The sequence below is a fragment of a genome, unplaced genomic scaffold, assembly GCF_019419815.1.
Source record: "Pyrus x bretschneideri cultivar Hongxiangsu unplaced genomic scaffold, Pyrus_bretschneideri_v1 Contig25, whole genome shotgun sequence".
NCBI lineage: Eukaryota > Viridiplantae > Streptophyta > Magnoliopsida > Rosales > Rosaceae > Pyrus > Pyrus x bretschneideri.
This window is the reverse complement of record NW_025999557.1, coordinates 4,269,698-4,335,996: the sequence shown is the minus strand read 5'-3', so window position 1 is coordinate 4,335,996 and position 66,299 is coordinate 4,269,698. Positions and strand designations below refer to the sequence as shown.

At 37.1% G+C, this 66,299-nt stretch overlaps 6 protein-coding genes across 8 annotated transcripts; 2 read left to right on the top strand and 4 right to left on the bottom strand.

The window, feature by feature from the left end:
* Positions 1 to 7,345: 7,345 nt before the first annotated feature.
* LOC103947578 (transcription factor BHLH42) lies at positions 7,346 to 14,779 on the top strand. 2 transcript variants are annotated; one of them, XM_048586747.1, is made up of 7 exons: positions 7,346 to 7,825; positions 7,935 to 8,192; positions 10,901 to 10,997; positions 11,237 to 11,308; positions 11,671 to 12,205; positions 13,350 to 14,296; positions 14,399 to 14,779. In XM_048586747.1, the coding sequence occupies exons 1-7, from the start codon at positions 7,716 to 7,718 to the stop codon at positions 14,483 to 14,485; spliced, it is 2,106 nt and encodes a 701-aa protein (XP_048442704.1). In that variant the 5' UTR covers positions 7,346 to 7,715; the 3' UTR covers positions 14,486 to 14,779. The 2 variants fall into 2 exon arrangements, with proteins under 2 accessions (XP_048442704.1, XP_048442703.1); XM_048586746.1 differs by having other exon boundaries at positions 11,671 to 12,232; positions 13,353 to 14,296.
* Positions 14,780 to 15,178: 399 nt separating this feature from the next.
* On the bottom strand, positions 15,179 to 19,927 carry LOC125478524 (general transcription and DNA repair factor IIH helicase subunit XPD). Its single transcript, XM_048586748.1, is given in 14 exon segments — positions 15,179 to 15,555; positions 15,558 to 15,579; positions 16,055 to 16,163; positions 16,283 to 16,359; positions 16,452 to 16,530; positions 16,687 to 16,773; positions 17,021 to 17,145; positions 17,273 to 17,453; positions 17,640 to 17,853; positions 18,150 to 18,557; positions 18,664 to 18,746; positions 18,906 to 19,186; positions 19,319 to 19,679; positions 19,681 to 19,927. Coding segments are annotated over 14 exon segments (2,295 nt in total). The 5' UTR covers positions 19,842 to 19,927; the 3' UTR covers positions 15,179 to 15,448.
* A 723-nt stretch (positions 19,928 to 20,650) lies between these two features.
* LOC103947579 lies at positions 20,651 to 22,809 on the bottom strand. Its single transcript, XM_048586943.1, has 5 exons — positions 22,077 to 22,809; positions 21,934 to 21,991; positions 21,402 to 21,845; positions 21,208 to 21,323; positions 20,651 to 20,947 (listed from the first exon to the last, which is right to left on the bottom strand). The coding sequence occupies exons 1-5, from the start codon at positions 22,172 to 22,174 to the stop codon at positions 20,887 to 20,889; spliced, it is 777 nt and encodes a 258-aa protein (XP_048442900.1). The 5' UTR covers positions 22,175 to 22,809; the 3' UTR covers positions 20,651 to 20,886.
* Positions 22,810 to 22,959: 150 nt separating this feature from the next.
* On the bottom strand, positions 22,960 to 28,055 carry LOC103947580 (preprotein translocase subunit SCY2, chloroplastic). Its single transcript, XM_009358497.3, has 14 exons — positions 27,889 to 28,055; positions 27,186 to 27,698; positions 27,016 to 27,104; positions 26,772 to 26,851; positions 26,556 to 26,645; positions 26,145 to 26,236; positions 25,456 to 25,539; positions 25,144 to 25,285; positions 24,808 to 24,924; positions 24,556 to 24,685; positions 24,021 to 24,144; positions 23,796 to 23,902; positions 23,333 to 23,454; positions 22,960 to 23,240 (listed from the first exon to the last, which is right to left on the bottom strand). The coding sequence occupies exons 1-13, from the start codon at positions 27,950 to 27,952 to the stop codon at positions 23,365 to 23,367; spliced, it is 1,722 nt and encodes a 573-aa protein (XP_009356772.2). The 5' UTR covers positions 27,953 to 28,055; the 3' UTR covers positions 22,960 to 23,240; positions 23,333 to 23,364.
* A 746-nt stretch (positions 28,056 to 28,801) lies between these two features.
* Positions 28,802 to 31,773, bottom strand: LOC103947659. Its single transcript, XM_009358588.3, has 5 exons — positions 31,490 to 31,773; positions 31,255 to 31,305; positions 29,951 to 30,125; positions 29,697 to 29,786; positions 28,802 to 29,237 (listed from the first exon to the last, which is right to left on the bottom strand). The coding sequence occupies exons 1-5, from the start codon at positions 31,580 to 31,582 to the stop codon at positions 29,086 to 29,088; spliced, it is 561 nt and encodes a 186-aa protein (XP_009356863.2). The 5' UTR covers positions 31,583 to 31,773; the 3' UTR covers positions 28,802 to 29,085.
* Positions 31,774 to 48,914: 17,141 nt separating this feature from the next.
* Positions 48,915 to 54,239, top strand: LOC103947581 (mitochondrial Rho GTPase 2-like). Of its 2 annotated transcripts, none has more exons than XM_048587057.1 (14): positions 48,915 to 49,156; positions 49,313 to 49,445; positions 49,552 to 49,701; positions 49,797 to 49,973; positions 50,062 to 50,313; positions 50,505 to 50,573; positions 50,700 to 50,755; positions 51,418 to 51,499; positions 51,662 to 51,873; positions 52,276 to 52,345; positions 52,539 to 52,648; positions 53,293 to 53,443; positions 53,598 to 53,784; positions 53,878 to 54,239. In XM_048587057.1, the coding sequence occupies exons 1-14, from the start codon at positions 48,951 to 48,953 to the stop codon at positions 53,949 to 53,951; spliced, it is 1,929 nt and encodes a 642-aa protein (XP_048443014.1). In that variant the 5' UTR covers positions 48,915 to 48,950; the 3' UTR covers positions 53,952 to 54,239. The 2 variants fall into 2 exon arrangements, with proteins under 2 accessions (XP_048443014.1, XP_018503057.2); XM_018647541.2 differs by having other exon boundaries at positions 53,857 to 54,239.
* Positions 54,240 to 66,299: the final 12,060 nt, after the last annotated feature.

Here is a 66,299-nt window from a genome sequence, read left to right as displayed (position 1 = left end):
CAAACTTCAAACTTCGTAACTAGTTTAATTTAAAACTAAATTCAAATAAATTAATATAAATTCTCGATTCTTTCCACATATTCATAATTATGAATATCCAATTCATATATTTAAATTTTTTCCCAGGTTATTACATGTCTGTGGATGCAAATGGGTCTTCTCCCCCACTGTTTTGACTCTTAGCTTCACGCCTCCCCAGATCTGGGTTATGCCTTGCTCAAGGCCATTTCCCTGCCTCAGGATATGGCGCGTGATCTGTGCTTAGAATTGCAGTTGTTGGTGGGTTGGAGCCACGTTTTGTCACCCTGTTTTGGTGTTATGGACTTGTCGAAATCTACGCTTGAATGAGAGCGCAGCACCTCCATGGTGGTGCTGCTTTGGTTTGGGCATGCAAATATTGCGGTGGCTCTGTTTGGGCTTCTTGTCGGTGGTCACATTTGGAACCTTTGTCGCATGCGGTTCATTGTTTCTGCTCTGTTGGATTTGTGGATATGGCAACCAGACCTGTCTTGTGTTGTGGCACCGCTATGGTCCTTGCCTGAGGGTCCTATCTTTCCATCGTATGGTGTCCATTTTGTGGTTCCATTAGTTTATTTTAGCCTAGTTTAGTTTAATTTTAGTTAGTTTAGTTTTGAGCTAGTTTAGTCTAGCTTAATTGTCTCACCTAGTGAGTGTTGTGGCCGCGCCACAACGATAGCTATATTTGGTTTTTGCTTTAAGCGTTGTATTATGTGGTCTCGTCTACTAACGATGACTTTATGTGGTCTCACTCACAAGATGACTTTATGTGACCGCACTATTTGGCAGCAACTGTTTGCAATCACCTATACAAATCTGTTATATGTTGTTTCTGTGACAAGTTTGTATGGGTGTTGTAGGAAGTTCGCATGCATGTGGTAGCTGCTTAGGGGTTTACCATTATTGTCTCATTTGCGCAAATTAATCTCCAAATTTTTTTTTTTTTTGGGTCACTAGAGGATTACCCAATTGGTGCCCATGTATTGCTGGTTGAGTAATGAAATACCAAATATTGTTGCTTGTCAAAAAAACTATCTAGCGCGTTGAACTTATAAATAAAGGTTGATAATGTTGATTACGTACCAGATTAAAACTCCATTCACTATAAATTTTGAGTATGTTTATGCCTTTAATTTCTTTCGCCGTTGAAGTTGTTTTTACGCCTTCTAAAAGATCATGAAGGCTTGAATAATGGACACAATGCTTTGTCTAACACCAAATCAGAAGCTTCAATCTAGTGCTTAAGAATCACACACGATGATGGTTAGGGAGATACTGAAATGCTTATGTGGGTTTTCCCTATCTTCAAAAGAGTGACTAGTAGCCGCCAGCTGATCTTTAAAAAAAAAAAAAACTACTTAATTTGATATGACAAAGTTACTTGTCAAAACATTTTTCAGAATCATGCCCTAAAAGTGGAAGGTAAATAATTTTTCACGGTCCATTTATTTTTTAAAAGGTTTAACTGAGATAATGGGTTGGTACCAAATTCGTACCGAAAGATGAGCTCCTTATATACTTTTGGCTAAGGCAATATAAATTTCTAAATCATAATGATTGATGGTAGGAAAAATTAATCACTCGGTGATGAACATTATGAAAATGCAATAGTGGTCAAAATATATTATCATTATATAGCAAGTGGTCATTTTTCACAGTCATAGAAATATGTTGAGCTTTTGCATGACGGTGTAGATTTAAACCTCGTTGTTAGCTAATCTAACAAAATCTATTAGTTGACAAAAAAAAAAAATTATCATTACATAGATCATTCACACATCATATTCCAAACATAACGTTCCCCTCAACTTTATAGTTTAATTATTTTTTAGTTTATTTAATTAAAAAATTATTTGAATTAAAAGAAATTAAATCGTGATCGTATTCACTTACAAAAGTATGCATGAAAAAAAAAATCACTTTGTATTAGAAAGAAAATAATGTTGTGAAACTAATTGTAAAAGTGGGTGCAGAGAGGGGACGACAAAGAGAGAGAGAATGACTCATGTGTATGAGAATTGTGTCCTCATCCATTGACCTTGTACCTTTATTTATACTAATCATGATAAGCTCTTTTTCTTGCATTGCAAGTAATACAAACCTATGAAGATTTGATCTTCAAATGACATTCTTAATTAATAATACACAATCACATTCTTAATAAAAATTCTATTCACAATAAATAACATTTCTTAAATTATAACTAAATAATTTTCATAAACAACATTTAAAAAAAAAAAAAAATTATAACTACTTATTGACATGATGATATGATGTTAGGTAGAGAAAGTGTGCATATCAGGAGTTTGCCAAATCACAAATAGTGATATAAGCAGTAACAGATATATTCATATCATATATTCCACCACAATTTTCAAGTGCATGTCACACATTTATGATAAATAGTGATATAAGCAGTAACAGATATATTCATATCATATATTCCACCACAACTTTCAAGTTCCACCACAACTTTCAAGTGCATGTCACACACTTATGATAAATAGTGATATAAGCAGTAACAGATATATTCATATCATATATTCCAAAACAACTTTCAAGTGCATGTCACACACTTATGATTAATCATTGATCCTACATTAATTATTTAAGAAAGCCATATTTTCTAGTCCCAAAAGCATCACTAGTCTAGAAGCAACGTGACTCTTCCTAACTAAATACTATATGCAGCCTTAATTAACCCATTAACCATATCAGCCGTTTTTAATGTGCCAGGAACACGACCCAATATAGCAATTGTCATAATACAATTGATTGGAAGTTAAAAAATAAAAAATAAAAAATAAAAAATCTAATCAACTATATTATTACACTTGTGTACTAAACCATGTTCTCAGCAGACTAAAAAAAATCTTCCCAAAATTTGTGCGGGCCACAAAAGTTTGGTCGCGGTCTCCTTAAATTTATATATCAATATATGTAGGATAGGACATCAGATAGGAACAAGGTCGAAAAATTGTAATTAGAGGACATATTATAAGTGGAGAGTCCACTAATACCCCTCCTCCATTTCGGTGGAGTACTCGATCCTTTGCCTCCCCTCCACACAATGATATTATTTAAAATTATCTATATTTTTTTGTTTCTTGGAATGTTCTCTTCTTTGTTTTTCTTTGAGACTTCTCGATGTTGAATTAATTGAATTATGTTACAGTCAATTGGCTACGTATAGAGATATGATTTAAGATCGTTGATTCTTGGAGAATTCATGTTTAATCTATAGTAACATCTTCATAGGTGGAGTTAGAATTTCACCCCGAAGAGAAGAGGCGGAGGAGGGTGGAGGGCGGAGGAGGAAGAGAGGAGGAGGGGGTGTGGTAAACGAGAAATCATCCTTAAAACATAAACCGAGAAAAGAACTATATGATTTCCTTAAAACATAAAACGAGAAAATAACTATATTTAATCATGTATGAAAATTAGAGTTCCATCTCAAACCCTACTAATATTTTATTGAAAAATTCATATTTTTGTTCCTAATTTCATACAAGCAAAGATATTTCGTAACAAAGTAAACACACTCTTTACTTTCTATGTTTTTAGGGATGGGCCACCTCCGGTTTGGCTTTGCCTCCGCTATCGAACATCGTCACATAAACAACACATAGAAAGAATGAAAGAAATATCTCATCGAGGTAATCGTATTTGCTTTGATAGGTATGCTTTTCAAGAATGGCGGCAAACAAAGACAAGAATTGCATGCCGTAATGGAAAAATATGGGTGCACATATTTTTAGACAAATTTGTTATAGTATGACCTACAGAAACATGTATGAGTTCAAAAAAGGATCTCCTGAATATTGGATAGCATGAACAATGTACCTTAACAAAGCTTAAAGTACTTAGTACAACGAGCATTTATGTAAAAGACCAAACAAAATAACATTGTATCACGTACTCGAACAAAGTTCTACGTCTCTCGAGCCCAGGTTTGACATGATTAAATAGTTTTTCGGGCCCGGACCAACAATAGTAAAGTTGGGCTTAGGACCGGCCATTAGTTCGGAGTCTTCAGAACTATATGCCTTGCTTGGCAATTGGGCAAATGTTAATTTGGCCCAGTTACATATAACCATTTCAATCTTCTCACTAAAAAGTTAGACCTCCTTTAAGGCTTTTTAGCCAAAATGGTTCATAAGATTTTCATAACACATAACTTTGATTATTAAGATTTAAAATTAATAGAAATAGTCCCTGTGATTGTCCACCATCCATTATTTTAGTCATTCCATTAAAAAACTCCTTTAAGTGGTCCCTAAGCTTTTTAACGAAATGATCAAAATTATGAATGGTGGACAATATCAGGGACCAAAGTTATGTGTTATGCAAATCTCAAGAACCTAAATTATGTGTTTTGCAAATCTCAGGGACCAAAGTTATGTGTTATACCCTAACAGAGCTTTTTAACGGAATGACCAAAATAATAGATGATAGACAATCTCAGAGACCACTTCTATTAATTTTAAATCTCAGGAACCAAAATGATGTGTTATGCAAATCTCAAAGACCATTTGACTAAAAAACCCCTCCATTAATTTATAGTACAAAACTAATATAGAATACTATATGGTGTGAATTAAGACATATGGTGGTGGAGGAGTGGAAGTACAAGACAATACTAACTACCCGTTTTGGAGGGAGATTCTAGCGACCTCACGTGGATCATCTCAGTTCTCTTTCTTATCATGTAATGATGTTTGATGAGCAAACTTGTCTACTTTCTAAATTACCATTTAAAAACAAATCATAAACAGTTTAGTGAAAAACATGGTAAATTTGTCGATTTATTGGATAACCATTAGATGAATAAACGATTTTAGATTCAGTTAATGTTTGCTTGGATGATATTAAATGGTGAATTGGAAAATAGACAACACTTGATTTAATATGACCCTTCATGGACCACGCCTATTATAAAATGAAAACTAATGAAAAAAACTTGAAAAGTTCCCTATTATAAATCTTGCCCAACCCAACTGCTACAGAAATGCATTGATTAGTACTCCTAGTTCAAGGAGAATGTTTCAGTATGTCCAGAACACGAAGCGGAAGTCATTATACAATTAGAAGAATAATTTTTTCAAGTGTCCCTCAATTTATATAATGATATGTGATGTTCTGCCTTGTATTTCCAGCACACTAAAAAATCTCTCTGATTCAAGTACATGTCATAGAGACATGATATTTGAACGGCTACCAATCTGCGAGAAATTGAGACTTGCAATAAAGACGCATGCACTTGTGGTTCTTAATTAACCATGCATGCCCTTGAAAATAACATATACCAAATTTTGAGAGATTCATGTCTCAAGAACAACCACAGAGAGTGTATTGTTAGAAAGGTAATACACATACTCTTAGCCTCTGTTTAACTCACTGTTGCAAGTGCTCTCACTCGCCACTTTCCAACATGGAGGGCTTAGTCGTTCCTCCGGAGAACCAAAACAAGCCCGAAGGGCCGGTAGGTAGACCATATCATAAAAATGGAACGAGATTTGCATTAGCTGCTGCTTGTTGATGAAGTTAATTCCCAGGCCTATGATCACAGAGTGACACAGAACCTGGAAAATTGTTTAAGCTAATACCCTGAATACTAGCAAATGCAATATGACATAGGCAGGTTGGAGCTCTTTCTCCAAGTAATGTCCGTGGTGTTTTGGATAAAGAAATATTAGTTTCTCTTGGGATCTTGCAAAGCTTCTATAATTCTGGTTCTTTGGCATCCTCCTCGGTGTCCTAGGATCAAAGTAAATACAAAAGTGCTTGCTAAGGGTATCTCATCAGGTTATGCAGCTTAAAGTGTTTTCCGTGACTAATGCGGATTGTGGGGTGATTTATTGGTGATTTCTTCCAGAGCATGGTTAATCATGTTGTCATCCTTGTTTTTAAGTTGGCTCAACCGCATGCTTAGCCAAATATTTGTCTTGAAAGTGGACTCTTCCGGTGTGATTCTTTGTTTTGTTTATGGCTCTTTTTCTCCTCCTTGGTCGCTTCAGCCTCATTGCAAAACTTGTCTTTCCCTATTGTAACACATGGTCTTTTGTTGTTCACATATACTTCGAGAAAGCAATATATGCTTGCTGACAAAAAAAGGAAAACAAAAAAAGAGACAACTTAATAATGTTTAAATAAAAACAAAGTACAAATATAACATAAATAAAATCTCAATCAAATTGAAAAAAAATATAGAAGTACTAGACACACTGATTATGTTAACTAGCTAGGATTTCCTTTTTTATAAAATTAAATTAAAGACAACGACCTGGGAAAGAAAAAACAAAACCCTAGTGACTAATGTCTTGAATTTGACTAATGTGTTGAATTTCACCGGATTAATTAGTTGGAGTTTATATATATAGATAGGAAGGAAAGAGAAAACTAAAATAGGAAAATAGCAATTTCTCTCTTGTATCTTTATGTGGTGACATTTCTAATTCTAAAAAAGTCTTACTTCAGGATCAATTTTGCTTTTAGAATTTTAGTGTATTTAAAATATAGTCACATAATCTCCTTATATAATGACACGATTTATTTTTTATGAATATATATACTTCATAAACAAGATATGTTAATTATATCATTCATTTTTATTATAACACGTGAAATGATATATTACGTAACGTTCGAAGCTTATAAAATTTTTTTGCGACTTTGGAATGAAACTTTAGTATGCCATGTACGTAACACATTTTGACAAGTGGATGTGGAAATATTGGTAGCTTCAACTTTCACATGCATATTCTAAACTGAAATAACTCCAACGCCCGGTCTTTGGCCACCTACTCCCTTCTCTCTCCTCTGATCACATTAAAAAAGGTCCACTCAATTTTGCAATCATATGAAGTCACGCGCGCAGGCTCAGCACAACTAACAAATTCAGGAGAAGCAGGCACAGCATGACTCAGTACTGTCTGGTAGACCGACCAGTCAAAACCCCCCACAACATCGCCAAACCCTTTTTCACTCATGCTCTAACACTTCCCATCAACCATATCCAACGACCCTTCGTATTTCCACTGAATTTTTAACATCATCGCCTTGTTTACAAAAGAAAACAACTTATATAACACAGTTATATTTTTTTACTGATAACAAACGTTAAGTAGAGAAAAATTTACATAAATCCTTGTATGGTCTTAGCTAATAATATGCTTGTGCGATATAACTCCTTAAAAAAGATAAGGGCCGATGCCATTTCTTGGGATGCAACTAACGTATCTTCCTCAAAGTCATCATCTACCGCTTTTCACTCTTCTTCTTAACTCCTCTCTCTCTCTCTCTCTCTCTCTCTCTCTCTCTCTCTCACCTGCAGGTCTGCTTTAATATTCTCCTCACCGTCTCTTCTCTCCTTTAAGTCCTCCAACTTTCTCTTTCCCCTTTCTGTATGTGCTCATCATATGTTAGTTTCAAACATCAAAGCTGTTTGATCATTAGCTAGCTCTGCAAATCCACCTCCTCCTTTCTGCTGCCTTCTCACTTACCAATCAAACCCAAATCCCCAAAAGTACAACTCCTTTATTCTTCTTCTCTCTTAATCCTTAATTTTTGCTTAATCTAGATGTTATTTCAGAGGGAGAGTTAGGGAAAAAAAGGTAGCTAACTTAAGCTCAACTCTCTCTCTCTCTCTCTCTCTAATTAAGATTAGTAGAGGTCGAGAGAAGGTCAGGTGGCCAAAAATGGCTGCACCGCCGCCAAGCAGCAGCCGCCTCCGTGGTATGTTGCAGGCCTCAGTCCAATATGTCCAATGGACTTACAGTCTCTTCTGGCAAATCTGTCCCCAACAAGGGTACGTCTACCTAACCCAGATGCCCTACCATACCTTCAATTTCGTTTCATTTCATTTCAAGTCACTAATTCTTCAAGAAGATTCATTAATAAATTGTAATATACATCAGGATCTTAGTATGGTCAGATGGGTACTATAATGGAGCCATCAAGACGAGGAAGACGGTGCAACCAATGGAAGTGAGTGCCGAGGAGGCATCTCTCCAGAGGAGCCAGCAACTCAGAGAACTCTACGACTCTTTGTCCGCTGGAGAGACAAACCAGCCCCCAGCACGCCGCCCTTGCGCTTCCTTGTCCCCGGAGGACTTAACCGAATCCGAATGGTTCTACTTGATGTGTGTCTCATTCTCCTTTCCCCCCGGCGTCGGGTAAGCAAATAATAGCACTTCATCAATTATGCTTCTGTTTAATTACTTGGCTTGCATTGATTTCCATGCTCTCCTCCTTCCCTGCAAGCTTCTTTAATTTTCAATAATCCCATGGCAAATATTATTGCCTTTGTGGTGTAAGTTTAATGCAGACTCTGCAACTATTACTAGGAAAAAAAAAAACTATGGTACTGTGAATATTCAACGCTTTTATTAATTGTTTCACACTGCTGTTATGTCGCATACATAAAAAGTAAAATTTAGTTAAAATATTTCCTTGATTTACACGATATAATGAAAAACCCTACCAATGTTGCTATTATTAACTCACATTGGTTTTATCCTCATCTTCTTTCATTCCCAAAAGCTTAAGATATAACTCGAGTATTGTGATTAGGGATGAAAGTAAATTTACTATTTTGATGTACGGATAACAACTCTGTATACACTTTCCTCTAACACATACATAATACATATTTAGAGGTATTGTCGATCAGTACTAACAACTACCGCAAATAAAATCTTCGATTATCTAAAAAGGGCTCACTTTCCGGTATCATACGTATTGTGGTTGATGGATTTAATAATTGGTATAGTTGCATGAGTACAAACACTGGCCTACGTATTGAGCCTCCCATCTAACATTTCAATATTTTTGGTTGATACTTGCCGATGACATTTATGATATATGACAAATACTCTTAAATTTGCTTTCTATATATAGACTATAGGGCACTATGTAAGTGTGTAATCAGGCAATAAGACAAGTGTGGTAAATGTGGGTGAGCCAAAATGTCCGGAACTGTATTTCTTCAAAAGATGAAAAATTATTTAGCTACACGAGTAAGGCTGTGGGTAGGTGCGAAAGAGTGCATCTTGGCACATGGGGTTCTCCGGAGAGAAAGTATCATCACTTCCAATACATTGAGTCACTGACAACAACACCACCATCCTCCAATGTCTGTCAGTCTACAACTTTGCAAACCCAAACAAGTTCTTTATAACAGAAGTACCCTGTTGTTAGTTTGGTGATATATTGTTTGTTTGTTCTTGCTTTGTCTCTTTGTGTACATGTGTCATACGTATAAACTGTATACATACAGATATAAATGATATGTCTGTATGTCAATTTTTGATAATACGTGATACGTAGACGAGTCCCTCCCTGTCAAAACCGCTAAATGTACCTTAAAGTAAAACGAAATTCTTGTTAAAGAAGTTGCTTCTATATATACAAGTGGTGCTTTCCACACACATCATTTTACCTTTCGTACATCCTTGTTATTTTTTATCTTTTGATCTTCTTCAATTCGTTCGATCCACAGCCGAAATTTAAGAGTGTGTAGAAAGTAAAAAAATGTGTGAATATCACCATCCTATATATAGTTTGTGCTAATTAACCAAACTTTAATTTTATTGATGTTGTTTTGTGTTTGTTATGTGAATAAAGCATTTGATCATTGTGATATTCTTCTTGCTTTTTTATATAACTACACTACTTATGGAATTCTAGTCTGTTGAGAAGTTAATGAAGGGCAGTTTGCATAGGTACATTTGTTAAATTTTTTACAATTTGAGATCGGAAACTACTTAATTTAGAAACTGATGGGGGAATATATTCTGGGACTCTGCAAAGAGATTTGGCAATTTATTGATGGAGTGAAAGTAATTATATATAAATTAATTTTTTTTACCATTGAGCTAATTAGCTGGAGAGAGATTTTTCAATTTGTCGGACACACAGCTCGATAAACCAAGTACAATAACATAATTGGTGGAAAACTAGAAAAAAAAATTTCAACCAATTGTATTATGGCACTTGGTATATAAAATTGTGTTCCAGCACATTTGAAAACTTTCTCCATACTCTCATCTATATTATTCACCTGCTTCCATGGAATGGAAGCTACTAGTTTGGGATAACATACAACCAAATGTGTTCACCAATGCCAGCACACAGCTAAAAGTCTCTCTCTGTGTGGAGTAGGTCAAATAATGTATCGGCCGGGCCCGTACTGTTATGCCCCTTCTTAAACTCCACTGGATGTAAAACAACATGCTTTTTCAAAAAATGAGTTAAATTATATATAGATATAATGTAATTACTGCAGCTCTCTAATTCTAGGTCATGAGCTTTAGAGATGCCTTTCGGCACCCACCACATGCAGTAGTACTCGACTTAGTTTGCTTGTACATGTCGGTATTTCTATCATTTAAATGGTCAAGATCCATAAAATAGCTAAAACCCCTATTAAATAATTAAAAGTGTTTATTATAATGTTCGACGGAAAAGGTTAGAAACACTTATGAGTTAGAAAAGCAATCGATAGTGCTTTTTATGAGCAGATGCTTCATTGAAAATAGCACTTCAAATACTTTTAAAAAAGTACCTAGGATTTTATTGAAACATTCAATGTGTTTGTAATAGAAGTTCTTCCAATCGAGTCCCAATCAGAAGTGGCTATGAGCATAAGTGATGTTCAGGAAAAACATTTCCAAACAAGACCTAAACCTAGCAGCAACATGCATCCCACGTCCTATATATATATATAGTCTGTCCATTTATTTGCACAATAATATGTGTAACTTCCTTTTCATCTCTCAAAGCTTTGTGTGAGCATATATAGCTAGCTTTAAACTACATGATCATGATAGGATAATAATTAAAAGAATGATTAAGAAAGATTTTGATATGTGTGCGAACGTAGGTTGCCAGGGAAAGCATACGCAAGGAGGCAGCATGTATGGCTCACCGGTGCAAACGAGGTCGATAGCAAAACCTTTTCCAGAGCTATTTTGGCAAAGGTACCATCTATACACTAAACAAAGCCAACCTCTATCTTCCTTTGTGCAGCTTTATAAATACAACAATGCTCTGTAAAAAAATATCAAATTCGATTATTGTAAATTAAAGTAGTTTAGGATGCCGTGCTTGAAAATGAAAACTAAGTACCATAATGCTGCCTTTCCATATAGGTTTTATTGAGATTATGTTTTCACGTATTATGCATTACTAAATTGTATTTCTTTGCATGGTTCTACAGAGTGCTCGTATACAGACCGTGGTGTGCATTCCTCTTCTAGATGGCGTCGTAGAATTTGGCACCACAGAGAGGGTACGTAACACTTTTCGTTTTGGTCATAATAAAAGGTGGGGTAATGACAAAGAAACTAAATTGTAGACAAAAAATTTATAAACTAAATTACTTGAAAATTAATAATTATTACTATATTTAGGGAAAATTTGAAATAGGTCCAATTTTATAGACTACCTTTTGAAATAGGTCCAATTTTTAGTGACTTTTGAACTTATATAAAAAAACCCTTATTTAACTGCTTATTTTTTTATTAGTAACATCATTTAGATTACAAATTTTATCTTCCTGCCATTTGCCCTACCATTAGTCTAAGGTCAAATATTTATGCATGTTTAATTTGTATTAATTATTGTATTATTGTACGTATTAATTTAATGTAGGTTCCAGAAGACCACGCCTTAGTCGAACACGTCAAAACCTTCTTCGTTGACCACCACCACCCTCCGCCACCAAAACCTGCCCTCTCCGAGCACTCCACATCCAACCCCGCCACCTCATCCGATCACCCACATTTCCACTCTCCGCACCTTCTCCAGACCATGTGCACCAACCCTCCTCTCAACGCCGCCCAAGAAGACGAAGAGGACGAAGAAGAAGATGATAATCAGGAGGAGGACGACGGAGGAGACGAGTCCGACTCCGAAGCCGAAACGGGTCGCAATGGTGGAGCCGTTGTTCCCGCCGCAAACCCTCCTCAGGTTTTGGCCGCGGTAGCCGAGCCAAGCGAGCTCATGCAACTCGAGATGTCCGAAGACATCCGGCTGGGCTCCCCGGACGATGCCTCAAATAACTTGGACTCTGATTTCCACTTGTTAGCTGTGAGTCAGTCTAGGAACCCAGCGGATCAGCAGAGAAAAGCTGACTCGTATCGAGCCGAGTCGACCAGGCGGTGTCCGTCAGTACAAGAGCCGCTGAGCAGTGGCCTTCAACCGCCGCACACAGGTACTACAAAACTTGGTTATTAATTGGTATACTCTTCCTTTGTTTTGATTTTTTTTTTCAATTCTTAACCTTATAAATTAAAAATTAAAATCAATAATATTATCTGATATTGGTTTCCTTAAAAATGCGAGTTAGATTTGTGATTATACAATATGGTTTCATAACTTCAAGGTTTCTATGCACATGGCCATGCCCCTTTTATTTATACACCGTCAAATTTACATACATTTACAGTGTTCATTCTAAATACATATTTATTTTAAAATATATAAATACCTAAACGAAACACCATTAAATTATGTTATTTCGTTTTTTTTTTTTTTTTGTTAATATAGTAAATTAAACATATCAATCTCATGATACATATCCTATTGTATACAGTAAATAAACAATAACATTATGTAGCCGTATTGAGAGGAGAAATTTTAAGTAGACTCACTTAAGATGAGATTCTCTATCATTTTATAATTTAACATTAATTCTCGTATCAATATTATAAAATATTATATTAAAAATATAAATTAACAAAGAATTTACAAAAAATTCTAACTCTTCTTGGCATATGTCTTCAGAGAAATTAATGTCTCCTAACTTGTAGTCTCGCAGTTGTCATATCAACATGTACATTTTTTCCTTCTTGAAATTAGCAAGGCAGACTATTATTTGCTTATTTTTGCTTTGGTGTAAACTACAACGTAGGGTTTCTTTTCTTATTACTTGGAGTTGGAGATAGGTCAACTTCTCAAAGTGTAGGTCCTGCTTTTCCCGTCCAAAACTGAGCTTTCCACTTGCTGCAGCGATCCCTGAAAACATCTTCGCTTCTCGGGATTCTACTAGATGGTTTGAAAAAGATAAAACCCTAATTCAAAAGTAGAACCTGCATGCGTGATTTTTCTAGCCACGTGAAAAACCTGGCCAATTTGTTCGTTAGATTTCATATTATATTTTGATGATTAGCTAATTTTCCACCAACCAACGTAAAGTTCAATGCTAATTGTTGAATTAAGTACTTCTTGATTAAGCTTTTAACCTAATCATTATTATAATTCGTAACTAATTGTTAGTTAGTATTTTCTTGACAAAATTATTGCAACCTAATTTGTTTGGTGTGTTTATGCAGGACCCCTAGCTTTAGAGGAGTTGACACATGATGACGACACACATTACTCGGAGACGGTCTCCACCATACTGCAGGGACAAGCGACTCGGTGGACGGATTCATCGTCCACCAACTACACAGCTTGCTTGACTCAGTCGGCTTTCGCCAAGTGGTCGAGCCGGATTGATCACCACTTCCTCATGCCGGTTGAGGGCACGTCCCAATGGCTTTTGAAATATATTTTATTTAGTGTACCATTCCTCCACTCAAAATATCGCGACGAAAACTCGCCAAAATCTCAAGAGGGCGAAGGCTCGACGCGTTTGAGGAAAGGGACCCCACAAGACGAGCTCAGTGCCAATCATGTGTTAGCGGAACGACGTCGTAGAGAGAAGCTTAATGAGAGGTTTATAATACTAAGGTCCCTAGTGCCTTTTGTGACAAAAATGGACAAGGCTTCGATATTAGGGGACACAATCGAGTATGTGAAGCAACTACGTAACAAAATTCAGGATCTCGAGGCACGTAACATGCTGATGGAGGAAGATCAACGATCGAGATCATCCGGGGAAATGCAAAGGTCCAGTAGTTGTAAAGAGTTGCGAAGTGGGCTCACGGTAGTGGAGCGGACCCAAGGAGGTCCACCGGGGTCCGATAAAAGGAAGTTGAGGATTGTGGAGGGAAGTGGCGGTGTTGCCATTGGTAAGGCTAAAGTAATGGAGGACTCACCGCCTCCACCGCCCCCACCACCACCTCAGCCAGAACCTTCACCAACACCTATGGTGACGGGGACTTCTCTAGAGGTGTCGATAATCGAGAGTGATGGGCTGTTGGAGCTCCAATGCCCGTATAGAGAAGGGTTATTGCTTGATGTGATGCAAACACTTAGGGAGCTAAGAATTGAGACCACGGTGGTCCAGTCCTCATTGAATAACGGATTCTTCGTAGCTGAACTAAGAGCCAAGGTACGTAATTTAGATAGTTTATCACCATGCATATTAGTTAATTTGTATTAGTTAATGAGATTTTTTTTCTGATTTTTTTTACATTTTGAATTATTTTTTCAGGTGAAGGATAACGTGAGTGGCAAGAAAGTAAGTATTACGGAAGTGAAGAGGGTGATAAATCAAATTATACCCCAATCTGACTCTTAATATGTTATTAGTTGTGGCGAAATCTGCAAGACCATTTAGGGTTTGTGTACGTAAATATAGAATTTCGAAGGGGGAGAATGTGGAAAACAAAATAATTCTGATTCCATATTTCCAAGTAACTCTAGGTAGCAAGCATCATCAGTACTACTTGCTGTACATTGTACTGTATTAAGTAGAACATTTTTTTTTTCTTTTTTCTAATTTGTGTTTATTGTTTATTCCCTTGTATTGTAATCTAACAGTGTATTGTTTCCGAGACATTCAGCATAATCTAAAACAAGAGCTCCAAAATCATTCTATCTTTCATGTTTTGTTGTCGTTGCGAAGTCCTTTGAATTACATTCGTTGTCAAATTATAGTCATCTTATGCATTAAATGTGTATAATTCGTTGCCAAAGCTGGTTAAGAACACTTTCCCTTGCATTCAAGGTCCCAATTTGAATTCCCCTTCTAATCAAATGATCTAAAACCGAAGCTATTACTAGCACTCAAAAAACATCATTCTACATCTTTCCAAGAACATCATTACACGATGAGTGAAAGATTGTCTTGGAGTGCCGATGATAGCATCCTACAAATATCCGAAAGTCATGCAAAAAGGAAATTCATTAGGAAACCAATCAGCGGAGAAATGACGATAATTAGAACACTTAAACTCATGGCCATGGTAAACATCTAATAACTAGTCAAAACTGAGGTCCAAAAATGCAGCTCTAGCTATATAATTGAGGTTCAAAGACAAACTACAAGCGAAAAATCTACAAGACTGAATTCGTACAACTTATTTCAATCCTGAACCCCGGAAAATTGAATTTGAGTGAAATTTTTATCGTAAGGCTGTGCCATGCTCCGGTAAGTAACTGCTCAGATGACCGATAACAAAATCTCCTAAGTTGGCCAAACTCCTCCTTGTAGGACTGATAATTAGCTAATGAAGAACCAATAGCCCACAAACCGCGACACTCACTTTGCTTTCAGGCAGAGTCCTAAACTCAGCAAATCATTAGCAATGCTTTCGCCCATCTTCTCTATGTCTTGTTGGGATAAAAGGGTTTTCTTACCGCTGCCTATGATTGAGCCATCTTCCTAAGGAACTGTTTTCAAGATAAGAGAAGATTAACATGCTAGAATACCAAAAGGTAAATCGCAAGCGAGCCAAGAGCTTTAACAAGATGAAAGTTCGATTTTATCATCATGACACAGCTGGGTGATTCTGGCAAAAAAAAAAAGAAGTAAAAACGCTAAGGTATTTTCAGATGTTTTTCTGACTCAGTTTAAAAAGTAGCGATCAGACTTCATCAGACCAAAAAAATTGTGTTTCAATGCTTCGGTTTCGATCCTTCTAGTTTATTCTCTTTGGATCCCAAAATCATCTAGCACAGTTGTAAAGGGATGGGGATAGAAGTATGGAACCTAATTATTTACTAGGTCACAACAGACTGGTAAAACAGTTGATGAATGACTCGAAAGGAAAACCACAAATACAAAGTATGATAGATATGCTTATTTCAGGCAAATCAATGACCATACTAAGATAGTGGAAATATGTGATAACAAATAAGGACAAACCTCTCGTGCTATATGCATAGCCATGTCCGTGCTCAAGTTCAGATGTGCATCACGTAAATGCGACAGTATCCATCCAGGCAATTTGGATCGCTTGTCATGACGGCTATATCTGAAGTTGAAGTCAAGCACCCAAAAATCAGTGCCTAAATTTTAACTAGACCTTCAAGTTGTGAATTCACGATATTGTAATTCAATTGATAAAATAAAAAAATAAAAACAAACACAAACCTTTTGTCAGCAAAAATCATCATGCCATAGTCCGCTTTTGACCGGATGACTCGGCCTACACATTGAGCTGCTTGTCTCTGCACCATACAGAACCCAAAAAGTTCAGAAAACATGTCTTAAAAAACAAACAAATATTTCTTAGATGATACGAAAGGCACTGCAGTGATACCAAGGCATCACATGTCAAAAAGTCTCCCTCCTTTATTTGAAAGGTATCCCGCAAATATTCCAGCCGTGCAAGCAAAATCCTGTGAGAAAAAATACGTCAAGCCCCCAGACGTAGCATTTGTTTCAGTCCAACAAAACCCCCAAACACAAAAATTTAAAACATGCAGAAAATTTGATTCGAAATTCCCTTCTTCACTTAATAAAACAAAAGAGATTTAACAAAAAAATGAACTCACTTGCTTAATGTGTACTGGAAAGGAATGCCAAACATGATCACCAATCGTCCATAATGTCGATCAAAGTCTATTCCTTCAGCTACTTTCCTCTGAGAAAGTACAGACATAATTTTACTCATTACAGAGAACTGTGTCACCCATCAATTGTAATATTGAAAGTTCTGAATTGCGTGTGGCAAGAAACAATGGATAGCTTTCTAAATATTACAGCGTACACGAACAGCAAAAGGGTACTCCATCTTTTATTTTTTTCTTTTTGAGTGAAGAAATGCACTCCCACATTTTTGTTTTAATTGCATATTAATAATAAGAAATTCTGAATGTTTTATAATACCTGGCAACAGACAAGAAGACAGCACCCCTCCCACAGTCACAAGCCTTACGATAATTGTCGAGAGCCAAAGTAGTCTCTACCACATCTTGGGTCTCGATGGTAACAAGCTTATGCTGCATTATTTCCTGTGGCAATAATGGGAGCAGTAAGCATCTTTCTGAAAAACTAACTTCATTGAAAACTTGGAGAAGAGGACAAAGGAAAAGTTCATAGATACCCAGGAAAAGCAAGAGACATAGATAGTGGAGTTACCTTCAAAATTCCATTTTCATTCCAGCTATTGACTATCATATCCATATAAGAGTAACAGACGAAAAAACATACAACCTCATCTGGAACAGCAGAAACCATCTCCAGCAGCAACCTCCCATAGTTCCTTACCACGCCAAGATCACTTCTCATATCATATTTGGTACTTACCGGAAGCTGATCACTGAAATAATATACGTAAGCAACCTTTAGATACAACCTAATATGAGTAAGTGCTAAATATAATAGGCAATTTATGATCTGATAAGAACAATATGGTTAGTAAAGTACTCAAGTTTACAACTCCCCTACTAGAATGAATCAAAAGAAATGAAATGTAAGCACAAAAAACACTTTTCTGATTTTATACCATCCACGGGTGAGAACCATTGGGCATATGTAATCTCTTGTTAATGACATAGTAAAACTTCGACTGATGACAGGATGGAAATTAAGATGGGGGTAGAGATCAATTGGGCTCAAGGTTCCAGATGTAATCACAACTGCTTGAAATCGATCAAATACAGGCTTTATGGCAAGTGAAGCATCATGACAACAAAGATGGAATACCAAATATGAAAAGACTAGTTTATAACTGAATAAGTCTTCAGTCCACCCATTACCGAAGCAATATAAGTAGATCAAGTAAAGGCAGACAGACTCACAAGAGTAAATATGCAAGGAAACATATTGCAGGAAGATTTTATAAAACCATCGCATCATTAGTTTCATTAGAGTGGACATAAAATTTTATAAATTGTTGAAAGTGGTAATATATTTTTAGTTTTTAACCAATTTTTCAATTTTCAGAAATCATTCAATGTTCATTTTATTAAAAAAAAAAAAAAAAGTAAATTGAAAAGAATGAATAACACAAAACTAACCTGTAAAACAGGATCAGGAATGTGTGGCATTCTCTCATCAAATGGTTCAATTATAATAGAGAATCCACAAGTGTATGTCCCCACAAGTGTCGCAAAGTTGCAAATCGTTTGAATGTGTAAGAATTCATCTGTGTCAGTAATTTCTAACGTCATCATTAGTGAGTGTAGGCGATCATAACAAAACTTCAGAGTTTTCTGGTCAATTCCAGCTTGTGAACTGATAGTGGCAACAAAACTAACTGGGCCTTCCTTCTCAACATTCTCGGTTTCAAGACGGACTTCCAGATGATTGACCCATCTTCGTAACACATGCACAAAATGGTCCACTTTACGAATATTTCCAGGCACAGCCTCCTTCAAAATATCATCAGGTAGAGCAGGATTTTGAAGCCAAGTATCTGTGACTGCATACACAGAAGAAATAATAAGTTATGAGAACTTTGGAAATCATCAAACAAAAATATTTAAGTTTCAATGGAAGAAAATCAAGGGAATGAGCAATCAACATACTAGGTAGGTTTCCTCCTTGTGCCAAACCCTCAACTAGCCGGTTGTATTCTTTACGCAATCTATCTGCATCAGTGGCCTTGAACCTACCTACCATGTCAAGCAAATGAATGAAAATCTGTATTAAATGTAAGGGCACTAACTAAGAAAGCTCGAAATAAGCCTATCTCGAAATAATCTTAGCCAGTTTTTTTTGAAAAAAAACCATGATTGAATATAAAGAGACGCATAAAAGAAGCACCTACCTTTCAATTTCATGCTGCATCTTACTAAGATTCCTCGTGGCACCCTCAATTGTCTGCCTCCTCACACTAACACTAAGCGCTTCAATACACACATTATCGACATTATGAGCCTCATCAAACACCACAACAGACTCCTTTTGCATTTCCTTGGAAATAATCCCAGCCACTTTAAGATCAAGCATGTACTGATAACTATAAACCACCACATTCGAAAACTGCACCATATGCCTCGCCAAGAAGTAGAGGCACCACCCTCTCTACTTCCCATACGCCCTCAAATCCTAATATTTCACACAAAACAAACCAACCCGATTGCAGTCACTCCAATCCGGATCGAAAACATAAACAAAGAAACAAAATTTTCAAAACCCAATTCAAAGAAACAAAATTTATCAAAAACCCAATTGAGCAACACTTGCAATATAAACCCCAGGAGGCAAAACAGCTCCAGACCCAGCTTTCTCGTACTCCTCATAAAACTCACAAGTTGGCACATTTGGGTTTTCCGCCGCCAAGTTCCTGACCCAGCTGGCAGTCAATTTCCGGCAAGCCGCATCCACAGAATCCCGATTCTTCGCCGCCAACACGGTCGAATTAACACACAGATTCTTCCTCGACGAGTGCCCGACCGCCAAGATCTGGGCCTGCGGACCCAGATGCTTGACCTGGTAATTGTGGAGGAGCTTGAGCTCGGCGAGCGTCTTCTCCATTTCGTGAACCGTGCGGGTGCAGTAGATTAGCTTGACGGGGTTTTGGGGTTTGGAGAGAGTGTAGAGAGAGGAGGGCGATAGTTTTGCCGGTGCCGGTGGGCATCTCGAGGAGGCAATGGCCCTTGGCGTCGAGGGCGCGCTTGAGCTCGAGCATGTAGGTGTATTGCTCCGGGTATAAGTGGTCGTACGGGAAGTAGACCGTCACGTCTTCGACCTGGAACTTCATGGTGTTAGTGAGGTTTTGGGTTTTGGCACTGACTGAGACCGAGAGGGACGGTGGCTATGGTTTTTACGTAGACGTTGGGTTAGAAGTCGGGTTGTAGCCAACTGTTTACCGTGTGGGATATTAAGTTCGATTTTCGATAAAGATGAATTTAAGCAAAGGTTAAGTCTAAGCTCACTTTAACCTGTTAGTGTAGACAATATCATCTGTTCATAAAAAATAAAACAAGTCGAGTTGTAAGATGGGCTTCAATCTATATTTTTTATGAACTCTTTTAATAGTGAATGTCGGTCCAATCAAGAGGAACGATATATATGGAATGAATATATTATCACCGTGGTCTTAATCTTGTGTAACACATACCCTTGTTTATTAACTCGAGATGTAACAATCAATGTGTATCTATTTCATGTCAGGCGCTCTCTAGAGTTGGGCATTTTCATGGCAGAGTGAGTGGACGAGATTACAATTCGGCAAAGTTTCTAGAGAATGACTAACAACAAACGAGATTGCCAAGGTGACGGAATCGTGAATCAATTGTACAATGCAATACGAAAATTCTAAAACATTTGCAACGTGTTCGTCGGCCGGGATGTCACGGTGGTGTCTCGGGAGGTAGACAAGTCCTCTAAGTTTTTGGTTCAGACCCTGACTTAGAGTGTCAACCAAAACTACACGGAAAGAGAAAAAAACTTGAGGGTTTTCTTTTATAGAAGGGTCCCCCTTTGTATTTCTTCGAATGCAATCCCAAGAACTTGAACGCGACACTAAACGCTCTTAACCAACTTGAGTCACAAGCTACTCACTACTTGTACGATAAAAAACCAAGAGTTACCATTACCATAAGTTTCGTTAACTGCACGTTAGAAACAAGGTTGGTAATCAAGTTACATTATACAGTCAAGGTTTGAGAGAATCTAAAACACAATGTTTCGAACCGCATAGTATGCACAATCCAGTCTACCATGGATTCGAGGCCTGAATGGCTAAACTTGACCGGTTTGGAACCGGCGAACACCACTGGTTTGCACAACGACCACGTCGGGGGCTATTCTCCGTCAGTTGGTGTGTTACATTCCAGACCCTTTATTACATGCCGGCATTGAAACCTGTAACATCAAACAAGAAACAGCACAAAACTCAAACACATTCAAATATATGAACTGCAAAAAGTACAAGGAAAAAAAAAACGAAGATTATAGCACCGAAACTTGCCTATCCCGGGGTGTGTACCCCTTGTTCAGTTGTTCCTATAGCACACATAACGTTATGTGTGTTATGGGAACAAAAGGGGATATGGCCCTCAGGGATTGGCAAATATTTTACATTTGAGGGTGTTCAAAGCCTATTTTTTCGCAGACCGGCGTACCATATAAAATCATTTGGAGTAGACTCAACCACACCATCAGAGCTGCCACTTTGAGAAGAAGCATCCGTTTTCGGATCTTGGGTTTTGCTCTTGATCTTTAGTTTCAGAGGCACAATCTGCAATTAAGAAAATGCACAAGTGAGTTGTAAGCTAATTGGTAGATAATGGAAGTTGAATTGTTAATAGCAAACGACCTTGTTGCTATATCGGAAATCACGCTTTGGAAGAAAATGGAGAGGCAGATTGAAAGAAGCCGGAGCCTTCACCAGCAGAAACAGCTTGGAAGGCCCTGAATAAGCAGCACACCCAGCACCCTTTGCAATCAGCCCCCGAATCGCTTTTCTACAAAGCACTTCCGACGCCCTGCTTTTCGCAAAGTCAAGTTCGGAAACAGCAGTTCCGCTCGAAAAACTCAGCTCATAGACGTGCTGAGGTCGGAGCGGACTCCCTCCGACTATCAGAATCGCGTCTCGGAACTCATGAACCTCGCTGATCATCTGCTTCAGAGCAGTTTGGAGGTCGGAAACCTGACGCATCAGCTTTTCGAATCTCCGAATCCCGCGCTTCGCCTCCCGCATTTCGCCGGCGTGCTTCCTCCGGAGCGACGGCTTCACCTCGTTTTGCTGAACCGCCATTTCCTGAAAATTCACAGATTCTCATTCAGGGCAAAGCATTCGAATTCGGATCCGAAAAAACGCAAAATTCAAGAGATTTAAAGTCTCGTACCAAATCCTTGTACTCAGAACAGAGCGAATCGAATTCCAGAGTGATATCCTGCAACATTCTGTGCAGGAAATTGGGGATTTTCAGAAGAAAAAAAAAAGGATCGAAATGATTAGGGATTTGGGAAAATGGGGGCAAGTACTTACGCAGGGATTTGCTGGTGCATGTAAAGCACGAAACCGGAGATTTCGTTAATGGCGTGGAAGATCACAGAGCCGTCCAGAGAGTCGGCGGCGATCTCCATCTCTCCGATCCCCGAGAGAGCCAAGACGAACTACCTGAAATTTCAAATGGAATCGGGTACCATACGGCCCAGAAGAAGATGATACGGGTCGAATCACATAAACCCGTATCCAGTTGCTACGTTGGCGGCAAATTTTTTAAAAAGTTATGTGGTCAAATATTTGTGTGGACCAATGTGAAAATATTTTTGGGGTAAAACTAATATTATCTACACACATCTTTTTACTTTTCATAAATCTCGCTTAATTTCCAGCCGTTGAATCGAATGAACTGAAAAATATTAAAGAACAGAAATTAGCAAATAGTGTATAAGAAGTTAAAATAAATACTTATACGTATCAATTTACAAAAAATTCAATGTCAAATTGTTGACCTCTGAACTTAAATTTACAATCTCATAACTTCAAAATACTTAATTTCATAACTCAATTCTTCGAACTTCTAATCTCATAACTCCGAGACATATAGTAAAATATTAAAACATAAAATTATATATTTTGCTTTTGTATATAATACTATACATATTACGTGTTATTTTTTATGTTTTATCACAAGTAATTTGGTTCGGTTAACTTACAATTTGTGAAAATCAAAAGCCCATACTAAACCGGGTATTTCAATTTGGTTCAGTTTTATAGACCAAATAAAAAGATAATCAAACTAATTCACCCCCTACTTTTGATCTACCAATCAAATAAATCAAACGAAAAAAAACGACTAAATTAAACGGGTGTGATGGGAGAAAAAGAACCTAGTTACCATTCGACACAGAAGAACATCACAAGATAAAAACCTGTGTCTATATATATATACACAAAAGATGGGGTAACTTATATCGGCGATACAAACCAGTATTGGTCTACAGTGCACTCAACTAAACCCTGCCATCGACGCGTTACCATTTGATGCAGAAACCATGCCGGCTATAAGTCTTCGCTTTGTGGCCAATGAATGAAGCATTAGATGCTACTCAAAGTCAGGACTACATACCACTTGCACCATATTGCGATGCCATAACCGTTTCTGGTTTCTGCTGGAGGTGTTTCATCAGTCTAAGCATTCCAACGCTGCCAAATTGAAGGGAGAGAAAAAGTTGTCGTTAGTGTCACCTTCTACGCAGAAATTCTTTATCGGTTTTTGGGTTATAGGAGACCATCACCTGAAGACGAGAAGGCACAGCCTATTTGGGAGTTATACACCATACCGGCTTAAGGCTTTGCTTAAACTCGGCATTACATTATATGCCTGATATGATCTTCTAAGTTCAATAATAGAACCCACCTGCACAATCAATAGTCAGAACTACTTGCAAGAGTTGCGTACAATATAACGCGGTAGTGCAAACCCTTATGCAAGAAAAACTTATTAATCAAATAAACACAGTCGGTTTATGGTGTATTTGGGTAAACCAAAGCTGAGGAAAGTAAAGCCGGGTTAGAATCTGTACATGTATAGTAAACAAATAAAGACCCTAAAGATATTTAACGTCCTCCAACTATTCATTCAAACGCCAGAACTTTTTTACAGTTACACTGCAACACAAAGGTACACAAACAAACACAAACAAAAGCATGCTATAGCAGTGGATAAAGTGGCATACTCAGAATTGGTATTGTACTTACTATTATGAGGACTGATGTCAACCCGATTGCAAACCCCGCATTGATATTGCGTAAATAATGGTCGATTATGCTTGATGTTGTTGCCAAGATACTTAACAATAGCCCCCCTGCAGAATTTCCACCATAGGAAAGAAAAAAGCAAGCAAAAATAAATTCAATGGGGGCCAATAACAAAGGAACTAAGTTCATAAATAACAGGAAGACACAATGAAAGGAGAATTATACCCCAGAAACGTGTCGATGCCTGAATCTTTGAGAGGTACTCAATTGTAGCCTTCCCAGGTTTTATGTTTGGTATCCTGGCACCCATCTTATTTAAGTAATCAGCAATTTCCTTGGGCAAGTTGGCCTGGACAAGCATTATTGATTAAAAACACTAGCAAACTTTTTAACAGACGAGATTAACATAATTTCTATTCACATCTAAATGTACAAATATCATTGTTACTATGGATTTTTGAACCAAGAATGCTAAACTCCTAAGCCATAATAGACTCTGCTAGCGTTGAAACTACTGACAACCACATACCATATTTTTCAAATTCAGACATCTAAGCACAATAATGCACAAGTATAGAAACATAAAGACGAGAAATTTAATGCATGCAAAGAGAAATATAAAAAAAATGCTTTACAACTATATCCTTATTAGTTGGGTTTTAAATTACTCTTTCGCTGTATTGTAGCCTGCAGATTGAAGAACGAACAGAAAGCACGGTGATTCTAGAATGATTATATATAATGTTAAGAGAAAACTTACAATGTCAAATATATTGAATAAGAACACAAAAAATGCATATATTGAGTAGTACACCCAGGGCCCTGCCCCAATGGTATTTTCGGGGTTCAATATCTCCTTAACATGCTCCCAGAAAGATGAACCAAGAATACTGCCAACAAACCACATTATCAGAAAGTTGTAAGTTCAACTTCAAAATGGGAAAGCCAAAGTGTAATTAAGGAAGCTTTCGGGGTCGGCCAGGAAATGATGCCACCAAATAAAAAACTTTACCTTGCAAGAATGCTGGGAAATGCCAAGAGATAAGTAGTGGTGAGAACAGGCTGCATTCCTGATGGGTTAATGGTAAAAGGGATATAGGGCTCCACTTCGGTAATAGGTGAGTCATCTCTGCCCAAAACACAAAAGCCCAGAAAATAGTGTCAGCCAACAGAAATAAAAATAAAGGCTTCTACTCAGCTTTTAATCGACAATGAGATCAGTCTACAAGCAATAACGGCTAAGAACAGCCATCTTTATAATCAACCACACCATGTATAGAGAGAAGTACGCACTACACAGTCACTTTCTTTAAGAATGATCACAGCCCATCCAAATGGGTTGTATTACCTTGCAGCAGAAGCAAGCTTAAAACCATAGTACTGCAGCTTTATCTTCCTACACCCTTCAGTCACCACAACTGCCCACATAGTGACTATGGTGAAAACGCCCAATACTGCAAATAAGTAAGGCCCCCAACTAACAGAACTTCCTGAAATACATAAAAAAACATGAATCACTAAACTTTAAATCTTCAAGTTAAATGACATCTGACAGAATACTATTGGTAGGATGAGCAAAGTTACAGAATTAAATGCATCTGATCGGATATTAATTGGGCCCAACAAAGAGCAAACTAATGGAATTCATTAAATCACATACCTGAGAGCTGAGACAGCATTTTGTATAACGTCTCTGTATAGCCAGTCAATATTTGTACACAAATAATTAGAGATGAACCTTGACCTGAAATATAAACTACCAGTCAGAGAAGATAGAGAGTATAATCCCATACACAATAAGACAAAAAAATGAACAAACAATTTTTAACGTTGTTTGAAACTTGAAAGTACTTCGGGCATTTACAGAAATAAAAAGTGACCATTGGAATGATACTATGATCTTAAGGCCTCACATATGTAATAACAGTCACCATCAGTGAAAAATCAAGTATTCCACAAGGACTCGTGAATGCTTACTATGAGAGAAGATGCACAAGGTAGTCAAAACCTCATCAAAGAGGACGAACAGAATTATGTATTATTAATTCACAGGAAAAACCTCATGAGGTATGGAAACTTTTGAAGCCAAATCTCCTAATTGTGGACATATCTTCTACTACAAGGCATGAGATTTGTGTGGAACAATTGTGTATATATAAAATTAAACTATGTAAAAACTTTTCCTAAATCCAGTATCCAAAAATGATAACCATAGTGACTGGAGAAAATGAAAGTATAATCCTTCTTTGAAAAAAAGGGGCTCGGAAAAAGACAACAGGACAGAATTATGGGGAATATTAGCACAATGTTACAATACCAACCAAGTAACCAACAAATCAAGTATAGTACCAAATCCAGATTCTGAGATGGTATCACAAATCCACGTCATTGTCATCGCTCCACAGACCAATAACATACTTGTCACCATCACATGCTTGACCCTGCAAAATTCCATGCCATAATCATACTCCCCCAATAGATAAATATCATCTTGAAAAGTTCCACCTCATAAATACAGCTTACCAACTAAAACAACAACGGATCTACAAGTTAAGAGTATCATATATGGTGAAAAATGTAAATGATAACGAGAACACCAGATTATTATTGAATAGAATAGAAAAAGAACCATGCTAACTGCTAAGGGCATGGTGGAAGAGAGAACCTAGGCAGCTACATCTATAAGAACTTGTGAGTAGACCTAAGATATATTCAAAATCACAATCATTGTTGAAAATAACAATAGATATGCTGCATTACCTGTAGCTAGCCGCATAGATTGAATATGGAAGCGAATAACAAGCAAGTATGATAGCTTCCACTATTGCAAAGCCGAAGGATAGCCACCATCTTGAATAGACGGAAACATGAAACATGTTCAAAATCTTGAGAGACAAATCTGGTCTAAAAGTAAGTCACAAACAAATTATGCAACAAGAACTTGGCTCACTACTTGAGATGAATAACTAGACACACATATAACTCTTAATCTTCTCATGACCATCTAAGCCTTCCTTCCGCAGCTTTACCAGGGAGGGAACAACATGACATAGTACCTGTACATCGATTTTGAGATTTTCAATATATAACTATATTCTATTACATGCCAACTTTCCTCACAAGATTAAGCACATTAAACATATATCCGTTTACTTTTATTGGTTTCAAATTTGTCTGTTAGGTTAAGATAAACTAAACTAGCGGACGAAAAGAAATAAACCTGCATTATGATCGATGCTATGATTTGAGGACTGATTCCAAGCTGAAAGAAAGACATTTTAAGCTCCGCTGCAAAATTGCCAAGTTCATCTGGCAGAAAACAACATGAACAATCATCAGATAATTACAAAAATGACCATACACATGGAGGAAGAACGGTCAATTACTCACCAACAGATCCCGACACAAAGCTTAGGTAATCTTGAGGGATCAACCTTCTATCAAATCCAGGCAGAGGGATAAAATAACCGACACGACTAATCACAATTAGCACAGCTGTTACAAAGAGCCTCCTCCTAATCTCGCTCTTGAAGAACGACTCAGCAGCATTATTAACCACTGAACTCAGGCGCACGAAATTCAGAAACCGGTTTCTAAACGTCATAGGCCTGGCCTTCTCATCCTTTAAGCTCTCAACCTCGTTCTGTTTCGAAATTTCCGTCCCGTCACTCCCACTCAACGGATTAACTTCAACCTTTAGAGACTCTGGAGGCGTAGCCTCAACATTTGCATAACTATTTAGGAACCGCTTCGAAAACTTAGTGGAGACTCTTCTGTTCACTCTGGACAATAAGGGCCTGTTTGGCAACATGAAATTTCTAGGGTTTGTCCTAAGGGAAACATAGCTACTATTCCTAACAATTGGCAAACAACAAATTTGAATTTCACAACCCGAAACTGCACCTGCAAGTAAATGACCAGAAAATCTCCATCAGAAACTTCATCCGAAGCTACAAAATTCAACACGGAAACATTTTCGATACACAGCTACGCATTACCGGATTAAATTGACCAAGAGACTACTAAACCTAACAATACTCCGAATTTTCCATGATTTTCCAGAGTTTTCTCGGGAAATAAACAGGAAACCGACCTCGAGATTTTGCGGGCGAGAGTTTGGGATGGAAGCGTTGCGAGCTGAGAAGAGTGGCTTCCATGGCGGGACTGATAGAGCAAACGGAGCAGCGGGCTGTTCAGTTCGGTTGAGCTGGGAAACGGCTCATCTTTAAGGTGGGGGGAATAATCCTCTGCTTTACTCGCTCGTTTTACACTATTGACATGATATTCTTATTGGCCCATTGTTAGGTCGGCGAAGGTCCATCCGTCGTGGCAAGGCATGATTGGGATTAGTGTTTCAAAGGGATTTTGGATCCCATTCGGATCCAAATTGTAGGGATTCTACGAATCCTCACATCTTAATCATTTATCGTGCATCGTAAATAATATCTGACGAAAAATGATCGTATGATGTACGATAAACAGTTAAGATATAAAGATTCCTAGGTTTCTCACGATCGCAAGAGGATCATCTTCAAATTTTACTACAATAATGTTTTTTTTTTATGGACGCAAAACGGCCCGTTTTGCCATTCTTTACTCTAGTATTCTACAATGTGTATTCAAACCATAGAAGAGATTCGAATTTGAACGGAGGGAATAAGCAGACTTCAAGCATAAGCCTTTCCCATATATTAATTTATATTGCTACTCGCGATTGAATTATGAATGCAATTTTCGCTTGATCAAAAGGACATACATGACTCAACATTCAGGGTGACCTAATGGTTAGAGACAAAGTTTATGCCCGTATTCCATACAACACATCTTCATTTCGATTCATGGTGCAATGGGCTAGAAGAAGGCTGAAATGCTTTTGTGAATCTTTCCAACCCCCAAAAGAGTGGATTGTCGTAACGAAACCATTAACTGGTCCATACAAGACTAACGGGCCACTAGCTGTAAATTTTATTTTCTAATTTTGATTATTGAAAGATTTGGAAGATCAGTTTAAATTCAAAAGAATTACATATAATTAGGCTAGTTCGGGACCGGCTTCTTTTAAAATAATTTCGGTAATGTCAAACTAGCCCATAAGCAATTACAATTTATCAAAGCACTTGTCTAAAAATGGAAGCATTTAGCTGTTTATTTAAGCTTACATTACATGATCAAAGATCGATCATTCAACAGAGCTAGCCGTACACATCAATCGTAGAGCTACGAGACCCTTATCCTTATACGATGATATAGTTTCTTGTATATGTGTAATAATCGTTGTTCGTATTCGCCATTAGTAAGTCCATTCCTTTGGAAGAAACAACTCAGGTGAAGAATTCGGATTTTGGGAAATAATGTAGCATTGAGTAGACGAACCATCCTTATTTCCATTCCTGTTTTGAGCTACCAAGTAGTCTTCACTTTTCCACTTATGTTCTTTAGAATCTGAAGTTAGAATCCCGAATTTCTTAGCAGCATAAAATAAAACAACAAAAGATACTTCAATCAAATTAAGTAAAATATGATATATCAACTATGCGGGCGGATCCCTGACAACATTTTTTTACACACATTTTTTTGTGGCCGGTCCACTCCGTAATATATTTTAACGATCCAAAATCACCCGAATATGAAACTATATGACAGTTGGATTTTGAGTTTAGGATTTCTTTATAGAATCGTATTCTTTCATTTTTTTCACTACAAATGAATGCCTTAATGGTTTTGGATTTGTCTAATATTTTGTAAGAATGATCTATGAATGATGTTTTAAAAGATAGACGGTTTAGATCGTTAAAATACATTACAGAGTGGGCCAAAACGTGTCAAAAGTTATTAAAAAATTGGTGACACGGATCAGCTGCCATCAACTGCATATATGTTTGTATGGATCGTATAACTAACCTTGTCGAGGTGAAATTTGCAGGCCTAGTGCATGCACGTTGAGGTTCAGAGCTTGAACCACACGAGAGGGCAGCAGAACGGGAGCACAAGCTGCATGCAAAGCAAGCATTAACAAGGGTATTTCGATTTTCGTCGTTTGATTTTGGTCATTTGAAGACGCTCATTATTCACGTATATACCTTAATCAAAATTAAGAATAATATACCCAAAAAAATGACCAAATTAAAATCGAATCCGAAATTAGGGTTACCTACCTGGTTTTTTACTTCTGATGAAGTGGGTGCCTGCTCGTTGTGGAAGAAAAACGCCAGTGCCACATGCCTTTTGACTAGAATCCAGGAAGATGGCTTGCATTCCAGGTCCTCCGGATGACCAATTCACATTGACTTTTGGCCTATGATATGGTCTCATCGAGCTAGATTTCGAATCCTGCAATTCGCACATTATCTTTTAGTCAAACGAATTATATATGTATATACGAGTATACAATAGTACTACTGCATTCAAGCTCGAGATAGATATTTCGAGTAAAAAACAACACCAAAAGACTTAATTTGTTTAATTAATGGCTTGTTTAGAAATGTTTTTAAAATGGCCGAAAGCTCTTTTAGAACCAATGTCAAGTGAATCCTTGAAAAATACTGTATTGCGTCATGCAACAAGCATATAAATGGTATTTTTTTGTAGGAAACACTTTAAACGCTTTTGGAACCAAAAAATATTTTCTTTAAAAACGCTTTTAATCATTTTAAATAGTCCCAAACAAACCCTTATTAATTTCGATATACTAATTTTGAAATATTTTACTTAATGCCTAAGCCATGTATCGACAATTTTTCGAAGAAACCTTCATAGATTCCTTGATCACAACTCTAAATTAATGACTCCCCCAAAACACTACTTCAACAAAAAATTTCCAAATAACTTTCTCTTTCTAAGATCAAACTATACCTTAAAGTTAATTAGTTGCATTGTTAGGGAAAAAAAGAGAGTTAATTAGTTGCAAAAATAAGAGGGAGTAAACTAACAATAAAAATGATTAGGTAGACCAGTTTCATAAGACCTAAACGTGACAGTTGAGTAATATATTATGTAGCCTCATGAGTAGGTAATCGTTAATTGTCAAAAATTTAAAAAAAATTAATTAATTTTTTTTAAAAGGTTTGTCCCACTAATATTTTCGTATGGGAAATGTTTTAATTATTTTTATTTATGGAAAACGACCGACTCAAGATTAAATTTCGTCGGAAAATGGTGTTTTTTTTTTTTTTTTTTTTTTTTTTTGTAGTGCTAGGAACCAAAATCTTCAAAATCAATCTTCGAAAGTAATCATTTTCAATTCTCTATCAATGGTACCGTTTGACATTTGTGCAAAAACTTTTATTTTGTCGGTTATTAAACTATTTAAGCCGATAAGTAAAACCCGTGAATTGCAGGAATGAAAAAATGACTAGAGCGAATGAAAGAAACTAATAACCAATTCCGCACACGTCAAAACCTACCCGATCACCATTGATGGAGAGAAAAGAAAACGAAAGTGATGGCAGAGAGTACGTACCAATTGATCACTGTGGTAGTGGTGGTGTTTTACATGGAGCCTCGAATACGCCTGCAAATTATAAGATAAATCAAATTTCAATAAATTCGGAAGAGTGATGGAAACAAAACTAGAAAATATTAAATTCTGTATTTGGAGCAAGAAGAGATATCGCTCAATAAAACCATTATCGTTTTGCCGATCAAAAAGAGAGTGAAAAAATATGACACAGAGAGAGAGAGAGAGAGAGAGAAACCTTTGTGTCACATATTGCTTCATCCAAAACTTGTGACGGCAGCCACAACATTCCTTCTTCGAAACCAACCTCTCCTTCCTCATGAGCAGCCATGGAAATATACAGACAGAAAAACAAGAGAGAGAAAGAGAGAGAGATAGGTTTTTATTTCACTTTAGAGAGGGAGAGAGAAAGGGTTGAGAGTTGTGATTTGAGTTCCAACTTCTAACCTGTAACGCAACTAAATACTCTCCCTCCCACTCCCTCTCTCTCCTCGCAGGAAACAGAACCAAATTTTAGAGAGAGAAAATCATCATATTTCATAGCCAAATAGGAGTCTTTCACGTGGAGAAAATTAAAAATTAAAATTTATTTATTTATTTTCTCTGTCCTCATCTACAATAATAAAGCGCGTATAAATTTGTTTCCTTATCGGATATTAAAAACACACGTCGTTATTTGACCCTTTGTTTACAACTAGAATTACGGTGGAAACCAGGTTACGTTTTTCCAATTATGTGTGATGTGAAAAATGCTGGATGTTTGGCTTATTTAGAAGTGCTTTTAAAATAATTAAAAGTGTTTCTAGTAAAATTATTTTTAGAACCAAATATTTAGTAAAAATACTAGTAAATTTTGAAAAAGAACACTTAAATTGCTTCCTGCAAGAAGTACATAAGCGGTGCTTTTAAAATTCAAAAATATTTTTTTAAAAGCGCTTTTAATCATTTCAAAAGCACTTGCAAACGAGCCTTGAATTTTTCTTAATTGCTACTTTTGACATTGCAATCTTTAAAGTGATCGATAATACGTGATATAATGACTGAATTAGTAATTTGATAATAACTAGGAACTTTCATACCGAGAGATTACACTTGATTAAAAAGAGCCTTAACTCATGATTGAAAATTTGAAAAGTTACCAGTTTAATTATCTTTATGTAACTGAAGCTTATTAATAGGAATTTACTTTCGTATTAAACTCATGTTGTATTGTTGTTGATTGATTTCTTCTTCTAGATTCAAATCCGAAATGATTTTTCTTAGCCTACCACTTTACCAGATGGATAATATAAGTCAAAGTCCATATGGTTACCATCCCTTGTTTTATTTTTTCAATCAAGGTCAACCATATATCAATTAATCATGGAGTTTGTGAACAAAAATTTTCTAAAATCAACCATCTAAAATTAGAAATGCAAGGGCCTAAAGGTAATTTTGTACTAGGAAAAAGGGCTGGCCAGTCGCCAAATATATTAATAATTATTTTTTTTTTTCAAAATAAATGTCAAACTTTTGTTCTAGTGGTTTTATCATAATAAAGGGGTATTTCGGTAAATTGAGTGTGCACAATGGACGTGGACGTGGAAGTGGGTTGGGTTGGGTTGGGTAGACCCCTCTTCCTATTTAGTCTTTGCAGTTATTCTTCAGGTAACGCTCTGATGTTGGCTGGCTGGGGCTGGCTGGGGCTGGCTGACTTTACAGACTTGTTTTAGTACAGTTAGTTAGAATAATGTTCCCGTCTCATTGCAGTCTGATTAAAATCTAATTCTCCCTAGATGACTTAAGATTACATTGCAAAAATTGTGGGAATTTAAAATGAAACTTTAGGGGCAGGTGACCCTCTACCACAATGGTGGAGAAGAATGTTGTCATTGCACCACGGCGTGGATTCGAACTTTGTTGGCTCTCTAATCTAACATCTAACCTAACAAATATATAGTTTGATCCAAAAAAAAAAATGAACTTTAAAGAATGTCAAACAATCATTTAGACGAATGAATATAAAAGTTTCTCTGATATTTAACTTATATGTCAAAAATATCGATAAAACCTATCAATTTTATCCACCAAGAGAAAGTATTCCATTTTTTAAAAAACCATATGTATGAAGATGTAGTGGGGAGGGAGGTGCAAGTGCCTATTTTTCTTAACCACCTTACCAACGCTACCAAATCAAGTATGGTTTAGGAAAGGAGGGTCCCACATTTTGATACATAAGCAAGATGTTAAAAGTTAACTTATAAGTGAGAGGTTTTAGGTTCAATTCTCGCCAAATGCGAATTTGAACCATATTATTGCTAGCCCATCCCCTCCCCTTAACGTAAATAATATCGTATGTTCAAAAAAAAATGCTAGGTTTTGTAGATATCATCATAATCGTTCTATGGTAATTACTTGGAACCAAGCTTTGGTATACGTCACTTTTAAAACGCATCAAGGTAGAATTAAACATATATATGTAATGTAAAAATGGACCAGCTGACTCACAGAAACATTTAGGAAGGCAAAAGTGGGGACTTATATATTTAATTTTAGATTAGTTGGTCTTGTATCCGCCTCTTATACCTAAGTTTGCATCAACCCTTATTGAAATAGTTTGAAATATCGTATTTAAATTAAAAAGGTAAATTTTTGAGTCAGTTTCTTGAAATGAAAACTTTCTATTTTATACAAGGAGCAATAAGCTCAAATGATTCATTGCACATGTTCATCTTATATTAACATTTAATGTAGCCATTTTTTCGGCTTTGAGAAAAACGAAATCTGGACATATATATATATATATATATCTATATATATATATATATTGTACGAAATCAAACTCTTAGCCTAATCATCTCGGGGTTAGGTAGTTATTTTGATATCGTGCATCTTCATACACATATTATTGCTCATCGCCCTTAAGCGGTGGTAATCATCATGGTTACATTAATTGCAATTAGACGAGTTCAACTTTCAAAATTTATGTAATAGATATAATTAGATCATAATCATCTGACAACAATCAATATAGTAGTGATGCCCGCCACTACTTTGGGGTGACAATCAAAAATGCACCTTTGTTTTCAATAATTTAGGGGAGGGGGTTTCAAATCTGATATACATGAATAGAAACTCAATAACCTATCCACTAAAATATTGAATGAAAGGACTGTTGATATATTTTTCGTTCAAATAAGAATCCAACCAAATAAAAATGTAGGTCTACTCCAAACCCACAAGTAATGAAAAAGATTGGGATAATCTGGAATTGTAAAGTGCTTGTGAGTCAGAACCAGTTCAGGTCAACACAACTGGCAATTCAGTTGGGTTTGGCAAGTCAAGGCAGACTTATAAGAGCCTCTACTAATAAAAGCTTCTAATAATTACATATTCTTTAGTTCTAAAAAAAAATTAAAATTAATAAAAATAATCTCTCCTATTTCTCCTCTGCCATGGAAAGGGTTGTGATATTGACACATCATTAACTACTTTTCCACAATTTTTTTTTAATTTTTTAATACTTAATTGGTATCTTACTATTTAATCTTGGGGTATGATATTCACACACCCTATTTTACATCTCACACACCCTTCTAATTTTCGACCGTCGGATCGGATGAATTAAAAAGATCAACAAACAGAAATTAACAAGAGGTATGTGAGAAGTAATTTGGGGTGTGTGGATAGCACACCCCTTAATCTTTCATATATATCCTTATTTTTTAACTTTTGAAAGTTATTTTTTAGTTTTGATTTTTACACTTAGAAAGAATCAACACTCAAGATAAACTCCCAAACTGCTCCCCTTCCTATGTGCCTCCGTTTCCCTGTCCTCTATGCGTCCATTCATACCTTCCATGAAAAGCCAATATGTGACAGCCCGTCCCGGATTTTTCGTACCATAGGGGTAAAATGACGATTTTGCCCCTAGTATGTTTGTTTCGTTGTGTGGTCGTTTTTTGAATTTGGCTGGCTGTTTTTGGGACCACACACGCACCCACACATTTTCATCCCCATCTTCTTCCTGTCCCGAGTCCCTTTCTCTCTCCCTTTCCCATCTTCTTCGTACAGACAACACCAAAACCATTGGAAACGTGGTAGATCGAGGAAACAAACTACATATTTATACTCGTGAGGTTCTTAGGAGTCCAACCATACCCATTTCAGGTAAGGGAACCCTCGTTTTCACGTCGAACTCGTGATCCCCAATTTGGTCATTGTTCATGCACACGTAAATTCTTGTGTTTTTGGGATTTTCAGGCTTGTAGGAAGCTTGGTGAGGTCCTTAGGAGGCTCGGGATGGTTCGTTTGAAGGTTTTGGACGTCGGGTTTGTGAGTTGCAGGTTTGGCCGGAGTTGGTGGATTTTTTCCGGCGAGATCCCGTTGGTTTTAGTGCTTGAAAGTGGTAAGGATTTGTTCCTCTAGTTGTAAGCTTCATTTTGGTACCAATTTCGTGAAATTTGGGTGAAAAATGAGGGAGATATTAAGTTTAGAATTTTTCCCAGTTTTCCGGCGACGGCGACGGCGTCAGAGTTTGACCGGAGAAGACGACGGAATATTCCTAACGGCGTTAACGGAATCTGTCAGACTTAACAGAATATTCCTGACGACGTCAGTGTGCCAGGCACGTGCCTGCGCGTAGGCGGCGCGTGTAGCCGTGCCTTGGCCAGCGCGTGGGGGCGCGTGCGGTGTCAGAAAATTATTTTAAAAATATGGGGATATTCGTGAGGTTGAGTAAATCACGTTGGTGTATTCATACACCCCATTTGAGCATTGTATGAGAAGTTTTTACCTAGTTAGGATTATGTGCTTTAAAATTAACGTTTTTATAGTTGTTTCGCATATAGGTGAGACCTATCCCGAGGATGAGCACAGTCACTCGAGGCAAGGGGGTTATGACCCTTCTACATACCAGTGAGTGGGCTTTTGGTTTTCCGTATATTCCTATATACTTGTGATTTTCCCAGAAAATGAAATTAAACGTTTATATGTTTTATATGCCATGCATTACGTTTACCCGTTAATTATGCATTATTAGTGGTATATATAAATATGTATGGTGATGCGGACACACAGGTAAGTGCCAGGTAGGTTATGGTTTATGTTTATGTTTAGTAGTGATTTGAGATGCATAGAGAGCTCATAACTTGCACCTCCGTCCCGCCCAGAGTAGGGCACAGTCCTTCATGTGATGTTCACCTCCCGCACCACACGCTCATCTTGGATCCAAGTTAGGTGCACAGTCCTGTCGTACAGACCACTGTAGTGTTGGAAATGTGCCCTAAAACCAATCATATGATGATACTTTATGGACATTTCACATGTTAAACTAATCTAGTTTAATATTAAGGGCAAACATTATTGTTTGAGCCGTCTCATATAAATGTTATATGCTTAAACGATAAGTCCAAGGAATATGTGATTGGGAGAATGCGATCTAAAGAAGTTAGATTCATGAGACCATTCTTTCGTAGACACATCCTAAACGTTCCTGATCATAGGATTGCCAATTGGGCATTGACAGTCCGTTAAGATCAGTACGTGCTGTGTCTTCTCTCAGGGAGAGTGACTAGTCTCGAGTCATTGGTGTGAGTGACACCAAGACAAGCATGTAGGTGCTCAATAGAGAATGAGTTCACTGAACACGATCAACGAGGAGTTCTCATATTCATGTCACATGAGAACTCATGATTGGGATAATGCAAAGTAGTCCTTTGACCTGAGGCATCACAGCTGTCTTGTGGTTAGGTACTTGATCTTTGATTATGTCAAAAGTCACTCTATCAGGGTGTCCACGGCATCGTCGGGGTTAAGCCACTTAGCCATTGAGGCAAGTGAATGCGCAACAAGGGATCTCTAACCTTCAAACTGTTTGAGGGAGAATACTCTATGATATGATTTAGAATCTCTGGCCAGAGTATGAATGAGATGTTGGAATGCGTTCCAGATCACATTCAAGGTAATCATATAAGTACAAGATTCACATTGGATAGTAGACATGAATAAACTATCAAACCAAACAATGTGGTCAAGACTATTGTATTAGAGAAAGACCGTATTGCATTTGTAATCCTAAACTGAATAGGTTCTCCACCTCTTCTGATTAGCTTGGGTAACCATGATATGCTGCTAGGTGTCACTCATGGTTTGTGGAAGCCCTAAACGTGTATAAACACTAAAGGGAGAATTGAAAGTAAGTTTCAATTCACAATCGATTTGAAAGAGTTTGAATCGCCCACTGCCTCGCTAAAAGGAACCTAATGGATCGTACACCGTGTAAGGTAGAGATTGAAGATTCAACGGAGATGAGTAAGAATAATTAAATGGTTTAATTATTTATGGCAAGGATTAATTAATATGATTATTAATCAAACGAATAAGTTCGTTAAAAGACCTCGGGATAGTTTTGGACCTTAAGGCCCAATGGGCTTCGAACGTCAAGTCCATTGACTTAAGTTGTGTGACAACTTAATGAATAATGATTCACAAAGGCCCAAATAGCCCAATAAATCCCATATGGCCGGCCATGTTAGAGAAAGAGTGGTTTTGGACTTATTTACAAGTTTGCCACTCAAATGAATTAAGGAATAAGTATGACTTTATAGCCAAAATTCATAAAGGGTTTCTTTTTGGAGAAAAGAGGTGAACACAAACCTCTCTTTGCTCTCAAAGAGGCCGGCCACCCTAGAGGAAAATAGCTAGCAATCTTACTTCATCTAGGTCACTCATTTCTTCTACAATATGCCTTGGTGTGGAGACTTAGAGGTTCTCAATTTTAAGAACTTGGAGAAACCTTTTCATCCATCCAAATCCATGGATCTAAGATGCAAGGAATGAAGGCCCTCTCTTTGGGCGATTAGCCTTTGCTTATGCAAAGAGGAATCTACAAAGGTATTGATTTCTCAACTCACTTTGTTTTGAGTTGAGTCTTGGTTCACCTATCTACTAGGCTTTGAAGTTCATGGGTTAAGTTTTGTTTTTGAGTGCATATAAACATGATTCCGCCTTTTAATTGTTAATTGCATGTTGTTGATGTTGCTCAAATGAACTTGTTTTTCACAAATCTTCCTTCATGTAGGTGGTTCCGACTCGTAGGTGACCCGCGATTATTCGCCCAGTCTTCACGTGATCGTAGCACTTGAGCGTACTTATTTTACACCCAGTCCTGTCGTATAGACTACTTTAGGTGGTTCCGACTCGTGTGCAGGTATAGTTAGTGAGTTGTGGACTTGAGCTCTAGATTCAGCCGTATAGGTCACGTTAGGTGACTTCGACTGACAGATTTCATGGCGTTGATTTGACATTACATGAGTACTTGCATTTCTATGTTGAGGCATTCGACATGGCATATTTCCGAGCATGAGTTATATATATGTGCATATTCTATTTTCTGGGAAACTATACAGGTTTTACGGCGAGGGGTTAGAACTTTTGTTATTGAAATGATTTTGAAAAGCTTTGTTTTTACCCACTCACGTTTTCTATTTTGCGCCCCTCTAGGTTCTAGTTTGGATAGCTCTGTTGGTGGCTCTCGAGGGATTCACGGTATATCTGATAGATTATCACCAGTGTATGACCACCTTTGGGTGTGTTTATTTAGTGTTTGTTTCTCCAGACTGCACTAGGACTTCCGTGCTCTGAATGATTGTATTCACACTTGCGTTTGCATATGTATGTTTATTTACGCAGCGTTTAGCTTGGTTTTTATTTATTCGTACTTTTATTATTCTTAGCTTCCTCACTGTACACATGGTTACGTCATTCTCATGTGACGGCCAGCATGCCCTGACTTCGATCGGGGCGTGTCACAATCTATTACCCTTCTTTATTACTTCTTGTGAAAAACCACAACGGATGACTTGATAATAACAGATGAAGAGCTCCAGATGGACATTAAGTTGCATAACATATTGGATATGGCATGCAAGGAGGATAACATGGATGAAATTTCAGAATGCATTCCTCCTCTTAACACTTTTGATGGTAAGTTTCTAAAGTATTTTCTCAAATTATTAAGATTGATTTTGAAATTTAAGGTTTTTGTTCTCTTATTGTGTTAGGTTTTATCTCAATTTGTTTTTTAGGTTTATTTTTTTCTTTCCCTACTTTGTGGTTCAAATGTCAATCGAATGAATGAATACTGGTGTAGTTTTAATTTTTACAGAAGATTTTCAAATTATGGATCAGAAAATTAAAAATTGATTTATGTTGGTTTTGGGGAAATTAATTTTCTATTGGAATGTTGTTTCTATTGGTCCCCAATACACTTTACTTGGAATTAGGTTTAATGATGTGGTTTTACCTAGGCTCCATGACCATATGGAATTATTGGGTGCCTAATCTCAATGTGCAAAAATCAATGTAAAGATTCGTTTTGCAGCGAGTCTGCTGCCAGTAAATACCTACACATTGTTCAATAATTCTTGTCTATGAATGCATATTGAATCCATTTACTGCACTAGTTTGTCAATCAATACAATTCCATAGGTTAGGATGATAAGGATTCCTAACGCCACCCATATAAAAATTAAGAAAGGAAATTTTAGGAGTTTCAATTTTCAACACATCCTTTTATTCTTGTTTTGTTTTCATGCAAAATGAGAAAGAAGAGGATTATGTGTGGGCTCTAAAAATGTTTAGTAAGATTTTGGGAGTTAATAATCATCCTATGGTGATTATAACGGATAGGGAGTTGGCATTGATGAATGCTATATGCATTGTCTTTCTAAGTACTTCCAATCTTTTTTGCGTGTGGCATATTGAGAAAAATATACTTGCAAATTGTAAGGCTCATTTTGAGGAAGAAGTTGATTGGATTGATTTCATTTCCTCTTGGACAATTTTAATCCAATCTCCTAATGAAACATCATTCAATGAAGCTTGGAGTCGTTTTGAAGTTAAGTACGAGGAGAAGAAATTTGTTTTGAAATATATTCTTAGTACTTGGCTTCCATATAAAGAAAACTTTGTAAGTGCATGGTCTGAGAAAGTTACCCACTTTGGTAATCGTTTACTTTAAGCGCCGAAGGTGCACATGCAACGCTAAAAAAATATCTTCAAGTTTCAACTGGAAGTCTTCGCGAGGTAAAAGAAAAAATATGTCTTGCTATTGAAAATCAATTTCAAGAAATCAAAACTCAACTTTCAAGTGAAAAAGTTAGAGTTTCACACAAGTTTCGGCTTCCCTTCTTCAAAGACGTTGTTACTCATGTATCTAGATTTGCATTGAATGAGTTATATAATTAATTTGAAGCATCAAGTTCTTGTGATCTTCCATCTTAATGTAAGGGTCATTTTCTCAAGAAAATGGGTCTTCTTTGTGCTCACATTGTGACATCCCACATCGCCCAGGGGAGTGATCCTTATATGTATATTATCATCCCTACCTAGCACGAGGCCTTTTGGGAGCTCACTGGCTTCGGGTTCCATGGGAACTCTGAAGTTAAGCGAGTAGCGCGCGATAGCATTCCCATGATGGGTGACCCATCGTGAAGTTCTCGTGTGAGTTCCCAAAAAAAAAACCGTGAGGGCGTGGTCGGGGCCCAAAGCGGACAATATCGTGCTACGGTGGTGGAGCAGGCCCGGGAAGTGGTCCGCCCCGGGCGGGGATGTGACAATTTGGTATCAGAGCCTAACCCTGGCCGCAAGTGTGCCGACGAGGATGTCGGGCCCCTAAGGGGGGTAGATTGTGACATCTCACATCGCCCAGGGGAGTGATCCTTATATGTATATTCTCATCCCTACCTAGCACGAGGCCTTTTGGGAGCTCATTGGCTTCGAGTTCCATGGGAACTCCGAAGTTAAGCGAGTAGCGCGCGAGAGCATTCCCTGGATGGGTGACCCATCAGGAAGTTCTCGTGTGAGTTCCCAAAAACAAAGCCGTGAGGGCGTGGTCGGGGCCCAAAGCGGACAATATCGTGCTACGGTGGTGGAGTGGGCCCGGGAAGTGGTCCCCCCCGGGACGGGATGTGACACACATGATTAGAGAGATGAATATTGAAGTCTTGCAACTAAATGACATACATCCACAATGGAGGATTGATAGAAAATTGTTTGTCAATGATGGTCATGTAAGCTTGGACAATGAACAAGATCAAATAAGCGGCCTTCTAGTGGAGTTTAAAGATAAGTATGAAAAGTTACCTCTTGCTCAAAAAAAGGATACCAAAAGGCAACTTTGTGAATTTCTTGATACTTCTCTTCCATTAACTCTTAAGCCTAATGTTAAACCTCACAAAGGTCGTCCAATGGGGTCTAAAAATAGAAAAGAATCAAGCTCTACAAAGTGTGGTCTTTCAAAGTTTAAAATAGTGGAGAAGGCTCAGAAACATGCTCGACATGTATGTCATTTTTTTTATTTATCTTTTAATATTGTCTACTATAGTCATGATTATTTATATATACGTATAACTGAATGTTCATTGTTTATAGGTGTGAGCAGCATAATGATTTTCCAAAGAAACTTTTTTGTTAACTTCGTCCCAAATGGCATGTTTCTCTGCCAGAACAAAAGAGTCTGTCAAAGTTTGATCTTCTTTCATGATCAATTCTTTGAACAGCGGGTGGTCGGTTGGGAGTCATTTTTGGAAGGCTGCTCTAGCTATCGAGTTGTTGCATCCAACTATCTTTGCCTTCCCTGCTTTGAACCTCTTCACATAGTCGTGAAACGACTCCTTTGGGTTCTTCTTGACGTTGAACAAGTGGTAGGACTTTTTCTTGATCGAGCAATATGGTGCATATTCTTTGGTGAAAACCAAAGAAAATTCGTCGAAACTCTGGATGGATTGTGGTGGCAGGGTGCAGAACTAATTTTGCGCCTCACCTTGTAGAGTGGTGGCGAATATCTTGCACATGAGATTGTCATTGTTTTGATAAAGTATCATTGTGCTTCGATAATGTTTCAAATGTCTCTCCGGGTCTCCATCTCATTTGAAGGATGTGAAATATGGCATGCTAAAATTGCGTAAAGGATCTGCCTGCTCGATCCGGTCTATGAAGGGTTACCTGCTTATGTTGGTTATGTCTCTTAGTAATGCCTCGTTGGTGATCTTGTTGTGTTGGAAATCGCGCAATCGCTCGGTCAAGAGTCTCTATACTTCTTCCTGAATTTGCCACTTCGCCTAGAAGGTTACTCATGTTGACTATCAGAGTGTGACCCCAACCCTGAATGTATGTTCGTCCGTTGGCCTAGTCGAGAGTGCACACTCATTCACGCTCTAAGACGGGAGTATACACTATCTCGAGGGCCTAGTAGAGAGTTACACTGCCCGAACGCTAGGTTCATGGTTGGTCGAGTGGCTGCCTGCCGGGACGCTGCTGTAGAGGTTCTTCGTTTACCCTTATCCTACTTCGGGACACCTCGTCTAGGCCACGTTGCATCTCGGTGCGTTGCAAGAGCTGATTCACCAAGGTTATCTGCTGCACGAGGGCGCTCGTCAACTCTATGACTTGTCGAGACAAGTGTTGTTTTCCATTTAGGTTGAAAGAGCTTGGAAGGAATGTATTTCCTTGAGTAGTGGAAGTGTGGTAGACTCCGAGCGCGAGATTTGAGTTGGGAAATGTCAAATCTGCAGAAAAATATGGTGAAAATGTTCTCGGTTCAATCGTCGGTCTGGAAATTTGGAGTCGAGACGGTTGAACTAATCTTGGACCGATTTGGGTTGCTTGGAAAGCCACGGGAGTAGGTTGGGCCACGGGAGCAGGCTGGGCCGCGATAATAGGCTGCTTGGCGGGAGCAGGTTGGGTCACGGGAGTGGGCTGCTTGGCAGGAGTAACCTGGGCCATGGGAGTGGGCTGTTCGGCGTGTGGCACACTTGGGTGTGAGGTTAGGGCTCAACTTGGCAACGCGTTGGGTTCTTGTCGGGTTTGGACGACACATGCCAGTTTGCCTTAGGCTTGGAATAACACTGCTTGGGCCGTGGCCTTGGTGCCGTGGGCTTTGGATGACACGTCAAGCTTGGATGACATGGCTTGGGCCATGGTGGTGGCTTCATGGACCTCATCGTGGGTGGCTACTATGGTGACCATCGCGGTGGTTGCCTTGGTGGTGGTGTCACTCCACTTATTGTCACCTTTAGCTTTGTGGATCGCCGTGGTCCCATCTCTTGAACATTGGAATTTTCGTTCGTTGAAGTTTCCAAATTTCTTGCCATTGTACTTTTATTTTATGTTTTACCACATAATTTTTGCAAATAAAAAGATTCTAAAAATAAAAACGTATGAAAAAACTACAAATGGACAAGAAAATAGAAAACCTTTGATGCAAAAGTTTTTTACGAGTGTGGGACTCAACTCTCAATGAAAGCACCAATTTGTGGATGCAAATTTCTTCCTTCTTGTTTCTTGGACTAAATTGCACCTACAAAACAAATAACACCTCTGGTCAAGGCCAAGAGTCTCACGCGCCCATGATGAATGAGGGAACTTTGGCTGAAGAACCTCCGATGTCGAAGTTAGAATTTTGAGGAAAAAAACGTTTGGAGAATTTAGAGAATTTAGCAAGAGAATTGGAATTGAGTTTTGAAGAGAATGAGGTAGTATTTATAGGGGTGTGGCCGACCCCTTTAAGAAGAGGAGGACCGGCCACTTGGTCGGTATTTTGGGTGAGGTTCATGATTTGTAGCTAATTAGGAATAATTGAATAATAAATCAATTAATTAGCTAATTAATAGAATAATTTCCTAATTGATTAGCTAATTAATATAATAAAAGAGGAATGATTTGGGAGTTACCTTGTGAAGAGGAATTGATGAGGATGAATGAAATAGGTTTTGAATTGTTACCTCTTTTAGGCACTTTTGACTTGGTTGAGAGATGATTGCCCACTGCTCGTGCGTAGGAATCCTAGTGTGCCTCGAGGGAAATTTTGTCATTTTTACCCAAAAATCCACGTGTTGCCTTGTGATTAATTTTGGCTCCACACCATTCAATCTATTTATTTTCACATTCGCCTCATTGTGCAGTTTTGAAAATTAAGGTGAGACTTCCCATTGAGATTCTTGAGTGTCGAACCCTATTTCTGGGTCTCACTCCTCCACACGGAAAATGAGTATGGCTCCGTGCACGCCAAAATAACACCGGCTTAGTGAACGTAAAAAAGGGCGACCTTCTTGCATGCAAAACAATACAGACACCTCACATGCAGAATGAGGCAAACCCAAACACACAAACTATTTATTTTCGCCTTTGCCTTCGTTTTCGCCTCATCGGGAAGTTTTAAAAATTAAAGTAAGACTTTCTGTTGTGCCCGATAGATATAGCTAGCCATACAGATTCGACTAGAGCCATCGAAACTTCACCCTTCCTAATCCCAAACTAAAGCAGCTTTTGCAGTTGCCGCCCGGTTTCAAAGTCAATATTCTTGAGGGTGGAACCCCATTTAACAATGTTTTGGGCCTCAATACATCTTCACTTATTTCCTTGTTTTCAACCTAGTATTATACTAAATATGCATATATTGTTCAATAAATTGTAAAACCGCTTCGAAATGTTTTATAAAATTTTCCTTAATGCTCACATATAATATTTCGCGAAAATAAAAAAATTGAATTTTTGACAAAAAAAACGTGGGTGTTAGACGGCCTTGATGCACGCAAAATGAAGCAGACTCCACGCAAGTAGAATGAGGCAAACTTAGGCACAAAAACAATAAGGCAAGGTCAGTTCACCGAAAAACTGGAGGCTTCTATTATGTAAAACGAGGATGGACCCACGCATGAAAACGAGGTAGAATTCATTGCGCAAATTGAAGCTGGCTTGGAGCACGGAAAATGAGGATATCAATTTAAATCTAATGATATTTGAATCTAAATAAAGTAACTTAGGAAGAAAATAAAATTCAATAAAAAAAACATAAACTAAATAAATAAAATAGAAAATGATATTATCGGTATTTTGCTAATGATTGTCCGAATTATTGTCGCTACCTAGCTAGTGATTATGCTACATCATAATCGCTAGCGTCATACCGGACCCCCCTTTCTAAATTTTTTTTTTTTTAATTTATTTTTTGCATATGTTTCTTTATTCTCTTACCAATAGTTCCTCACGCCCCTTGAATATGGTCTTTCTCCTTGAGCCCGTCAAATACTTCGCCAATTAACCGTTTGTCAGGATCCCATCTCTTCACACTACCAACAGCTTTCTTGAAATACTCTAGCGCTTTTTCCTTATGTTCTTGTTTCAAATAACCCCAAGTAAGAAGCTTCCAAGTACTGTAACACGACTTTATTTTTTGCATATGTTTCTTTATTCCCAGCTTCTTCAAACTGCTCGAGTTTCACAAGTGAAGACAACATGCATGTGTACTCAGCATCATTCATTTTGGGGAACAATGGTTTTACTTTTTTCCAGATTCGCCGAACACCTTCCTTATCGCCAATGATTGTATGCAGGTTGAGTAGGGAGGAATATGCGACTCAAATTTTCGGAGTTGCCAATGCCTCCATCTCCTTCAAGGTTACTGCTCTTTAGCTAATTAATAAAATAATTTCCTAATTGATGAGTTAATTAATATAATAAAAGATGAATGATTTGGGAGTTACCTTGTGGAGAGGATTTGATGAGGATGGATGAAATAGGTTTTGAATTGTTACCTATTTTGGGCACTTTTGATTTGGTTGAGATATGATTGCCCACTACTAGCGCGTAGGAATTTCGGTGCGTCTTGAGGGTGATTTTGTCCTTTTAACCCAAAAATCCACATGTCGCATTGTGATTATTTTTGGCTCCACACCATTCAATCTATTTATTTTCATCTTCACCTCACTGTGAAGTTTTGAAAGTTAAGGTGAGACTTTCCATTGAGATTCTTGAGTGTCGAACCCCATTTCTAGGTTTTACTCCTGCACACAGAAAAAGAGTTTGGCTCTGTGTATGCCAAAACAACATGGCTCGATGAACGTAAAAAAGGGCGACCTTCTTGCATGCAAAACAATACGGACACCTCACATGCAAAATGAGACGAACCTAAACACACAAACTATTTATTTTTGCTTCGCCTCAGCGGGAAGTTTTAAAAATTAAAGTAAGACTTTCTGTTATGTTTCTTTATTCTCTTACCAATAGTTCCTCACCCCCTTGAATATGGTCTTTCTCCTTGAGCCTCATTTAACAATGTTTTGGGCCTCAATACATCTTCACTTATTTTCTTTGTTTTCAACCTAGGTATTATACTAAATATACATATATTGTTCAATAAATTGTAAACCGATTCGAAATGTTTTATAAAATTTTCGTTAATGCTCACATACAATATTACACGAAAAAAAAAATTGAATTTTTGACAAAAAAACGTGGGTGTTAGGCGGCCTTGATGCACGCAAAATGAAGCAGACTCCGCGCGTGCAGAATGAGGTGAACTTAGGCGCAAGAACAATGAGGCAAGGTCAGTTCACTGAAAAACTGGAAGGCTTCTGTTATGTAAAACGAGGCTGGACCCACGCATGAAACGAGGTAGAATTCGTCGCGCAAACTGAAGTTGGCTTGGAGCACGAAAAATGAGGATATCAATTTAAATCTAATGGTATTTGAATCTAAATAAGGTAACGTAGGAAGAAAAGAAAATTCAATAAAAAAACATAAACTAAATAAATAAAATAGAAAATGATACGATCGGTACTTTTCTAACGATTGTACATAATAATTGTCGCTACATTTGTAGTGATTGATTATTTTAATAATCGCTAGCATCATACCGATCCCCCATTTCTAAATATATTTTATTTATTTATTTATTTTTTGCTTATGTTTCTTTATACTCTTACCAATAGTTCCTCACCCCCTTGAATATGGTTTTTCTCCTTGAGCCTGTCAAATACTTCGCCAATCAACCGTTTGTCAGGATCCCATCTCTTCACACCACCAACAGCTTTCTTGAAATACTCTAGCGCTTTTTCTGTATGTTCTTGTTCTTGTTCTTGTTATTGTTTCAAATAACCCCAAGTAAGAAGCTCCCAAGTGAATATTTATGAAATATAGTAAAAAATTAATCCTTAATTTCAAAAATATCACTTCTTATAAAATCTTTCAAATATATCCAAAATTCCATCTAAATAGACACAAATACCTTCAAATTTAACAATCAAATAAATTAAAGACTTTTTAGCCAAAATGATTCGTGACATTGACATAACTCCTTAATTTGGTCCTTAACAATTAATGATAATCAATAGTAGTGTTCTTGAATTTGTCTATCGTGAATCATTTTAGTCTTTCTTTGAATTTGTCCATTGTGATCATTTTAGTTTTTTCGTGACAAATTTGTCAATTGCTCTGTTATTGTGATGATGTGGCACTACTTGGGTCTCACAAATACAATCATATAACGACATGTGAATTAACTTTAAAAACTATTTTATATTTAAAACTAAAAATGATATTAGTAAGAAAAAAAGTGTTGAATGCATGATTGAAATTTTGTTGCTCCCACTTGCGGTAACCGCGACGGCCCTCAATGTCAGTGATGAGGGGGTCGAAGGGGATAGGGTTGTGGTGGTGGAGTGTAGAAGCGAAGGTGAAGTTGGACCGGAGCTTAAGGCGACAGTAGCTAAAAAACCTTTAATTTATATAATTGTTAAATTTGAGGGTATTTGTGCCTATTTAAGTAAAAATTTGTATATATTTGAAAGTTTTTATAAAAAGTGACATTTTTGAAAGGGAAGTGTTATTGGCACTCCAAAAATCTTATTCTACACTCCGTACAAGTGTATTTTTATTTTTAAATATAAAAAGTTTGGAGTGTAGAATGAGAATTTTAGAGTGCCAATAACAATTCCCTTTTGAAATTAAGAGTTAATTTTTGACTATATTTGATAAATACTCCTCCCAAGTACTGTAACACGGCTTTATGCCATTTCGCACCATCAGATTATGAAAGGTTTCAACCCTTTTCATTTGGTCTTCGTTGATGTACGCTGCAAGAAGTATATTTGAAACCCTAGGATCACGAGTCCCCGAAAACGGACTCCCATTCAGTATACAGTTTCCCAGCTTCTTCAAACTGCTCGAGTTTCACAAGTGAAGATAGCATGCATGTGTGCTCATTTTGGGGAACAATGGTTTTACTTTTTTCCAGATTCGCCGAACACCTTCCTTATCGCCAATGATTGTATGCAGGCTGAGCAGGGAGGAATATGCGACTATAATTTTCGGAGTTGCCAATGCCTCCATCTCCTTCAAGGTTACTGCCCTTTAGACTCTAGTGCACTACCCAAGAGTCTCCTTCCCAGTGTGTCTCGGTCGCTGCCGGCTGCTCGAGCTTTTCGCTGTGGTGGCGGCCAGTGGCCACCGCTTTCGTTACCTCATGCGCTTCTGCTGAGAAATATAGGACGGCGGCGATGGAGCTTCGCAGGGTTCGAAGTAACATCTTCGCTTCGGTTAGTGAACCGCGCTGGTATCAGCTCTACTGTCCCAGTCACAAGAACGTCGAGACTCGACGCGGGGATTTTGGTACGAGCAACATATTGGCTTTTACTGGGCTTTTGGAGAGAATTGGCTTTTATTGATCTTTTGGTACGAGAGAATTATTGGGCTTTGAATTTAAAGCCACGTCTTTCTCTCCAAGCAAGATCGAACAGTGCAGAAACCAAACGACAGCGTATGAACTGTCGTTCTCGCGCCTTCGTTGATTCGTTCAACGTATAAAAACCCCGGGGCCCTCTCATCCCTTCAGCCTTCAACCATAAAAATAAAAATAAAAAACTCTCATCCCGTTGGCCATGTCAGCACTTATGTACACCGGAAAGCGCACCGGCGTCCGAGTCGTCGTCGCCGGCGAACGCGGCACCGGCAAGTCGACTTTGATTGCCGCCGTGACCACTGACGCTTTCGACCCCGCCGTCCCTCCCGTGCTTCCCGCAACGCGCCTCGCCGCCGATATGTTTCCAGATCACGTTCCGCTCACCATCATCGACACCTCCTCCAGGTCAGCTATACATACACAGATATATATATATATATATGTGTATATATATACATACACAGTAAAATTAGGGAATGCTTGAAAATTCAATTTCTTTTTCGCCAAGAAAAAATAGAAAGCAGATTTTTTGATGTGAATTTGCTCGATATTTTTTAATAGCTTGGAGAATTGCAGTAAGAGGAACGAAGAATTGAACCGAGCGGATGTGGTGGTGCTAACGTATGCCTGCGATCAGCCGATGACGCTCACTCGTCTGACTACTTACTGGCTGCTCGAGCTTCGGCACTTGGAGGTTTGCAATTCAATTATTCAAGTGGTTAGGTGCTATGAAATTGTTTGAATTGTTAATTTTTTTTATTAATTAATTGATAATATGGGAATGTGGAACAAAATATTAGGTGAAGGTGCCGGTAATTCTGGTTGGATGCAAGTTAGATTTGCGAAATCCGCAGGAACAGATGAGCATGGAGCAGGTGATGGCACCAATCATGCATCAGTTTAGGGAAATTCAGACTTGCATTGAGTGTTCTGCATCCGCTCAAGTTCAGGTATGTTTAAATGCCAAAATGCTTTTCGTTATGTGTTGTTATATAAAGGTGAGGGAGCTTCAAGTTTGAGCAATGTGAATTTTACTTGTGTACAGGTTCCCGAAGTGTTTCATTATGCTTCAAAGGCAGTCCTTCATCCAACAACTCCGTTGTTTGATCAAGAAACGCAAAGTCTGCAACCCCGATGTATTAGAGCTTTGAAAAGGATTTTTACTCTTTGTGATTGTGACATGGACGGTGCCCTTAATGATGAGGAGCTGAATAAATTCCAGGTCTTTTTTCTTTTCTTTTGTCATGTGTTTTGTGGTCCTTTTTAATCGCTTATTTGGAAGTTTGATGTTATGTAACTGTCACAAACAGGTTGAGTGTTTTAATGCTCCACTACAGCCTGGGGAAATTGTGGGAGTTAAGAGGGTTGTACATGAGAGGAAACCAGAAGGTGTCAATGATATTGGTCTTACCCCCCAGGGGTTCTATTATCTTCATACTCTTTTCATTGAGAGAGAACGTATTGAGACAACTTGGTCTGTCCTCAGAAAATTTGGATATGATGATGGTCTAAAACTCAGGGAAGACCTTCTCGTACTTCCATCCAAGCGTTCTCCGGATCAGGTATAGCTCAATCTTATCATATTAAGGTTTTAGTGCTGTCTAAACTGTTTTGTTAATTGAAAGGTATTGGGGCAAGTTTTGTCATAAACAGTTGTATTGGTTTCTGCCTGTGTGTTTATTTTCTATCGTTTCTTGATACTTTGTTATTAATGATGGATACGAAATACTTACTCTTAAATGTCATATTTTAGAGTATGGAGCTGACGAGTGAGGCTATTGAGCACCTGAAGGGGATCTTTCGTATAAATGACCGTGATAATGTATGCCATAATATCCATTCTCACCATACTTTTGTGCCTTTGCAATGTGATTTATGCTCTTTCTATGCTATAACTGTGCTAATGAGTCTGCTGTCATTTTATTTCCAAATGTGCCTTGGCAACTAGGATGGAGCCCTTCAACCACATGAGCTTGATAACCTATTTTCTACTGCTCCAGAAAAGTGAGTTCAGCCAATCAGTTATGTTCCTTGGTTTACTGCAATATACATATATATATATATATATATTTCATTTTGTTGGACTGGTTATTCCCTTATTTTTTCAGTGAAACCACTCTAATTGTTACCAGCATATTATGCTGCTTGTGCCAGCTGAGAAGGGTACACCTCTGTTTCCTGCAAGATTTCATAGTTATTTGATAGATTTGTGCTTGAGTTTATACTTTCTGTTTAATGGGCAGTGAATTTTCTGTTCCTCACAAACAACCAAATGTTTAAGTGTTGGGATAAGATCCTGAATATCTAGTTGTCTTTATGAGTTGCTGAAACATATTAATGATGGGGTCATGGTTAATTTCTCTCGTGATGAGTTTAGGTTTGCAAATGGTAAGAGATGGCCAGGATGTCAGACTCCAAATGTTAAAGATTCTGTCTTTCTCTTATACAATAACAATACTTTTGATTGTGATAGTGTCACGAGCTACACGTTGTTAGTTTCTTCCAAGTTACTATAACTAACCCCTAAAGTCCTGATTTATCTCCATGTTTTTCTGCCCTTTCCCTTATACTTTTTTGTTAGTTGTGGATAAAATAATGTATGTTCCTATCATTGTTTCTTTTTATTCTCCAAAAATAGATTAATATGCTGTTCACTGAAATTTCAGTCCTTGGAGTGAAGCTCCTTACGAGGATGCTGCAGAGACAACGGCATCAGGGAATTTACCTCTTAATGCGTTTTTGTCTGAGGTATCTTCCTTTTCATTGCTGCCCTGTTTATATTAGCTTACGTATGTTCATCATGAATTTTTTGTTGTCTATTTTGGATGACATACATGTTTCCATTTTTCTTTGTTCAATCTCCTTAAGCCAATTGTAAACTGTAACTATATCTTTGTTTTGTGTGACTAGTGGGCCCTCATGACACTGATAGATCCAAAGCAAAGTTTGGCAAATTTGATATATGTTGGGTTCAATGGCAGTCCTGCTTCAGCGATCCATGTTACTAGAAGAAGAGCAGTAGATCGTAAAAAGCAAAAAACGGAAAGAAATGTTTTCAATTGCTTCGTTTTTGGTCCTAAAAATGCAGGAAAATCCGCTCTTTTAAATTCATTCATAGGAAGGTATGGCTCTCCCTCTTCACTGTACTCAACATAGTTAATTAGTACTCCTTTTATTATAAATGTGAAGAGAAAGGGTTAACCTATTGACCCACAGTAACCAAACTTACCTCAATACCTAATCCCATTTTCTCAATCCTTTGTTAGAACAAATTTGGTTGGGTGATAATAACCTCCTAGCTCTCAGATACTGTTTTAGTTCTACAAAAATGAACTATTTTGATTCTGAAACTACCCAATTTTCTTGTCTTTTTTCTTTTCAAACTGAGACAAAGCTCACCATGTCTGCTATCCATTTCCTGTTTGACTGTGGTCTATTTTCCACTTTTAGAAAACTTTTGCGGGACTGTACATTTGTTCTTTCATTTGGCTTTGTTAATTTGTTGTTGCCCATTTTAACCTCAGGCCTTTCTCAAAGAGCGAGACTATACCTACTGGTGAACGTTATGCAGTGAATGTCATTAACCAGATTGGGGTGAGTACTATCATATTTAACATTTCTGCATTGAGATAGTTTTTGTGAGAATAAGGCAAGTTTAATGAAGTCCTGGTTTAAAATAAATTGAAGTGTGGCAAATAAAATAAGTGAACAAACATGATTGCCTATATGATTCCTAGTATCCTGGATCTAAATATATCCGTTATTTGATTTCTTGACTTGTTCACAGGGGAATAAGACTCTTGTACTGAGAGAGATACCAGAAGATGAAGTGAAAACACATTTGTCTGATAAGACCTTTTTGGCAGCCTGTGATGTTGCTGTCTTTGTTCATTCCAGGTAATTCGATTTTCTTTTGTTCAATAAAATTGTCAAATTTATTATTTCACTTTTGCACAAGACGTAATGTAATGGTAATTTATGTCATGCTTTCCTTTCATGAGATCGTTACTTCTTATAGTTGACCAATTTATATAACTGGCATTGTAATAGGATTGAAATAATTTTGCATGGTATACACATGTGTATATAATTTTAACATACAAGGGATTCTGTATATAGGGGTACTCACTTGGTTTGGTTTGCTCCACACTGGGCTTAACCCAGAGTCAACGCTTTAGTGCAGGATGAGGTTTTTGTTAGAACCTATTAACCAACCCATGTAAGGTTTGGTGGTTTTGTTTGTTTGGGTTGGTTCAGAGTTTGCAAATTGCATTTTTTGTGGAAAAATGTTGTTCATATGTAGACCCCCCACAGATGGGCGAAGATGGCTGAAAAGTTGATCGAACTTAAAAGATCCACATAACAATTTAGACCTTTATATGATTAGACAAATAATTCAATCATTTTGTATATCTATATATGTAGCATGCAGTTCTGTTGGTTTTACGTGTCCTTCTGGCATTAGTTGAATAACTTAGATACGCCTGAAGTCTTATTTGTGTCTCTGATATCATGTTGTGCCACTGTTTTTCACTTTCTAGTTCGAGTGAACATTCATGGAAGAGATCAAGAGAACTCCTTGTGGAGGTTGCTAAGCAAGGAGAAGCAAGTGGCTATGGAGTACCTTGCCTCCTTATTGCTGCAAAGGATGATCTCGGTGCATATCCAATGGCAGTACGAGATTCAGTCGCGGTATACAAGTCTTCATTGTTTTGTCTTCACATACTTTCATATGTCTGGGAAATGCATTATCAACTGCACCATGAACTTGTGTTTTTGCTTCGTATTATTCATTTTGAGGGAGAATGAAGCTGATAATTATGGATATTTGACTCTGTTGTTTCAGATAAGTCACGAACTGGGCATTGAGGCACCTGTTCGTGTGAGCATGAAGTTGAGCACTATGAATGATGTGTTCCATAAAATCATAAATGTAGCTGAGCATCCTCACTTGAGCATTCCCGAAACTGAGGCTAGGAGGAACCGCAAGAAGTACCTCCAGGTTGTTAATCAATCTCTTTTGTGTGTTTCAGGTACGTAGCACCTCTCTTTTGCTTTCTCTATCTTGTATAGGCATTACCTTATGTGAATGTTCTTTACTATAGATGTGTTGTATCAAATTACAGTTGGGGCGGCTATTGCTGTTGTCGGACTGGCAGCTTATCGTGCCTATGCAGCAAGGAGAAACGCTTCTGGTTAGACACCGGGATTTGTCCATCAATCATTTGCTGTTGCAACCTACAACATTTTCATTGCTGGTCAGTTTTCCATCATACCTTTCCTAAAAAATTTGGAACTAGTTCAATAGGGACATACTCGAAACAGCGCATTTATAGAAATACTAGCAATTATAATTTTTTTTCCCGAGCGGGATGACTTCCGTTAACATATAGAGATCTCCTATGGTTCATACCAGAATTGCTTGTAATTTAAGCAGTGGTAATTTCAAGTTTACTAACAATCAATTTTGATCTTAAGCCGTTACTTATCCCTGTTTTTACTGTCGAAATACTGTTCAACTCCGATCCGGAGAAGCTTGGCAGTTATTGAGTTGTGAGTTTGCTTTCACAGAGACACGATTGATTTTCTTCCTTCGACATCGTATTCAGCAGAGACACGATTGATTTTCTTCCTTGGACATCGGATTAGAATGAATGTTTGGTTTATATTCCCAGTTTAGCATGTGGTCCAATATTCTCAATTTAGACAGCGAATTGGAATGAATTTGGCTTCTACCCATGCGTTCCGGTTTTGAAACTCCATCTCTTAAATTATTTTATCAGTTTCGAACTCTTCTCCTCCTCCTTTTAATAATAATAAAATTTGAAAAAAAAAAAAAAAAAGATTTTGTGGTTTTTTCTGAAAACCCCAATTGGCAAATGAACTTCTGGGTTGGACTCTTGGAAGTAAAAATTGATTTTTTTAAGATTGGGCTTCTTTAAAGTCCAAAGGAACTCATAAGAATTGATTGTCCTCGAAGCCCAATACATATCTCGAGGATCTAATAACTCTCTACTTAGAATTTGTACACAAGTTTAAATCCCCTCTCCGTAAATAAGAGTAGATTAAAATATCCAATCGTCAAAATAAAAAAAATAAAAAAAAACTTAACTATTTATATATAGAGCAACCCTTTCCTATATGGTGGTTAAATATATAAATTTTAATTGTCTACACAAATAGTGATAGAGTGGCCTAAACCTCACAATGGGCTAGCTATATTAATTTGGTTCGAATTCGTTTTGGCAAGAAACCGAATCCAATAGCTCACACTTACAAGTGAAGAATAATATCATTAAATTTTAATCTTAAATGGCAACAATAATGCTACTTAGACATACAAAGTTAACCACATTATTGATCACCTCTCTAACATGGGCATTAAGTGAATTTTATATACAATGGTGGAATCCACCGGTATTTAAGAGGTGGTTAGTATGATGATTAGTTTTGTGTCTATTCCTACAAACAAATGGTCAAAATCAAGGTAGTACGTGGTTGGGAACGAATTCCAAGCTTGTATTTCACACGAAAAGTCTGAGTTTGATTCATGACGCTGGTGAATGACACGATGATTGCTAGGTCGAGGTTGAAATACCTCTGTGAGTCTTCCTGGCACTCAAAAAGATAGATTGTCACGACGAAGCCACTAGCTAACAAACTATTAACAAAAAGTCAAGATCAATATAGTCAACAAAGTATTAACAATTTCTATTTCACTAGTCAATTTTTAAAACTCCTAGAATTTATGTAGAGCGCGATTTAAACTCAATTACAACATAACAAACACGTTGTCTAAGCCTAACCAACTAGACCAACCCACACATACCTAAGCCCACATTTGGCCTAGTACACGAAGTATAGGCATTAGGTATTACATGTGATGTGTCCCAAATTGTCTCAAATCAAATCTATGCAGTAATGGTGTAATTTCGGCTAAAAGTTATGTCTGCTCGATTAGGGCATCCCTGCACTGGATGGACGGGCATATGCAAATCATGTAGTTCTATTTGTGTATAAATCTCAAATCCTAAATCATCCTATTTACTAGGTAATTGAGTGAGAGAGAACAATGTAGAAAAACACATGATTTTGTCTTTTTTTGGGGGGGTGAGAGGGCGGGGGGTTGTCTCTGCCTTCACTTCACACCGTTGATCCAGATGTTTATGCTCCTCTTTAGGTTTACCTTGATTGAACTTGTTGGCCAAAATTTTCAACAATCTCATCGATTCAAACCTACAAATCGGGGACAAAGTCGCTAAGCCAATTATGATTTCATGCGTGATACTTAATTACAGTAGCAAAAGGCTAAATTTTATGTAAAGCAACATAGAGGATGGTCGCCTCTAGATTCCTGGCAGCATGGGCGTGTCATCCTTCACCTTAGGCTTCTCTTGTTTAGGCCTCATTGGAGGATTTTTCGCATTGGATTGAGGCTCATTTTATGTATCAGTTTGTAAATGATGTGAGTAAAACTATTACTCATGCTATGTTTGTATAAGTGACGTCTAGTGTATGTCTGTTTGTCTTTTCTTAGAGTTTGTATTAGGTGTATGTGCAAGATCGATGTATTCGCTATAAATCTAATTGATTATTATATTTGAATTTCATTTGTATTCGAGAATGTGTCAGTATTTTGTGTTTTTGTACATTGCATCACCCTTACTTGAAAGAAAAAAACAAAGAATCTGATTTGACTTAAAGGATGGGGGATTGTGGAATATCGACATGTATCAAGTTGGCACAGATAGAGGTAAACAAGATCTTGTTCTTTGGTTTCCATCACTTCCAAAGAAAAACCTCCCTTGGTCAAGTTTCTCTCGGTGATCTGTCTGCCTGACGAGCAATTTTATTTCTCTCAAGATCTCAATGTATCTCTTTTAGTTGCATGCTTTTTGACTATTTTCCTTCATGCATCTCTGCAGGGGCTAGCTCCCTAAGATCGTTGTCCCAACGTTATTGGTGCGTTTGAAGAAGAGAAATCATGGATAGAGAATCTAGAGAGAGGAAAGGAAAGAGAGCATAAACTTCTGTGTACTCCAAATACATGTGACTTGGTTTATTATTTTATGCGTTATAATGTAAGTGCACGATATAATTGATCTGTTTCATTTATAATAATAATAACAAAACACAATTTACCAAAAAAAACAAAAATAGAATTTAATTTATAATGTAAGTGAAATAATAGAGTAATATGACAGTATTTTAAATACACCAAAAAATCTCTTCGAGAGAGAGAGAGAGAGAGAGAGAGAGTAACTATCCATGATCGACCGATGTAAACTCATGTGTTCAGAGCTATAGTATAATCTCGTTCTATACATGAAGATATATATTATTGATCACTCTCGCCATGAACATGCATGTAACATATTGCATGAAACTAACGTGAAAAATACCTGAATTAAGTCTCAAACAAGTAATTGATGTCTCTAGCTAGTGAGAAATTTTCAATATTGCCAGGAATACGAAGCGGTATACACTTTGTGTCATCATATAATTGAAGGAATTTTTTTTTTTTTAAGTATCTCTTCAATTGTATATTATGTGGCGTACTGATCCGTGTTTCGAGAACACTAAAAAATTCTCCTAGCTAGTCGATAGATACAATGGCGTACGGCTAGGATTTCCCACCAAGATAAACGATCAACGTACACGTACTAATATATCGTCTACAGCTAGGGTTCCTAGCTACGTACCTAGCTTATCATATAATTGTACGAGTGGGCCAGGCCAGGGGGCCGCCAGGGGTAACGGTCGAATTGAAGACAGACACATGAATTACAAAATGGATCGACGTTCAGAAAATCTTTTTTCTTTTCCTTTCTGTTTTGAGCAATCAGACAAAGAAATCTAATGTACGAAACCCCAACAAAGAGCATAGATATCGAGAATCCAAAATGCATATGGAAATTACGGTCGTGGGGTCCCGCTGTTTGATACCGTCTTGGATCTTCTGCTCTGAATCATCCCCTTCATCCTCTTGTCAAGCATGCAGATTCTCAGATACCACTTCCTCATCAACTGCCATGATGAGTACTAGTTGTTTGTATCATTAATTAATTCATGCATTGCAACCCATTAAGTAAAGCATACGTATATGTGATATGTGTTTAATTAGTAGAGAAACTATTAAAATCAGTAATATGTGTGTGTAAACACACACACATATATATATATATGTGCGCGCGCTTTCTCTACTAAAATTAGTAATATGTGTGTGTAAACACATATGTGCGCTCTCTACTAAAATCAGTAATATGTGTGTAAACACGCACACATATATATATATATATATATACATACACACACACACACGCACGCGCATGCATGCTTTTACTCGGGCCAAGAGAAAATGCATTTGCTTCACAAATTAATTAAGTAATTTAAGGTTATATATGCATAGAACTTTCTATGGTCATTTATCCAGTGATAATATCACACGTTATAGTCATGTTCTCTTGGTTATCAGGTTACTAATTCATGGCCAGCATATTCGTATCAAACAACTTGTCTTAACATTAAATACAAGTAACGCATATATATAAACACTGCAATTTATGCATGCGACTACGTACATGACGTGTAAATGTCGTTGTATTGAAATGATAAGATAAATGCTAAGAGATTCTCTTAAAGTGAGACTCTTCATGAATTCTCTGTCACATCATAGTTTAACGTATCCCGTGTCACTATTATAATTTTGTGCAAAAAACATAAGTTGGTAGAGAATCCATAGAAACTCCTCTTTGTTGCAGTCATATTTAGAATAAGAATGTGATTGTGTAAATCTTAGTAGATATGAGAATGTATCTTATATTCCTATTAGGAGTTGATTACCTATTAAATTTTGTAATTCTAAAGGGAAAGGTTTTTACCTATCCTACTACTATAAATAAAGGGACAATGGGGTGAATCAAACACACCTCATAATTAAATCACTCTCTCTTCTCCCTCAATATTGTCGGCCCCTCTCTCTCTAAACCCTTAGATCGTTCAATCAAATAGGCCTACAACACTCTTGTTATTTCTCAAATAATATCGGTGCTGGATTGACTCATTAGTAGTGGATGGCTGAACAGCTCCTCTTTTAAATCTTGACAAGGTGCAAGTGCTTGGGCCACATTGTTAACTTTAACATCCCCTCCCCAACCTCCCACACACCCCGCGACCGGTCCCCACATTCTCTCTATGTTATAAAAACCAATACCAACTCAGCCATCAATATGTCATTTAGAATATTGGTGATAAAGAAGTCTAAAGAAACAAATGTTTCATGCTTTTAAGACACCAACCAAGTAATATATCGAGCCATCAGCACCAAGGACTCGGGTGGCCTTGGTTTAAAGCTACCATGCATATCTAATTATCTACGTGCCCTTACAATATTGCCCTATTTATGATTGGTCCTTACTCCTTGGTATCTGCTTGCTTGTTTAGTAGACTTTTCTCATCTCCATTATCAAACCAAAAAGTACTTTTCCCATCTATATTATCTATAATCTCATTATATTAATGTTAAGGAAACCAAAATTGTAAATCAAATTTTGTAAACTAAATGATGTGGCTGTTGATAATTGGATTGTTACTTAAGTGTTAACGCGCTTATTTCCTATTAGTACACATCATTTGGTTTAAAAATTTAGTCTCACTAGCATTATCTATCTCATTAATATTCATTTGATCCTTTGAATTTGAAAACTAACCCTAATTATATAGTAATATATGTGTTATCATATTACGTAAATATGTTTACAATAGAGAGATTATATAAAATATATAACGTCCACATGCAACGCAAATTTGATACAATTATCACAAAATTCGAAATATATAAAATTGCTTTTGAAATTGTCTGGATAACATTCCTTCTAACAAACTAGGTGTATAAGATTAATAACCTTATACATCTTAATTAACCCAAAAGCTACTATAGTTTATTGGAAATCAACTAATTAAGGCGGGAGGTGAAACATCAAATCTAACATGGCAGCTCCAATAACCGGGAATTGGAGAGGATTGAAGAAATGGCAGTGATATTCATATAATGAAGTTTACTTTCCACGATTAATTTTTGGTCATTTATTTTTTTAAATTCATTTTATCTAACAACCATAAAATTAAAAAAATGTGTGTGAGAAATAAAAATGGATGTATAGATAGCAGTACTAATTCTTCAGAAGAGGAAATCGGATTAGGATGATGACATGGATATCAAACACAAGATCCGTACGGAACACTGGAATAATGCATGGTTGATAAGAGGTCAAAAATATTATTGGACACAAGTGGAGAGCAATGGAGTTGAACACGTAGGACAAAAGGGGTGTCCATCGCGATGCTGAGTGGAAGACCACACATAATTAATGGGTGGAATTTACAATCTTCCCGTTCCAATTAAGGCATAATATTATGCATATCAGTATATATGCATGGCAGGATGAGATCGATCACCACAGTCCAGGGGACCTGTCGATGTTGTGGACTTAATTTGTGTTTGTAAAAAACTTAGATTTGGTGCTAGTCCCTTTTTCACACCTCACACATTAATATTTTTGTGTGGATAATCCTTCCTTTATTCTCCACAAGGATGAAGATTCTTATCATCATATGACATTGTTTCATTTCACTGTATAACGTCATAATTAAGCTACTTATTTTCAATATTACAATAAAATTTTTTAGAGACACGTAGTAGCGCAATATGAACATCATGAACTGTCCAATAATAATTAAAACCAATTGTTGCTTATCGGTTCCTATCTTTTTTATAGGAATATTTGTAAAGTGAAATAAAGTCATGTTCGAGAAGAAAAGAGGGGTTTCCACCTTATTGAGAATTAGGAAAGTGTTATGTGGTGCAGTATTTTCTCAGGTGCAAAGCCACGGCATGCCATCCACGAATGGGACAAGGACAGCTCAGGCATAGCCATGTACACAAAGTTGCATACATATAACGCAAAGATAACCATAGCTTAAATGTGGGGACAATTCAACATTTTGAGGTCTTTGTGCGGGCTTTGTGTTCTTTTTCTTGTACAGTTGGGTGGACAAAGTGGTGGGATTGTTTTGAACGTCAAATTGTGAGGAAACAAAACTTTTGCTGTGCAGCAATAATTTTTACGTACATATATGTCAACGAGTTCTTCTATTATGTTAAGAGTTTTCTTTAAAACATTGAAACAGTGGTATCAGGTGGTCTTAATTAAGGTATATTAGGTGCTAGTCGAGCGAGGGGCCGTGCCTAGTGAGAGTATGCACCTAGACGGACTAGGCAGATTTAAAGTATATTTATTACATATCATATACATAAGAGTCTATCTACATTTAAAAAAAATATATATATGCTTATATTGAGAATTTGAGTTTATTATTTTAATTAGGTTTATTATTTAACATATAACATACAAAAATATCAAAATTTTGCTTGAGTATTTTAGTGACTTTGATGAGATGAAAGTTCAAGTGATTATGAGTTTGTAGTACTTTACGAAATATTTTTCAAAGGTCATATGAATTTATAGTGAATTTTAAAAGAAATAACGGTGTAAAAAATGTAGTATAAAAAGTATTGGTTGAGTAAATATCATTCTTTTATTAATTAAAATGCTAGCAACCTGATTGGACAACAATTAAAAAAATGAAAAATGCGGAGTTGGCCATGAGGGAAATGGAGAGAGAAAGTCTTTCATCTTCATTGAAACCAAGGTCCAAGAACAATAGAGCCATGGTAGATTTCTCTGCGTTCCTCTTCCTCTGGGCTTCTGTTGCACAACATTTGCACAACCATAGTCGTCTCGTCTTCTCTCTTCCACCACCTGCCAAACCATTAGGTGGTCCTCAAAAATCCTCGTAGGCGCTTATTTGGACTTCCAAGTGGTCCTAAGACCACCTGGGTACATGAGTGGATTCGCTTCTGCATCGAAACATCTCTTAAGTTCGAGTTTTAGACGACTCCAAAAGTGCTGCTGGCTTATAATAAGTAGAAACGCTCATTAAAATAGCTAATACTAGTTTACCATGCATGGCCTTATGAAGATAATACACATTAATATATAATTATAGAACAAGAAGAGATTTTTTAGTATGCTTTGGGGTCTCCTATAGCACGAATTTTTAACCATTAGATCTTTATTCAATAACTAAAATCAAACAATAAAAAATTCTAGACTATAAGATACTCTAAAGTATAATAGAATTTTCCATGTGCCACGGCCAATGGGATCGATAAAAATCAAACCAAGATGAAGAGTGGAGTATGATTACTTTCAGTTGAAATATGGAACAATACCGACCAGTTTCTGAAGACTGCAATGGCCGGAGCTTTAATAATTTAGGAAGAAAAATGAATTTCATTGGAGGAGAAGTGAATCTCCTAACATGCAATATTGCAAAAAGGCCTCCATTATGGGATGTGTCAGATCAATTCCCATGAGTAGTAGGGCAAAGACTGATATATCGTAAGGGTATTATACTTACGTACAACATATTGCCAAGAAAACTGGAAACCCTAATTGGTTCGCATGCAGAAACGCCGAGAGATGCATAGTAATAACGTAGGATGTACATATTGTGTCATGGTGCGAAAATTATAATCATTGACCTATCTTCTGTTACCAAATGTTGGCCGTTGTAAATGTGCACATGATCGATCACTAGGTCGAAGGACATTCTGTCTCTATTTTGTAAAGAAAGTCTAAACTACATCATTTCAATGTATTTTTTTTTATATACATTTGATATTATCTACACTAAAGGGTAAGAGAATAGATTAAACCTTACAATGGGATAGCCCTAATAATTTGGTTTGAATTCGTCTTGGGTGAAAATTGAATCTAAGACCTCTCACTTTTTTTTTTTTGAACAAAAAAACATCTCGCTTACAAATGGAGAAAAATAACAGTACAAATGTTTTTAATTTGACGGGATTAAGTTAATCACAAGTGTGTAGAAGGCATTAATAATTATTACCTTGAATTCGGTCCTAGCTAATTGTGGTACAAGTAAACCGGCAGGAAAAAATATATATATATGCTGTATTTTTTTTACTGAATATGGCAATTCAGAAAACAAGAAATGAAGAAGACATTATATATATCTTTTCACCATCAGTTTGATGCTTAGGTTGAGTGTATACATCATGGTCTTGTACAAAATTAAGGCACTTATTGGTGCTGTTTTCTAATTAGCACAGGCTCCTACGAACATGCAAAAACTATTGAAGAATGTAGATCCATATGTTTGAAACTTGACGGAATAAAATACCATCTTTAAATGAATAGTTTCTATTGGTGTCAAAATTCGGACGAAACTTGATTGAGTTTAACATGTATTTGATCTGAATGTTGCTTTCAGTCTCAGTGTCATGAGATGGCTCAAGAGTCAAGAGAAAGAGAAAATCGTGTGACACTGTTAGAGGATACCAACAAACAGTAGTGTGTGTAGAGTTGTGTTGTATTTGTGCGTAGATTTGACTTTTTAACCAAAAGATTGTGCACCAAGTGGAACGTTGGTTCAATTAAATTCTTTTTTATGCCTCGAGCGAACGAGGACTTGAAATCTAGTGCAAAAATGAGTCTTTGCATAAGTTATTACTAGAAATGAAATTAGAAATAGATATATAAACATGAAACTAAATGTAATCAATTCATGACGAAATCAATTAGAAATGTTTACGAAATATGGGTTAGCCAATCAACATGACTTGAAATGTAAATAAACTTGAAAATGTAATGAAACCAGTCAGCTTTAGCAAAAATCAGGTCATGTAGGACAAGATAATGCTAAAGGAGTCCATTGAAGTCACTGGTATCAGACTAGACTAAGTAGGAAACATTGTCTCAAATAGGTGATCAGGGTGGTTGGAATTGCAAGTCAACCATATCATACTACAGGGAGCTATAAATGTTTTATATCTCAGTGATAGTAGGTAGTGTTTTGCTTTGAAGGGAAGGAAGGCTTTGAATTATAGCTAAAGAGCTAAGAGATTTTACTAAAGAGCAATTGGTTTGTACCGAAAAGCAGTTTGGTTGATTAAAGTATCACTTGAAGTTTGTATAATCGTAGAGATTGTATTTTACGAAGGTTTTGAGCTTGAAGGCCTTTGATTCTATTTATAGGCAACTAGGGAATAGCAGCCTCAATCATATTGATCATATCAATGGCTGCAATTCATGGTTGGTAGCCTTCTGCTAAGATTTATGGTGCATTTCACAATTGTTGTGGTGATATCAGCATGTCTGGTGATGCATTCTTTGTTCTACGAGAAGGCGAGAGATTCTCGAATCTGATTGTCGGCGTGGCAGACATGCTTCGGGGAAGGTCGAGTGAGAGTCCTCGGACAATTATGGATTGGTGAGAAATGATCGCCTGAGCCCTAGGAAAGTACCCTAAGTTGGGCTTCGGAGTTAATGGGTCGTTGTCGCATGACTTTTCGTAAAATAAAAATAAACTGACCCCAAAGCAAGTCTTATTTTTATTTATGGTCCAAACATTTTCACTCTTAATAAAGTACAGAAGCTTTATGTAATCCTATGTAAGAGGAGTTTTGAAGAATGCAAATCTCACATTGGAGACTTGACATATATATGAATAGTTTCACCTTTAATACTATCAAGATCGTCGGTAAATCACACATATTAGTATATTATATATACAGAGATGATATATGTGATTTGAAATAAACTACTGATTCAACTCTAAAATTTTAACACAAACAAGCTAGGAAGCTGAAATTCCCATGTGAAGACAAACAATCTCCATATTAGAGATACGTGTGAAACTATTATTACGAGTGATGTTAACCATTTATGAGAATCCAACAATGGCTAAACGGGGCAGGCAGTTATATAATGTATCAATATGCCAGTTTCTTTCATGGATGGTAATAGTACTTTCAACTGACAGTAAAATGAAAGTGATCCTTTACCAAAAACTATGAAAGTGATCACAAGGTAGCTTGGCCCCAAGAGTTTTCTATCCTAGCTTTTTACATGGCCTTTCATATATCATGGTGTGAGAGGATATATTAAGGATGATGCTATTACACGCTCATTTTTACTTTTCACATGCACCTTGTTAATTTTTGTCATTTAATCTTCTTCAATTCATTCGATCTAACGGCCAGAAATTAAGAGAATTGTGTAAGAGATAAAAAAAGGTGTGTGAATAACATCACCCTATATTTATGTACCCTATATGATCAAGGGTCTCTATCTAATCTATCAATAAAGCTCTTGAATTAACCACATGATGTATCAGACACAATCTTGCATGTGGCTAAGTTGACAATTTCATTTCCTTTCCCATACTAACCACTTCAATCGTACACTCGTTGTACAATGACATAGGGATGCCCCAGCTCCATGAGTGGACAATGTCTTCCTCGATCTCTTAAAAATATGAGAAATGTTAAGAGGATTTTTTTTTTAAATGTTAATATCTATAGACTTTTTAACACTTCACAGTTTAACGTTAATTTACATTATAATACCATAAAATATTATGTCAAAAATATAAAGTAACAGAGAGTTCATAAAAAATTATTTTTGAGAAAATCCCCTTAACATTTATATTAGGGCTTCACAACGTGGATGAAATATATATGTAAACTCCACGTGCATCAACGTTCAGGACTCAGAAATTGCTAACGCATCCAATTACGACAGCTAGAAACACTTTACTTGCAGACTCCTAATATTCTGAAAGGAACCTCTAGATTAACTTAACCTTGTTAATCATTGTTTTTATTGGCTGTCAATATATTCTATATTTATACATCAGCCATCTTAGCCGTCAGTCAGCGATAAATTGGTAACGAAAATTGTACTGCCAACACTGCAATTAATACAAAATGCATGTTATTATGGAATGGAAGTTTTTAGGACAGTGGGTTGGACAAGGAATGTTTAGCAGTTAAAAATTAACACGTGCAAAAAATGAGTGTAGCGAATGTAAGAATGTTTCGTTGGATGTGTGGATAAACGATAAAAGATAGGATTAAGAACGAAGATAATTGAGGTAAAGTAGGAGTGGCCACAATTAAATATAAGATAAGAAAAGATCGGTTAAGGTAATTTGGACACATGAACTGAAGACCTAACAGATGCTCCAGTTAAAGAATGTGATTATGAGACTCTAGGCAAAAGCTGTAGTTGAAGATCTACAAAGACTTAAAAAGAGACTTTTAAGAAATGATGTGAAGTACTTGGAGCCAACAATGGAAGAATGATGCAAAACTAAACTCATTAGCGTTCTAAGATTCAATCAACTCTACTTAAGGTTTGGTTGTTATTGTTGTTACAGTGGCCCTCTTCCTCCTCTGCTGCATGAACTATCGATCGAGCCGACTAGCACAACTCTTGAGTCTCAAGTCTCTTGTGCGTGATGGAATATCATATGAATTGAGAAGAAGAAAAGCGATCACACATGGATGATGAAGTCACTCCATGTTACCTTGTGGATCCTACACCTTGATGGTTACCATGAATAAGCATACCACAAGGTCCACAACATGCAACATATAGTTACCTTTGAGCATGACACA

Excerpts from the sequence above, each read along its gene's own strand:
- LOC103947578 (XM_048586746.1), top strand. The coding sequence starts at position 7,716 with ATGGCTGCACCGCCGCCAAGCAGCAGCCGCCTCCGTGGTATGTTGCAG. Across the intron at positions 8,193-10,900 it reads TCCTTTCCCCCCGGCGTCGG|GTTGCCAGGGAAAGCATACG; the intron begins GTAAGCAAATAA and ends GTGCGAACGTAG. Across the intron at positions 11,309-11,670 it reads AATTTGGCACCACAGAGAGG|GTTCCAGAAGACCACGCCTT; the intron begins GTACGTAACACT and ends AATTTAATGTAG.
- LOC103947579 (XM_048586943.1), bottom strand. The coding sequence starts at position 22,174 with ATGGAGATCGCCGCCGACTCTCTGGACGGCTCTGTGATCTTCCACGCC. Across the intron at positions 21,992-22,076 it reads ATGCACCAGCAAATCCCTGC|AATGTTGCAGGATATCACTC; the intron begins GTAAGTACTTGC and ends TTTCCTGCACAG. Across the intron at positions 21,324-21,401 it reads ATTTCCGATATAGCAACAAG|ATTGTGCCTCTGAAACTAAA; the intron begins GTCGTTTGCTAT and ends TCTTAATTGCAG.
- LOC103947580 (XM_009358497.3), bottom strand. The coding sequence starts at position 27,952 with ATGGAAGCCACTCTTCTCAGCTCGCAACGCTTCCATCCCAAACTCTCG. Across the intron at positions 25,540-26,144 it reads CATCTCAGAATCTGGATTTG|GTCAAGGTTCATCTCTAATT; the intron begins GTACTATACTTG and ends TTTATATTTCAG. Across the intron at positions 25,286-25,455 it reads AATGCTGTCTCAGCTCTCAG|GAAGTTCTGTTAGTTGGGGG; the intron begins GTATGTGATTTA and ends TATGTATTTCAG.
- LOC103947659 (XM_009358588.3), bottom strand. The coding sequence starts at position 31,582 with ATGGCTGCTCATGAGGAAGGAGAGGTTGGTTTCGAAGAAGGAATGTTG. Across the intron at positions 31,306-31,489 it reads AAGCAATATGTGACACAAAG|GCGTATTCGAGGCTCCATGT; the intron begins GTTTCTCTCTCT and ends TATAATTTGCAG. Across the intron at positions 29,787-29,950 it reads CATCAGAAGTAAAAAACCAG|CTTGTGCTCCCGTTCTGCTG; the intron begins GTAGGTAACCCT and ends CTTTGCATGCAG.
- LOC103947581 (XM_018647541.2), top strand. The coding sequence starts at position 48,951 with ATGTCAGCACTTATGTACACCGGAAAGCGCACCGGCGTCCGAGTCGTC. Across the intron at positions 50,314-50,504 it reads CCAAGCGTTCTCCGGATCAG|AGTATGGAGCTGACGAGTGA; the intron begins GTATAGCTCAAT and ends GTCATATTTTAG. Across the intron at positions 50,756-51,417 it reads TTTTCTACTGCTCCAGAAAA|TCCTTGGAGTGAAGCTCCTT; the intron begins GTGAGTTCAGCC and ends CTGAAATTTCAG.